The sequence below is a fragment of the Bidens hawaiensis genome, unplaced genomic scaffold (assembly GCF_021521415.1).
Source record: "Bidens hawaiensis isolate Kalapana, Puna unplaced genomic scaffold, B.hawaiensis_p1.1 tig00051305_1, whole genome shotgun sequence".
Lineage (NCBI taxonomy): Eukaryota > Viridiplantae > Streptophyta > Magnoliopsida > Asterales > Asteraceae > Bidens > Bidens hawaiensis.
The window spans coordinates 1-72,089 of record NW_027499186.1 but is presented as its reverse complement, the minus strand read 5'-3'; the positions used below and the strand labels follow the sequence as shown (position 1 = coordinate 72,089).

General features: G+C 33.5%; 2 protein-coding genes and 2 pseudogenes across 3 annotated transcripts in view; 2 read left to right on the top strand and 2 right to left on the bottom strand.

Moving 5' to 3' along the window:
• LOC143598948 (B3 domain-containing protein REM6-like) overlaps positions 1 to 1,267 on the top strand; it is a 3,136-nt gene extending 1,869 nt beyond the window's left edge. The window contains exons 4-5 of the mRNA XM_077077031.1: positions 55 to 612; positions 865 to 1,267. Coding sequence (XP_076933146.1) covers positions 55 to 612; positions 865 to 1,161 — 855 coding nt within the window. The 3' untranslated portion in view covers positions 1,162 to 1,267. The remainder of the gene's footprint in view (positions 1 to 54; positions 613 to 864) is intronic.
• Positions 1,268 to 1,666: 399 nt separating this feature from the next.
• On the bottom strand, positions 1,667 to 5,891 carry LOC143598951 (putative LRR receptor-like serine/threonine-protein kinase At1g14390; annotated as a pseudogene). The gene is made up of 7 exons (XR_013147216.1): positions 4,682 to 5,891; positions 3,551 to 3,684; positions 3,224 to 3,467; positions 2,944 to 3,137; positions 2,269 to 2,324; positions 2,054 to 2,164; positions 1,667 to 1,999 (listed from the first exon to the last, which is right to left on the bottom strand). The product of XR_013147216.1 is annotated as a putative LRR receptor-like serine/threonine-protein kinase At1g14390 (transcript).
• A 17,297-nt stretch (positions 5,892 to 23,188) lies between these two features.
• On the bottom strand, positions 23,189 to 32,462 carry LOC143598950 (transcription factor MYB88-like). Its single transcript, XM_077077033.1, has 12 exons — positions 32,313 to 32,462; positions 31,979 to 32,025; positions 31,817 to 31,873; positions 31,630 to 31,702; positions 31,123 to 31,178; positions 30,847 to 31,026; positions 30,626 to 30,762; positions 30,392 to 30,516; positions 29,664 to 29,770; positions 24,432 to 24,583; positions 24,229 to 24,356; positions 23,189 to 23,572 (listed from the first exon to the last, which is right to left on the bottom strand). The coding sequence occupies exons 1-12, from the start codon at positions 32,445 to 32,447 to the stop codon at positions 23,462 to 23,464; spliced, it is 1,308 nt and encodes a 435-aa protein (XP_076933148.1). The 5' UTR covers positions 32,448 to 32,462; the 3' UTR covers positions 23,189 to 23,461.
• Positions 32,463 to 45,268: 12,806 nt separating this feature from the next.
• Positions 45,269 to 72,083, top strand: LOC143598953 (uncharacterized; annotated as a pseudogene).
• Positions 72,084 to 72,089: the final 6 nt, after the last annotated feature.

Genomic DNA, 72,089 nt, shown 5'->3' with positions numbered 1-72,089 from the left:
GTGAAACTAAGTTACACTTAATTGATTTTACTAACTTAACATTTGTACTATTAGCGGTTTCCAGAGGAGTTTGCAGCATTAGCCGGAATAAATGGAGAAGGAACCATGACGGTGAAGAATGTTGATGGAAAAGAATGGGTTACGGGTTTGAGATTGGATGCATCGTATAAGACGAAAAGGTATTGTTTGTCTACTGGGTGGGGTAGATTCTGGCGAGAAAATAAGTTATCGATAGGAGATGAATGTGTATTCAAGTTTATTAGAAGCGAAGGTAAGCTATTACTAGCAGAAGTCACCAAGACAAAATCCACCTTTAAAATGCCAACCTATGGACCGCATTATTGTGAAAAAACTTTGTTACCCAAAGTTGAGCATGATGGCGGTAGCATTGATGAGGATGATGAAAACGATGGTGATGAAGAAGAGAAAGAAGATGATGATCCTGATTATGATTATGTTGATTATGGTTATGCTAATCATGATTATGTTGTTTATGATTATGTTAACCATGGTGACGACGACGACGACGATGAAAAGAATAAAGGGAATGATGATGGTGATGATGATCCTTTCTTTAGGCAGCTTCTCACTAAAAGCTACAAAAATCGGTTGGTAAGATTTACGAAAATTCATCTTAAATGTTTTATTTTTTACTTTAAAAAGTTGTGATTACATCGAAATAGAAGGAAAACGGGTAACATCGGTACCCCTTTTTGAATTGCAAAGCTCAATCATAAATTAACCACATTTTTGTGTGATTATGCATAAAGGTGAAAACTTTGATTCATTTTTAAGTTGAAAAGGGTGAAACTTGGTTACATTGGATTTTACTAACTTAACATATATGCATTTTGGTACCTTTAGCGGTTTCCGAAGGAGTTTGCAAGGTTGGCTGGAATAGACGGTGAAGGAACCATGACACTGAAGAATGTTGATGGAAGAGAATGGGTTTTGGCTTTGAGGTTGGATCATTCGTATAGATCAACAAGAAGGTACCTCTTGGCATCTGGATGGAGTAAGTTCTGGCGAGAAAATAAGTTATCAATAGGAGATAAATGTGTATTCAAGTTCATTAGAAGTGAAGGTAAGCTATTACTAGCAAAAGTCACCAAGACAAAAACGGTCGAAGTTTTGGTGAATAAGGTTGTGAAAAGGTGGTGAAGGTCATGAACATAGTGGTGATGCGAATATGTTGACGTCCACCTCAGCAAAATGCGCTTAAGCGACTATATATGTTGACATCCCGCCTTAGCAAAATGCCACCTAAGCGACTATTTGACATCCACTTCAACCAAAAGGTGATGCTATGTATTTTTCTCTTTTGAAACAATATCAAATTGTTAAAGATAGTGTTTGAATGTGTTAATGTAATTTGAAATTATGATTATGAAGTTTTTGTCGGTATGGTCCACCCGCTCGAAACGAAGAGCATATAGACGACGCCATTGGATATGCGAAGATAAAGTTGTATGAAACATGAGTGGATTACGCGGTTTTGCTCACAACGTTGTCCTAGAAACCGTTAAAACCAGACCATCAGCAATTTAACACGCATACATTATAATTAATATGTAGCACAAAAGAAACAAAAATTTTGATTAAAAAGTAAATAAGAATATTGAGGTATTACTTTTGAAAGTAAGAATAATTTTTATTTCAAGCCCAACACCTAAACAATGTACCAAAACTACATTAAATCATCATGTTTTTTTTCCCACCAAGAAAGTGAAAATCTTTACAGTTTTGTACTAAGGTTGCCACTACTATTCCAACCTTCTTGAACTTGAACAGAATATTGCATATTCCATAGAACATCTTCAATCGATGGCGCGCGCACATCGTGTCTTCATTAAGACAGTTAATTGCTATTTGAGCCGCAGTTTTCATTGACTCGTAAGCAAATGTTCCTCTGATTGATGAATCCGTCACCTCTTTGAGTCTCGTTGGTGACTCGGTCAAACCAATTTCTAGCTGAAAATTCCCAAAAAAAAAAGAATTGCTTTGAGTTATGTTTTAACATAGAGTGATTAAGATATGTTGGATAAGTGTTTACCTCGTCTTGAGTTCGGTTATCTCATCCTTTGAGTCGACTGGTTTTCCTGTAATGAGTTGCAAGATGATGACACCGAATTGATATATGTCGTCTTTTTCAAGATTTGTAGCCCTGTAAAGTGAGATATTAGTTTACATGGATTCGAATATTTGACGGATCTTGCAAAATGGACGGGTCAGGTAATGGTCAAACAACATGCTAAGCAAATGACATACCTTTGAGTAGTTTGGGAAGCTGTATCGTGTCCGTTTAAAGGACTCTCAGAACCGGTCTGCTAACAGAAGAATAATTAACATAAACAAGAAATAATCAACTAAACAAAAATGAACCAAATCTAGAAATAATGAAAAAAAAAACATTTGAACAAAATAAATATTATGAATATTGTAGGGTTGCCCCTCTTATGTATCTTATTTCCAAGCTTCTAGCCCAAAAAGAAGTGTTGTAAAAATTGTTGGTTGATAGTCGGGCGATGGGGTGGGGACTAGCGATTAGTCGGGATTAATTGGATCGGACTTTAATGTATAATCTTCAGTTTTATATATACATGCACACATTTTTATATGTAATTTTCAGTTTTATACATATACAAACACATTTTGACTGGAAATTGACTGGAAGTCTGGAATCTCGTTGAAAACCGCTGATTTTTGCTAGAATCTCGCCGGAAACCGTTAATTTCTGTTGCAATCTTGCCGCCGATTTTGGCCACAACCACATCACAAAAAGCCGATTAAGTCTGACTAATCCTGATTATGGCCGGATTTGACTATTAACCCAAAATTAATCAGCAAAAATGGGAACTAGCGATTAATTAGGGATTAATCGAAGCATAGTTGAGATTTTTACAACACTGCCTAAAAGCTACTTACACTAAAATAAAGAGTTACCTTTGATGGTAATGAAATGTTGTAACTACTTATTTTCGCGGTAAGATTATCATCCAACAACACACTTCCAATCTTCAAATCATTCCCATAAATCCCATGTTGAGTTCCTGTGTGCAAGAACTGAATCCCTCTAGCAATTCCCATTGTGATTCCCATTCTATGTGGCCATTTCAATATTTCTTTCTTTCTCCAATCTATAAAAAAACATATTTTTATAAAAAAAAATTAAAACGAGCTCTAAACAACACATTTAGAAACCATAATTAGCTATATATTGTACCTGTAAGATGATCTCTCAACGACCCGTTTGAAACATTTTCAAGAACCACAAAAACAGTGCTACCCGAGTTGGGATGGTCCACGTACGAGACAATGCAATGACCAAGAACACTCACTAGATGCCGATGTCTTAGTTTAGAGACGACTTCCATATGTTGTTGCAAAGTTTGTGCTGAGTGTTTTTGTTTTAACTTTAAACATTTGATTAGCACGGTCGAACCATCCCTTAACCACCCTTTATAAAGCTACAAACCGAAAAAAATAAATAAATTAACAAATAAAAATGGATTAAAATGATTTTGAAGAACACAAGACTAGAGTTGCTTACTTGTGCTTGAGATCCTTCTCCCACCAAATTCATCGGTTCAAAGTTGTTTGTTGCGTCCTGGATTTCTTCGAGTGTGAATACGGTGTATGGTGGTAGGCCTAGAGCGGCTGTTCTCATCGTTTGTGGTCTACGTCCTGTAGAACATCATGTTTTGTTTATAAAATGAGTCGATTTTAGTTATATCACTTATATGTAATATATGTAACATGAGTCACATGACTTAATTAGGTTGTATGAAATAATCAAAGTTAGATGGGTTGAAAATTAGTTATTCTAAATATCCAAAAAAAAAAAACAAAAAAAACACACACAATAATTAGATAATCACTTTCAAAAGGCAATATTAATACTCATAAAATAATGGGAAGTAGCTAAAAAGAAAAAGTTTCAAATAATGGAAACTTTCCATGTTCAATGATTAGTACACATACCTGTTTAAAGTTACTATAAAAGCAACCAATTCTGAGCAAAAGTCTTATTGGGTAACATGTTGTTTGAGTTGAGATAGATTAAAAAATGCTAAATTATTTGTATATTTTGTAAGTATGATACATAAGACGTTTATGTAACTGGTTACGCGACTCTCTTTCTAACTCTAATTATCTGGCTAAAAATTAAGGGTGAGCAAAAACCGATTAAATGAATCAGAAAAACCTAACAGAAATAACTACCCCAAACTAGTAACTACCGGTTCGGTTATCTAGAATATTTCGATTCGGTTTTGAATGTGCCTCACTCTAAAACATAACCGCACCAAACTTGTTTGAATATTTATAATTGAGTTTATGACAAAAATTCATTATTTTGGGCCAAACGGTTAACAAAAAAAATTAGCCAAAACTTTAGGTCTAAATTCATTACTTTGAATCAATTTATTTCAGGCCCAAATTCATTAACTTTTACTAATTTTTTCAGACCTAAACATTTCAAGCCCAAATATAAAATCAAAAACCAACCCGCAACCAAACCAAACCGATATGAAAGACCGGAAAACCAAACCGAACGGTGTTCTAAAACCGAAAAATCAAAACTTCGATTTTGATTCAGTTTAAACCCAAACCGACCCTTGCCCAGCCGTACTAAAAATAATTATGCATTACAAAAAAAAAAGAAAGTAAGAAAAAGATTTACCATCTTTGGGTATACTAGAAGCATTACCACCAACATTTTTATCCAAAGCAAAGCTATCAGATCTGTACTCTTTTACCCTTTTCTCCAATCTTCTCCTATAAACACCCAAAATTAACAACCCAACTAACCCTGCAATTCCCACAATACCCCCAATGATCCCAAGCACAAGCCCAAGCTTCACAGTTTCCTCTTCTTTCTTGCTTTCACCATTTTTCTTTCTGGGCATCACTGCAATGGCATCCTTTTGACAAAACCTATAAGGGTGTTGATACTTTGACCCTGAGTTGGTCAAACAGTTCCACATACTAATCACTGTCCTATTCCCAGAGCTTACACCAATGCAAGATGGCAACTTTCCAATCAAAAGATTGTTGGAAACATCAACAAATATTAATCTTGATGTGCATGTTAAGTTTGTAGGCATTGCACCACTAAACTTATTGTTTCCAAGATTTAAAGATTTTATTGAGTTTAGTGAAAAAACAAGAGGTGGGATGGGACCCACAAGTTTATTTGAGGAAAGATCAAGACTTTGGAGGTGAGTAAACTTAATAATATCATTTGGGATCTGGGATCTTATTGAATTGTTGGATAGTGTAATGGACACAAGATTGTAACTCAAAGAAGGGTATTTTGGTCCTAAAAGATTACTACCAAGATCAAGATTTTCAAGATTTTGTAACCCTTTAAGATCTGGAACACTCCCGTTAAACAAGTTGTGTGATAAGTCAAGTAAAGTTAAGTTCTTGATTAATGAAATGGAAGATGGGATCTCACCATTAATGAAATTGAAACTCAAGTTTAAGATTTGGAGTGACTTAAACCTATCAACTTTTGGTGGGAGTGTACCCCATAACCCTAGGGACACAAGTGTCAATTTTTCTAAAGTTGAGAGTGTTGTGAGGATAGTGAAGAGAGAATCAATGGAAAAAGATGAAGAAAGCTTTGAGCTTGAACTTGAGTTGTTTGAGTTGTGTCCTATGATGGTTAACTCAATTATGTGGTTACCTGAACAAACTATCACAAGATTTGGATTTGATGGAAGATAACAGAAGTTGGTCCAGTTTCCCCAATCTTTAAGGACTTGTGGGTACTCAAGTTTTTGTTGGGCTTGTAACAAGATTCTTGAGTCTGCTGAGTTTAGTTGTGAGAGTGAACTAGGAAGAAGAAAGATGATGAATAAAGGTATAAAGATTGGATTTTTATGCATTTTATGCACCATTTTTGGTTTGAGCAAATCTTGAAAGGTGAAAGTTAAAACTTTGCATCCATGGTTTATGAATCTTGATCTTGTTTTGGATGGTTTGGTGATGTTGGGATTTTTGTAATGAATGAGGAGTTAATGTAAGTGAATATGTGTAAGAGTGATGAATTTAATGTTTATGGAGATGGGTTTATTGGGTTACAGCTAAAAAGTGTTTTCTTTTTTTTGGGCAAAGATTAAAAGTTTTTGCATGAAATTTTGGGTTGCAAAGAAGTGGAAAATGATTGAAAAGCAAAGCTTTTGAGAAGAATGTGAAGTGTTAGAGATTCAAAAAGGCTAAAAGCCAACATGGCTTGTTTCTATGTCTATCTGTATTTTGATATGTTATTGGATAAAAGTTTTATATGAAAATATGAATATATAATATTTAATCCAGGTTCAGATTTCAGTGAGAATTTAATAAGTGTGTATGTATTTGGATTTTTCTATAAAGTCTAGTTATTTCATCAGAAATATGCTAGGATGTATTGTTTTAAATGTTTCAACTAATATTTAATAAGACAAATTTGAAAAATAATATATTGAGAGAGATGCATCTTCCAAAAGTAAAGAAGAGTCTGAATCTATACTTAAGGGTGTTTGGGAATGCTTATTTTTATCAACTTATAAATTATTAATTTTTAAAAAATAATAAGGTGTGTAGGATTGTTTTGATGTGAGAGGGAAAAGTTAATAAGTTACATTTTTGTAACTTATTAACTTATTGAAAAATTTTAAGAAGATTTTATAAGGAATCTCAAACACCCCCTTACTACTTACCAGTTGTTACATCAATCTATCAAAAGCCTTAAAACAACAGTTTGAAATTCGGAAAAAAACTTAATAGAGTTAAGTTTTTTTTTCCAAACGGATGTTCAATAAGAACAATTAGTGTGAAAGTTGGGGTTCATGACAGCTATTTTCTTATATGGATATTATCAGCTATATCAGCTAACTGTAAAAAAATTATGAAATTATTAAAATTCAATTTGCCTATTTTAATAAGTTTTATTTGGATTTTCCTATAAAGTCTAGTTATTTCATCAGAAGTATGCTAGGATGCGTTGTTTTAAATATTTCAACAAACATTTAATAAGACAAATTTGAAAAATAATAAATTGTGAGAGATGCATACTTAAAAGAGTGTTTGGGATTGTTTATTTTCACTAACTAATAAATTATTAATTTTTTGAAAAAAAAATAAGGTGTGTAGGATTGTTTCGATGTGAGAGGAAAAGTTAATAAGTTACAAAAGTATAACTTATTAACTTATTGAAAAGTTTTAAGGAGATTTTATAAGGAATCCCAAACACCCCCTTACCACTTACTAGTTGTTACATCAATCGATCAAAAGCCATAAAACAGTAGTTTGAAATTCAGAAAAAAAACTTAACGGAGTTAAGTTTTTTTTTAACGGAGGTCCAATAAGAACAATTAGTATGAAAGTTGGGAACGATGCCAACTATTTCTGAGATAGATATTATCAGCCAACTATAAAAAAAATATGGGAATGTTAAAATCCAATTTGCCTATTTTAATAAGTTTTATTTGGATTTTTCTATAAAGTCAAGTTATTTCATCAGAAATATGCTAGGATGCATTGTTTTAAATATTTCAACTAACATTTAATAAGACAAATTTGAAAAATAATATATTGTGAGAGATGCATACCTTACTGTAAAGAAGAGTCTGAATCTATACTTGTTAGTTGTTACTGACTCACTGTAAATTATTTAATGGTCACCGTGATCGATGTAACGCTTGTGGTACATGCTATAATACGCGCTATAAATGAACCAGTCCAAACAAATAATTACTTAATACATACGACATTCGTGTATTATACACTGATACGTAATCTTTTGTGTTATTCTCGTAACAAGACTAACGGGTACTTTGTATTGTAAAATTGTAAAAATACACCGAATACTCATTCAGTCTTGTAATGATTTAGTTGTTGCAAAACTTATTAATTGTATTAAGATAAGAAAGTCGTAAGAGATGCTTTATAATTTATATTTTATAATTAAGTCGATATTTTTGGTGAACTAGAATTCTTTCTGACACTTGTAATCTATAAAACATATAATATGTGAAATTTTGATCATTGATGTAATTGATCGACGAACGAATGACAGGCCAGAGGGATGGGCTCATTCGACTAATCAGTGATCCCTGGGCTAAGAAACTTTGATTTATATATAGACTAGGTTTTATTCCCGTATTACGGGGATTGTTTTACATTTTTCATTCTTTGATATTTATTTTTTGGATTTTAAATTTCTTTATTTTAAGAAAGTTAAAAATATACTTAACCCATGTTTGGGATTCCTTATTTGCACCTCCTTTTGACTTATATAAGTTGTTTTTGATAAGTTACTCCCTCCAAACTTATCAAAACCTCCTTTTTCCTTCTTTAAAAACTTAAAAAAGTCACATTACTCAACATATTTTAACTTATAAAAGTTAATAAGTTACAAGAAGGAAAAAAAAATAAGGAATCCCAAACACTCCATTAGGGTTTGATGATAAAAGTGTTTAACAAATAACTAATATGTTATAACCCGTTTAAAAGATATCTGGATTTGATAACCCATGACCAGCTTATTTTTTTTAACTATAAAATTGTTTCTTAATTATAAATAATATCTTTTTTTTTTAAAATCAGATATTAATTTTTAGTATATCCCTATTTTATAGGATTTTCACATCAAATATTTGATAAGATTAATTTTTTAATTTAATGAGATGTTATAACCCATTTAAGAGATATATGGGTTTGGTGAGACCTATACCTATGAATTCGGGTCAAATGCATGAGAAGCCTCCATTTACAAATAAAGCAATCTGGTGGCTTGAGATAATTTAGAGATCAACCAGAGAGCTTTTAAAGGCTTTCGTTTATATATATTATAGATTATAGATAGATATTTTAATAAAATACAACATAATTCAAATTATTTTGTTTTTGTTTGACCAAAGTATATAATTTATAAAAAAATGCATATAGTTTACATTTTCCCCGGTTAAAAAATATTACCATTCATGGGTGATTAAAATATTTGGGCATGACGGATTAAAAAATCTAAAAATTGAATAATGCATGGCCATATTATTCTGCCACAATGTGCCAACTAATTCCATTTGCTACCCAACTTCAATATCCGCACTCAATACTTTATTCCTTCCAATTTTATTAATAGAGTTGCATAAATGATTGTGATATCTAACTATACATAACAATCTTTTTTTAGTATTTATTTTTAATTTGATAAATAATAAGTTTATTGTAAAAGAAAATTTTATCTTCTCATTCCTATAGTGATACTTATATCATAGTTTACATTAACCTTATTATATTGTATTTGACTCTATATATTGGGTCAGAATTGAGATGATATGGTATGATATAATATTTCATAATGTTTCGTTACCTATTCAAGATTTCAAGATATATCATGATTGTTTGCATAGAGTTCAACAATGTCACAGTAATTCATGAAATCGTTCATGAGGGCTAACTTGTCCGATGAATGTAGGTCCGTCCTAAAAACCAATCTTAGATTAAAGAGACTATAATGCTAGTTTTAATAATATTTTATAGCAATTTATCGACAAATTGAAGATACTAGAATGCTCACGAACTGACATGTATAATTTATGCTTTCTCTCCTCCCTCTTATATTAATCTTATGTCCTCTCATTCTCTTTCCTTCACACTAGTTCACAAACCCGTTCGAAGTGCTATAACTTATAAGCAAACACACTCTTCTTTCTTGAGAGAAATATAACTACTTTTAGAATTGTGTAATAATATATAAAGAATTTATAAAATGTTTTAGAAAACTATATTACATCATTTCATTTATAGACCTTATTACTACTATATAATAAAATAGGAGTTTGGTGCCGCTAAGCCCTTATTGGGTCAAGTGGCGGCATCAGATTGGTTCACTTCATCTTGATTTTTTTTATTTTGATACCATAACGAATGTAATGTAAACATGTCGAACACCAATTTTGTTTTTATCCCGGTTTTGTAACGAACGTGACGGAAACCGACCAAATTCACGTAGCCTCACCGTCTAGGACCGACAATTCTCGGGGTTTGACGTCATTCCATTGGTCAACCTCAACTTTCATGCACTGTTTGTATTATTGCTTTAGTTCCGATACCCTTACAAACGTAACCAAAACCGTCCGAATTCGCATTGGCTTACTGTCGCAACACCTGAGGCTGACAACGCCTGGGTTTTGCCAACACCACCATAACGAACGAAGCCAATACCTACCGAATTCGCGTCCGCAACTCCCAGTTTTTACCAATCGAATTCTCCGCGCAACACGCACGGAAAATCAGTGTCGTTCCCATTAGACCTTTTCAATATGCTAATTTTTCATTATTTGAAGTTATATGAATGTCACTATTGTTTCTGCATTTATAGATTAATTTTCGTGTTGGCATCTTATCAAACTTAACTTGTGCCAACCGAACCCACGTTAATACATTGCCGCAACACGAAAGTAACATAAATAGATGAATACTAGTTACTATATATATATATATATAAAGAAGAACTTTGGTGCCGCAAGTGGCCTATTGGGTCACTTGGCAGCACCGTATTGGTTGACGAATTTTGTTTTTCTTTTTTAGTTCATCTGCCATAATAAACGTAATAGAAACCGACCAAACGTCAAAATTTTTTTTGTTTTAGTTTCTGTACCATAACAAACCTGAAAGAAACTGACCGAGTTTGCATAGACTCACGCCCTTATTTAAAGCCCATGACCGACAACGCTCGGGTTTTACCAATGCACAAGTTTACCGACCCCCCCCCCCCCCCAAATGGTCGTTGGTCCACCTCAATTTTTATTTTTTTCGGTTTTTAGTTCTGGTACCGTAGCGTACGTAATCAAAACTGACTGAATTCATGTCAAGTTACCGCCTCAATGATTAGGAGTCGGGACTGACAACACTTGGGTTTTTACCACCGCCAGGGTTTGCTAACCAAATAAGCATCGTCTTTAATATTTTGTATTCTTATATGTTAATGTTTTTATATATTAATTTGATGAATTAATTTTTTGGGTTTTAACGCTCAAATTTTACCAATGGTGTCTATATCGTGACGAACACAGCCAATACTGACCAATTTCGTGTCGACACATTGTCGTAACGCTCGGGTTTACCAATGCACGTTTTTCAATGATTGAGTTTTGCCAACTGTCCCGAAGCAACGCGCCAGGTTGACAAACTAGTTTAATATATTTATGACTCTTAGGATTGCAAGTAAATGATGTATTATATCACCAAGGAGTTAATAGTAGGAACTAAAAGTCAACACGTTTAACAAGTGAATCACATGCAGAGGATACTAAGGCGGTTCTTATGTTGACTCGTTCTGTTTGGTCGACTTATGGCGTAGACATGCCGGTGACTCGTGGCTGCATGTGCCCATACATTCTCATTAACACCAAACTTCCTTTATTTATGTGTTTTTAATACAATTTATTATTATTATTATTATTATTATTATTATTATTATTATTATTATTATACCACTTAAATCATCTCCATACCCGTCAAGGCGCGGCTCCAATGCTCAGAGTAGGGTTGTAAAAATTCTGACTAGACGTCATTAATTGCTAGTTGATACACTACCGACTAATGGTGGATTAATCGTTATTTGGTCCAAATTGAAAACTTTTATATATAAAATTTGGTATATATATATATGTATATCTCAAAAATTACATATAAACTCCAATCCGATTAATCCTCATTTCCTACCTCGCCACGAGAATAGCGCCTAGCGACATGTACAACATGAGAGAGATGATCATATATGGGTAAGTCTCATCATAAATTATTATCTACTAACAATTTGATTGATAGCAATTCTAATGCTTAGTTTTGTTGAAAAAACAATCTCACTTAAATGGAAAAAGAACTTGGTTTATCCAATCACAAACTCTCACCCACTCATCAAATAACTGATGTGAAAACAACATGATGCAAAATTGGTATTCATAGAAGATCTACAAACAAGTTTTTTTACATTTTCTTTGCATCTCCAATTTTGCGAAGAGTCAATAATGATAGTTTTGATTATTAGGCTATGTGTGTTGTGAAGGCGCCACGAACACCACGCCAAGCATCTTTTGTTAGGCGTCGTGGGTATAGAGCGCTATCACAATAACAGGGCTATCAAAGAAATTGTTGGTTCCACCCCACTAACAACCAAATGAATTACTTATTTAAACCAATCAAAAAAATCCACCTAATCCGCTTTACCAATTTATTTATTTATTTATTTTAAATAGTTTAATTATTATTTTAATAGGATGGTAACTAGTTATCTCACAACGCTTAAATTAACGAATTGCTAATTATCCCACGTAATGATAACGTGGCACGATAACTAGCTTTTGCTAGTTATACCACGACACATTGCTTAAAAATCCAATTAAAGTTCCACTCCTAACAATTTTGGATATTTTATTGTGATTTAACCACTAATTTAAGATTAGGACGTGTTTGGTAGTTGAAATATCAACATCGGCACCAAGTACCATAAATTGTGACTTGGTACTGATATTTTTTTATCCAAACATGCATCACTATAAAAGGTCCTTGCAACGAAATTTATCACCTACTAGTTTCGTCGCAAATTAAAAATTAAATACACACTAAACATGTCTTGACTTTCTTACCCTAAGTGATTTTTCAAAAATCAGGCAAAAAAAGGTTTGGCTTAACGCCGTCCAATGAAACAAAATTTAGATTATTAAAAGCTAATATTTTAGAAAAAAAAAAAGAAAAGAAAACTCATAATTTACCACACAGTCTTACTTTTTTTCTTTTTTTCTTTTTTTCTTCTTTTTTTTTTTGGAAGGGTATACCATATATACATCCTTCTATACCATACAGCATCTGCATTTTATGACCTAAAGGTATCAACTTAAATAAATAAATTGATTATACAAGATAACTAGATAACGTTGTATGAATACATATGTTTTTCATATTACATATATATACTAGGATAATAACCCGTGTTACATACGGGTGAAAAACATATCAAGAAACAATATAAAATGTAAAAAACATATTCAATCATCACAAATATTTGACATAAGTTTTTTACTAGCAGATATTACAAAGGATGTTAAACTATGTCTATAAGATAAAAAGAAAATACTTTATAAATAAATAATTCAGTAAATAAGGAATAATATAACATAAATGAACCATTATACCTGAAAAAAATAATAAAAAACACATTAGTAACAGATTTTGTAATATTATTTGAAAACTAAGCTTACAAATAAATACCAGGTTTAAACTTATATTTTCTCCCGTGTAGCGTTTTCATTCAAAAACCTTTTGAAACAAAAAATGTCGGGTTTAAAAACCGTAACTTGCATTCAATTCTCCTGTCATGAAATAATAATAATAATAATAATAATAATAATAATAATAATAATAATAATAAGAAGAAGAAGAAGAAGAAGAAGAAGAAGAAAAACTTACAGATTGATCCATGAGGACCATCTTCATCAAGAAGTCCTCGTTTGGAGTGTTTATTATCCTTGACGGTCCATACTCTCAAAACTCTAACCTTAACTGTGGATGGAGATGTTTTGAGAACATGAATTTCATCCAACATTGTAAAGTTTTGAACCTCCATTGTAATCTGTTTTAAATCAAACAATAAAAGACTTTACTGAAATAATTCGTTTAAATATAAAATTTATAATTAACAGTTGAATAACTTATTTTGTAAAAGCTTCAAAGGCAGAAGATTGTCTTAATGTGGAAAATGCATCTATGAACGGATGTTGTTTGGATTATGAAACCGACAAATCATGAAGAACCGGCTATAGATGAGGCAAAGAATCTAGTTACAAATGATGGGGAGCGTTATGATTTTAGAACAAAGCATGTGTCTTTCAAAGAAGAAACAATGAACAATTTAAACCTAGTAAAGTTAATATGTTTTATAATCCTAACAATAATTAGTATAATTGTAACAACTCGGGTTTTTCCAACGGACAAACTTATATCCATAAGCCGACCCGTCTTACGTTCGGGAAAAAAATTTAACAACGAAAAATAAACACGTTTATCGAGACATTATTATAAAATTATAATTGTTTATATATTTATATATAACTTTAGAAAATGAACGTTTTTTACCCGAATATAAACTTTAACCCACTATTGTTTCCATCTCAAATCCTCAAGGACTAAGAATGCAATTTCTATATAATCTTTATGATCCATTTACCAAACCCGTACCCATGAACCGTTAACCCAAATCTGTGACCCATTTAGCTTGCTTGAGCCTCAATTCTGGTCATAAACTTGGAACTTGATCGTGCTTGTGATTGCTCTTGCCATAAACGGCCTAATCATCACAGTCAATTAGGAAATAAAATCTTACATAATACGTATTGATATATTGTTTAAGCCGACCGAGACCTAAAATCGATTATATATGCTAGGCTTAACCATAATTCAATTAATCTTGTCTTCGCACCCCTTAGTCCAGAGTCAACATAACCCCTATAGTTAATTAGATTATCCTCGTCGGTGATACCTCATTCGTCATCGTTCTTGGCCGCGGGTTTAGGTGTTCAATTAACCATCAATCAGACAGCGTTAAAGGTAATTATTTGTATGAGTAAGATCTTCTTGTTGTGAATCATGATAACCCTTACACTGATTAGGCGAAAATTTAACGGATTTATTGATTGATGATCTAGGGTTTCATAATCAATTTGGGTTTTATCAGTTTCTGTATTTATAATTTGTTTTCGTTCTATAACCAGCTGACACACTAGCCCAGTTGGCTAGTGCTTGTGTGCTTGTTTCTGTGCTGGTCAACAAGTCGCGGGTTCGAGTCCCTGTTGTGACCGTTTTTTTTATATATTTTATTTTCATTATTTTAATGATTTATATACATTATAAATAATATTAAATACTAGATAAACAATATTTTAGTTAAACCAACATCCTAAAGTTAATAGTTTCGTGTCAAATGATCTCGGTACAAGTTTTGTATATATATTTATATGTATCTTATTATTATTAATAATAAATCATTATTTTTATATTAAAAACCGATTAACAATAAACCATCATTATTTTATTAACACCCGACACTAATGTTGAGGATTTTCGTTATTAAGTCGTTTTAATACTTATATATATATACGTATTATTATTCGTTTTGAACAAACCATAATAAACGTATTAAACGAATTAGAAGTATTAATTATAATTTTACCATCGATTTTCGTTAAGGATTTTAAAATATAAATTTTATAATAATTATATATTTGAACGTGTATTGTTATAGTATATCTCAACCCAGATTTATTTAGACTAATTATTCGTAGATTCGATTATATAATAGACAATGATTTTATAATTAAACGATAATAAAAATCCGTAGATCCATAAACGTACAAATCATCATTTGTAACTCAATCCACATCGAAATCCTAAATTCGTTATACGTGTTACATCCTCTATAATTCATTCATAATATTATTTAACTAGGATTCTTGCCGGTAATTCTCGAAGAGTGTGATTTCCGCTTTATTGTCGTATACATTCCCGTTCGGCTTATTCAATCAGGTGAGTTTATCATTCCCCTTTTTATACCCTGTTTTCAACCGTTTTGGGGACATATGCGTATGTAATCATATTTTCATACTATATATATATATATATATTCAAACAAATGCATACGTGTTGTTGTGAAGTGATTTAGTCAAATTTATGTGCTAATTGCTTACTTGTATTGTTATTAAATCAATCATATATTGGGAATTACTATTCAATCAATCATATAGCGGGTGTTCCTGCTGGTGACCAATGCCCGATTCGCTTGGCAATGGTCCGCATACTTGTTTACGGTTTGATTTCATTATTCGCACCTATCACGTTATGCTTATTCATTTTTTGTGTCAAACTGGTGATATTCTCACTCAACCTTATGTTGACCAAAACTCCATTTTATACGCATATGCAAGTTACTTGTATGGAATGTTGAAGCTTTGACACGTAGGCAAGACTTTAGGATATAATCAAGTTAAACTTTATTTGAACTCATATTTGTTTATTTAAATTGATTATTGTATTTGTAAACATATGTGTATGTTTGAATATAAATAATTAATTAGATATTGCCGCTTTCATATTATGATAGTATTCTCGATCTGTGAGCAATTGGATCACACCCCGGCATTTCTGCCTTAGGTTGGGGTGTGACAATAATTAATATCATAATTAAATTAATAAGTTACTTAATATCATAATTACATTAATAAGTTACAAAAATATAAAAGTCAATATCATTTATTAAAATTTTATTGTGAATATGTAGAAAATAGATTTATGGAAGGTTGATGACATGGAAGCCTATGTGGACAACCTAGGTGAATGACATGTGGACAAAATTGTGTTGCTTTAATATATTAGTTAGATGTTTTTCACAAAAATCGATTAAACACTAAAATATAAATCATATCTGATAATGGCAAACGATGAACATATTTAATATTGTTTGGATTATGAAACCGACAAATCATGAAGAACCGGTTTTAGATGAGGCGAAGAATCTGGTTACAAACGATGAGTAGCGTTATGATTTTTGAACGAAGCATGTGCCTTTTAAAGAAGAAACGATGAACAATTTAAACCTAGTAAATTTAATAAGTTTTATAATTCTAACAATAATTAGAATAATTAATATCATAATTACATTAATAAGTTACAAAATATAAAAGTCAATATCATTGGTTAAAATTTTATTATGAATATGTGAAAAATAGATTTATGGAATGTTGATAACATGGAAGCCTATATAAACAACTTATGTGAAAGACATGTGAACAAAACTATTTTGCTTTAATATATTACTTAGATTAGATATATCATTTTAATAAATTAAAAAAAATTGCATGTGATGTCTAGTCTAGATATGTCAAAGAAAGGAGGATAAACAAGTGGATTTTACTTACCTTCTACATCCCACCTACATTAAAAGCAATAAAAAATATATCTAAATAAAATGAGAACAAAAAAAGATAGAAACTTTGATAGTAAAGGATTGGATGTATTTTAATAATCCCAACCAACTGTTATAACTTGTTGTTTAGGGTATTTATTCTTTATACGTCTAATATGTGGCTTATACATAAATGGTTCAAAATCATTTGCTAACTATGACTTTGTGAAAAACTGATTTGTTTATCTCATTTAATATACAATTGTCTAGTTTAGCTATATATCATGCATTATATACACTTTATATTGATCATTCTTTTTTTTAGAACAACCAACTCATAAACCATATGACCATTCTAATCTCGCATAGTTAAAATAAACATTTGGACTAAGTTTGCAATTTTAAAAATCTTGAGAACCAAACATGTAATATAGTCAAACTAAAGTGACTATTTGTGCAATTTTCTCTATAATGTTTTTTTTTACTTCCTCAAGATTTAAAATTGTTTTTTTAGTTAACAAATGTAGGATGATACTTAGATTTATTAGAGTAAACTACACATTTTATATTAGTAATGGGGTAAAATTAAAATACAAGACAAAAATGAAAAGTGTGAAAAGGATTTGTGGACACACAAAAAGCACCTTAAAAATTTTCAAAAAATTAATTAAAAAAATCATAACTCAATATATAAAATAAAATCCGAAAAAAATTTAAAAACAAAAATGTTTCCCCCGTTATCGCATTCCAAAAAAACGAAGAAAACATACAATGCCGAGAAAAAAGACACAATGCCGAAAATGAACAAAAAACATAATGATAAACAAAAAAGACACATTAGATCGAAAAATATAACACAATGCCGAACAAAATAGGACACAATGTTGAGTAATTGACGAGTGACTCGTAGGGAAGCTGTTAAGCGAGTTAAAAGATACAAATGTATTTGCTTAACCAACTTAATTTCATGGAATTAGTTGACTATGGTTACTCATATGTTTGCAGGTAGGAGGAGGTAGAGGATGAAATTACGAGAACGTGGGCGAAAACGGCGAAGAAAACGGAGTTGAAACGAGAAAGATATGAAGAAAACAATAAATTGAGGAAGAGTTCCACCGTGGTCCACGGTGTTGACCGTGGGCCACGGTCAAACAGGCACCAAAATCAACAGAATACACCGTACCGTGGCATTCCGAGCACCGTAACTGGACCGTGGTCCACGGTGTAGACCGTGGCCCACGGTCCGACACATGACTGCTGAGTTTGGGCCACCCGTTTTTGGGTGTCTTTTCACATATCTTTCACTTAGGGACGGCTTAGAGGCGATTTTTGAAGACAATAATCATATTTTGGGTGTTTGTACTCATTTATTTATGTTTGGGATTGATATAAACAAGATACTTGATGCATCAATGATCTCTCGAGCTATGAGTGGCTAGTTTTATGGTATTCCTCTCGGGATGTAAGGTTAATCGCAAAACACTTTTGTTTATTGTTCTTGAACTTGGATTGATTATCTAAATGTTATGTTAGTATAGTCATGATGTTTGTGTGATTGTTTGTAGCTTGTCTTTATCGCTTATATCTAGTTTTGAACCATGTGTTCTTGGTGTCGTTGACAACCGAGATTTAGTGGAAGGAATTATGGATAATCGTATTGATTGATTGTTGAGTAACAACCTCGCATTCTAGGAATCCGAGTACTTAGTTCTTAATTAATCACAAACAATTGCATGTACTCAAAACCGAGATATTATGGTTTATCCATCGAATGTTAACAAGAGTGTTGAGTAATAACCCGAACCCCGAGAGGAATGCTTGTTTAATTATTCGTTTACAACTTTCGTGTTAGTTTATTTTAGATAAAAAATCAAATCAAAACCAACTTGGAAATTACTTTTCGTCATTTACATTTATATTAGTTAATCGTTGAGCTACTTATTAACACACTTTCCACAAACTCCTCGTATTCGATACCCACTTACCACTATCTATTTAGTAGTATTTGGTTTGTATCTGAGTGAGTCTTCGACCTCACATCAGTAATATAACACAATATCAAGAAAAAAAGACACAATGTCAAGAAAAAAGACACAATTAATGATGAAAACAAATACAAAACATAATGATAAACAAAAAGACATAATGATTTTTTTTTATTTTTTTTTGAGAACGAGGAAGACGGTGAAAACATTTTTGTGTTTTTACATTTTCATTTTTCTATTAAATTTTGAGTTATGATTTTTGCTATTAATTTTTCATTATTTTTTTAATAGGTTTTTTTTACTACAAATCTTTCTCATTTTTGTCTCTTTTTGTAGAATCACTTGACCGTTACTAATATAGTTGGTTATATGATTACAATATAACCTTTTCTATAGCCTTTTATCCCACTACTATAGGCAGAAATTATGTTTACATATCATAAAATGTTTTGTATGTTCTAGTAAAGTTAAAGAGTTTGGTAAACTCTTTGGTTCTAAGAATAATAATACAAAGGTGTAATTTATTTTTAATTTTATTGTTTTGGTAAATCGTGTATGTCTTCATATAATAGACAGGACCATGGTATTAGGTACAACTACCAACATGGAACTTAACATTTAACAATATCTTGAAACCCTAAACGAATATACAATATCCAAATCCGTTTAACAATGAATTTTTTTTTTATGAGAATGTTAGTAAAGACTTTTAAATTATTTCATAGTGATGTAGAGTATGGCTAATGTCATTAATTACGTTCATTGGTCCCCACTTGGTAAAAACGGTCTAACGGAATATAATAGTGACATCTGCAATCTTATTTGTTTAGGGAAATATTCATTCTGTTTCTTTGAAGGGTCCACAACGAATTGTGGTGTTAAATACCATAGGAACCGAGTTTTCTTGTGTAAGTGGGGTTGACCTATTTGATACGAGTTTTGTCGAATCCGAGGTCACTACTCTTAATAAATGTCATATAATCAATTTTTAAAAAGGTTAAAGGTAGAAAAACAATAAAAGATTTCCAAAAGATATAACTTATGTTAGAAATATTTATACTAAAATTTTGTCAAGAAATAGTTGCAAGGTTCTAAAATACAAAAGGCAAATACTTTCGATTTCTTAGGTCATGAGTAATGGTTAGTGTCAATGAACATTTTTCGTCATGTCATCATCACTTTTTGAAACAGAAAAACGTGTGGTGGTTCAAATATTACTTTTTAAGCTTTATGAAACTTTATTGTAGAAATGTTCATACCCCTATAATGCTCATTTTTAATCAATTAAAAATGGAATATTATACCTACAGAAATAATTAATGCAAATTAGCTGTAAAAGTATATAAGAATAATGAGCATTCTATTTATATCTATTTATAAAATTACAATATTATGCATGTCCTACACTCAAATCACTCAATTATTGCTTGTTAGTGTAACAACAATTGTTACAAGTTTAGTTACAAGTTTACAACTTTGTTTTGTATACATTAAAAGAACTATACAACTAATTTAATAGGTAACAATGGCTTTAGAAAACTAATTTACATGGGTTTACTACCCGAACTCGTACCCGACACTAACGTAAGGTATGGATAGTGTATGTATTTCAATACCGAAATCAGTACCCGCACCGGACCCAAGTTGTACCTGGTAATACCCGAAAACCGGAACCTGTTCCATATCTGAAACCGGGTTTTTCCAATACCTGAAACCAGGTTTTTTAAATACTTGATTTATATCTGAAATTACTTGAAGAATAACCGAAAAATACCCCGAAAAAGTTCAGACCCTTAAAAATCCAATGTATACCCGAAAATTCCAATCTATACCCGATTCTATACCCGACCCGAACCCAGTGCATAGGGTATGGTTTTCCGAGACAATACCTGAACCCGACCCGGGTATGGCCATACCCGATTTTTCAATGCTCGATCATACCTAAACCTAGTTCCATACGCGGAACTGGCTATTAAAAAAACCCGATTTTGCATCTCTAGTTTATTGGGCTGGATAATATATATTTTTCATAACCACAAAATAATAAGTGGTGAAGGCCCACCGTCTAATCAAATAAATGTGGGCCTAATGGTGAGCCCATATCATTTCGGTTAACCACATTTAGCATCAATCAAATCATGATAAAAATAATAATTTTAATCACATTTAGTATCAATCATATCATGATAAAAATAATAATTCTTCAGGTATCTTCTTAAAGTGTATTATTTCAACTAAAGAGAAACTATTCCATTTTAGTATGAGGTAACTTTTCACAAGGACACATACTTCTTTGTGAATGGATGGACAGAATTTATGTTACTTTATTTAATAAAAAAAAGATAAATGAAAATACGGACTCATCGAACATGAACACATATCTTATCCAGTGACGAAGCTTGGACGAAAAGGTAGAGAGAGTGTGACGTTTCGGATGAAAACATGTAAATTTATACCATTGAGCAAAAAAAGAGCCGGGCCACAACTAAGCTTCGCCCTGATCTCATCCATTTGTTTATATTCGATGGTTTTATTTGTTCATGTTCATTAAAGTTCGCTTAATGTTCACGTAAGTTCATTTATATATACTAATTCAATATATTATTTAGCCATTAATGTTCAGGGCATATGGAGTGGTCCATGAGAAAACAAGTCGTCATACCCGGTGAAAAAATCCCCATATGGGAGTATCGCCCCTTGTGAATGTTCATCATTTTTTACTAATTGAAATGCATTTTTTGGTCGAAATTGTGTCGGGGAATACGTGGAATCCAGGACGACTCCAACTGCAAGTCATAACTAAGGTCAACACCGCTTGAATGATAACACTAATGAGTTATGATCGACTGGTCACAATTCTCTTCGTTTATGCTCATTCACCATGTTATTTTATGCATGCTTAAGTCCATGAACAGCTCATTGGAGCATTAACAATGAACATAACAAACACATTCGTATTTTTTATGAATGAGCATGAAGAACAAAGCCACTAATTTAGTTGTCTGTTTGCATTCTGTTGTTCGGTTAGAGTCAACAAAACAACATGCTTTCTTTGGTGTTAGTTCGGCCTGTTTACAGGCCTAACTACATGTGATCCTCACAACGAAGCCAAGAAAACAAACTTCGAAGCACAAGGTACAATCACTCAATGCATAAAGCCACGAAAACAAACTTTGAAGCACAAGGTACAATCACTCAATGCATTGGTTGAGGCCAACTAGCATTCTGTTTTCTCATTGATATAAAGCACCCAACAACTAACATTGAGATCAAAAAAATATATAAAAAAGAAAGTCATACCCAAAGAAACATACTTTAAAAATTTGTACAAATTTCCCTCTATATTATCTTCCACTCTCACCAAACCTTTTCTATAAAAAAACATTTTGTTCCAAACACTAACCTTATACAACTTGTACCCTATGCTGTAAGAGTTGTACATCATCCAAAAGTTGACAATTTAACTTTTATTGGCTAAACAAATCTCACACACATAATGACACAAACATCAGAAAACACACAGCAAGACAAAAGCATGAATCTTTCATCAGCAAGTAAGTTTCTTGATCTCTTTCTTTACCACATTATCTCTGTGCATTCATCACCATTTTCTGTCAAAACAGGCCGGGTTGACGTGTTCCCGAACCCAAAATTCGTGAACCCGAACACGACCCGTTCGACCGAAAAATATTCTTTTTTAATGTTTTGACATATTAAAACTTGAAATTCATATTTTTATAACAAAAGAAGCAAATTTATATAAAACAATGACATTTTAATTATAAAGTTTTTATGTCAATTTCCTTAGTTTAATTTTTTTACAAAAGATACCTAGCCCATCGTATTGACCCAAACCCGACCCACTTAATTAAATGGGTTCGAGGTTCGACATGAAACTGGCCCGAACCTGTTTACAATAATATAACTAGAAAGAAAGAAAAACATGTACACACAAGAATCACATTCTCTAAAAACCAATCTTTGTATATTATACATTACAAATCAAAACTTATACCATAGCCTCTAATCTACACACAGTCACACACTAAAACCAACAAACAAATAGAGTCCAACAATGCTAGTTGAACTCAAAAATCCTTCACTCTATGTTTTCGCTACTCCCCATTACCATTTTGGGGAGTAATACTATAAATGTGGCGAGTTGCCGATGTATAATTACACTCTTCAAAAAAATAAAAAAAATTTATGTTCTGTGCAGGATTTGGCGTATTCGACGCCAAATGTGTTATAGGAGGATTACGAATACACCCGTATTCGGAATCCTCGAAAAATTAACAAACAAAAACAATCATGTCAACATAACAGTAACAGTAACACACACTTATGTTGTTAGATCTACTGGTGGTTCCTAGAATGTACCGGAACATTCTAGATGCTGGTGCAGATCTTGATCAAACCTTTTGGTGAAAAAATCAGGCTGAGATTGACTGCAAAATCCTATGAAGAGAAAAAAACTTGAAACTCTACATGCTCTCAAAACTCGGGATGAAGGGTAGTTTGGGAATTTTGCTTAAAGGCAATGGAGAAGAGCCCTTTTGCAATGTGGAGGTTGTGATGTTTTGATGTCTTGTTTTGGTGGTGTTGATTCCATTCCAAGTGTTTTTAGTAAAAAACTTCTTTCCTGCAAATATAGATAATTAGTTAATTATCATTTTGTTACAAAACATATAAAATATCAAATATACCTACAAAGTTATATATATACCCATACAAAGTTGGAAAATATCATATATGCCTTTACAGAGTAGTTAAAAATTAAAATATCAAATATATCTGATTCATTAAAAACAATTTAGTAAATGACCATTTTAGCCTTATTTTTCAAAAAAAATTATAATTTCATTTATGCCCGTCTTTAACTTCAAAATTTTTTATTTACCCGTTTTTTAACTTGAATTTATTTTTTAAAATTTACCCATTGTTTCTCAAAATATTTTGTTGCTTATAACTCGATTATCACGCGATTATACCTGGTTCAATTATCAATTGTCTGATTCAAACACAGAGATTCAATTGTTCGATTATCCGCCGTTGAGAGAACAAAAGAGAAATGATGGATCGGTTAGCTTGCTTATCGCCGATGTTGATCAAAATCCAAATAAAAAATATGGTTTAAACAAATAGAATGGAAAGGGGTAGAATGGTCATTATGTAAAACATTCATTAAAGTTGGGTACATTTGATTTTTGCAGTTTTGGTTGGGAATATATGAAAATTTTCAAGTTTGTAAGGGTATATATGAAATTAATCTTATAAAAATTGATGAAGTAAACTTACACTTTCTGAAAATTGTGGGCTTGGAATCCCTGCAGCCATTGATCTAAACAATGGAGTTACTTGAAGTGGTGAATTAAACTCTAAATTTAGCAAATCATGGTTGAATTCATCACAAGAAGTTAAAAGATCTGTAACAAAGATACAAAATAGGATTATGACAAAGTAATTGACGTTAAGGTTTCACAAATCATAGCATATCTTACCATGGTTGGTTGTTGAGTCGGAAATTATATTATTCGTAACATCAACAATGTTATCTTGAACTGGTTCCATTTTTTCAATCACTTGAGAGAGATTAGTTGACCCTGTGCTATACTCTGAGCTGTCTGGTGATCCTTGATATAAATCAGGTTGTCTGCACAAATAAAAATGTTTTTGAATTATTTTATTATGAGAAGAATGCGTTACAATGTCCAAACCGCTCGTCGCTCACTCGAAAATTGCTCAAAAAATGCTCGCTCTTTTTTTGCTCAATTGTAAACGAGCCGCTACACTTGGTTCGGTTTGTAAACGAGCATAGGTCCTCTCGGTTCGGTTCGGCTCGGATATTCTTAATTTATTTTATACATAATTATATATGCACAAATATATAATTTGTTTTTCTAATAATCTTGAATATTAAATATAATTATTTTTTACTATTGAATATCTTCTTTAAGTAATTAACAAGTAAAAAATAATTGTTAGTTGTATTTAGTTATAATTAGGGTTTTAGCCCATATAGTTGGCTAAAGCCCATGGGCCTTTTATGGGTTGATAGCTAGGGTTTATTTGTGTATAAATAGATGTAGTTGTTTATGTATTTCTCACACCTTCAAGTAATAAACATTACTTTCACTACAACCATCTTCTTTACATGGTATCAGAGCTACGGCTCTCGATCCAAACCCTAGCCGCGATCTGACCCGAACCCGAGTCTGACCAGCCGTCACCGGCAGCCTTCAGATCTGAAACAAGCCCCTGCCTTGTTGTTCTGTCCTGTCACGAAATCTTTTTTCGACCGTGAAAGTACTGTTCACCGACGAGCCTGTTCACGTCGGATCACTGTTCATCGGAACTGTTCGCGCCGGAATCACTGTTCACCCGGAGTACTGTTCATTGCCGGAAATCACTGTTCACGCCGGAAATCACTGTTCGTTTGCCGGAATTTCTGTTCACTGCCGGAAAGTTACTGTTCGCTGCCGGGATTAACTGTTCACGACGATTAATTGTTTACGCCGGAATCTGTTCCCGCCCTCCACCCGCACTTGTTACTGTTCACAGTCAATTTTCAGTTTCGTGTATCACTATGGGCGAAAATACATACATGTATACATTTACTAAAGAGAAGCATGATCTTATTCAACGGTTTCTTACCTCCCAGTTGCCTCATCCTCAAACCAGCTCGGCACATTCAGGTAAACCTTCTAGCCTTGACTTATCATGGGTGATTGATTCTGGAGCCACACATCACATGACTGGGAATCGGGGTATTTTTTCTAGTCTTCAAAATGTTTCCCATGCACCGGTACGTCTTGCCGATGGATCTTCATGTCCCGTTCTCGGCATAGGATCCATCAGTAACTCGGAAAACCTAAAACTGTCTTCTATCCTATTTGTTCCTAAATTTCCTACCAGTCTTTGTTCAGTGAGTCAAATTACCAAACAAAACAACTGTTCTGTGACCTTTTACCCAACTCACTGCGTTTTTCATGAACTAGGAACAAACCGGGTAATTGGTACTGGTTTTGAATCAGGAGGTCTCTATCGTATATCCCCGTTTTCGCATCCTGTAGCAAACTTATGTGATTCCGCTGTCAGGGAGGCTCACTGTCGGTTAGGTCATCCCTCTACAGCGGTTCTGAGACAAATGCGACCAGATTTACCACTTTCGTCTTTTAATTTTCATTGTGAGTCGTGTCAACTTGGTAAACATACCAGGCGTCCCTATCCCCCTAGGGTGCCCAATCGAGTCAGTTCTTGTTTTGAACTGTTGCATTCTGATGTATGGGGTCCTTGCCCTATCAAATCTACGTTGGGTTTTGAATATTTTATTACCTTTATTGATGACTATTCTCGCACTACTTGGGTTTATTTGTTGAAATCTCGTAGTGAGGTATTTTCCATATTTCGAGAATTTAATGCTTATGTTCAAAACCAATTTAACACCACCATTAAAACTTTTCGATCTGATAATGCTAAAGAATATTTTTCCACCGACTTTTCTTCATACTTAAAAACCAACGGCATTATTCATGAATCATCGTGTGCTTATACATCTCAACAAAATGGTGTGTCCGAACGCAAAAATCGTCACATATTGGATGTTGCTCGCACAATCATGATCCAATCACGTGTTCCTCATCGTTTTTGGGGAGATGCCGTTCTCACTGCCACATATCTGATTAACCGCATGCCCTCAACCGTTCTTCATGGTAAAACACCGTTTTCTGTACTATTTCCCAACGATGATCCATTTCCTCTCGCACCTAAAGTATTTGGTTGCGTCGCCTATGTTCATGACCATAGTCCAAAAACCATCAAACTTGATCCCCGAGCCATTCGTTGTGTCTTTCTTGGTTACTCACGGGTTCAAAAGGGGTATCGATGCTATAGCCCATCACTTCACCGATACTTTACCAGTGCCGATGTCACTTTTCACGAGTCTCCTTACTTTCTCGAGTGTTCCACTCCTGTTTCTGACCCGTTTCCCGACCTCGATATACCCACATCTCCCTTCACCCCCACCATTCCTGTGTCAATTCCTTCTACCGATCCAATCTCTACTGATTCTGACCCACAGACAGAATCTCCGCCACTGCTTTTCACATATGCTAGGCGGGGTAGGGGTCAAACATCAGCGACTCTTGATTCACACCCTGGCCACGACCCCGAAATACCCTCCGATACTCCGTCTACATCTGAGCAATCCACACCTCTCACTAATACATCCTTACCCGATCCAACAACCTCTGATACACCCGTTTATGATCCTCCTGGTGCCCCACTTCCCGATATACCTATTTCCTTTCGCAAGGAACCTCGGAAATGTACTCGTTACCCAATTCAGGACTATGTTGCCTACACCTACCTATCTCCTGAATCTCATGCGTACACCACTACCCTTGATTCCTACCCGATTCCCAAAAATGTGACGAGCGCTCTCGCTCACCCAGGATGGAGACAGGCTATGGAAGATGAAATTGGGGCTCTAAAGTCCAATCATACATGGGATCTTGAAACACTTCCTAAAGGGAAGCGTATTGTTGGTTGTCGTTGGGTGTTTACGGTTAAACTACACCCGGATGGCTCCTTACACCGCTTAAAGGCTCGGTTGGTTGCAAAAGGGTATTCTCAGGCATATGGCATTGATTACGATGAAACCTTCTCTCCGGTTGCTAAAATGTCATCTGTCCGTATTTGTATCGCTCTTACTGCCATTAATCATTGGCCGCTCCATCAGCTTGATGTCAAGAACGCCTTTCTTAATGGTGTTCTTGAGGAGGAGGTATATATGGAGCAGCCCCTAGGGTTCGTTGTTGAGGATGAGGCCTCGAAAGTTTGTAGACTACGTCGTTCTCTATATGGTCTTAAACAGTCTCTCAGGGCATGGTTTGGTCGATTCTCTAGTGTTATGGGACAGTTTGGGATGACTCGGAGTGCCTACGATCACTCTGTCTTCTTTAGACACCAGAAAGGAAAGAGGATTATCGTAGTTGTTTATGTGATGACATTATAATCACAGGTGATGACGAGGTCGGGATTATCGAACTCAAGCAGTTTCTTCAGTCTCAGTTTCAGGTCAGCGACTTAGGTCGATTGAGGTATTTCCTTGGCATAGAAGTATCCCGCTCTCCACAAGGAATACTTCTCTCCCAACGAAAGTATGTTCTTGATATGTTAACTGAATGTGGCTTACTGGGTTGTAAACCTGTTGATACCCCAATGCTTCCTACAAAGAAACTCCTCCCAAAGGAAGGAGATCCAACGAAAGATCCTGAGCGATACAGACGGTTGGTTGGTAAACTTAATTATTTAACCGTCACACGACCGGATATCTCCTTTACTGTCAGTGTTCTGAGCCAATTTATGGCTACACCATACACCGGTCACTGGGATGCTGCCATTCGTGTCTTAAGATATCTTAAGACCTCACCTGGCTTGGGTATATTATACTCCGATCAGGGTCATTGTCGTGTAGGTGCCTTCACGGAAGAAGGAGATGGTCGGATATCAGGGTTCTCAGATGCAGATTGGGCAGGTTGTCCGATTTCTCGATGATCTACCACCGGATATTGTGTGTTTGTTGGAGGAAATCTTGTATCATGGAAGAGTAAGAAGCAACACACGGTTTCCCGGTCGAGTGCCGAATCGGAGTATAGAGCCATGGCAGATGTAACATCAGAGATGACATGGGTTCGTCGTCTTCTCAGAGAGCTCGGGGTTGTTTCTAATGACTTGATGAGGTTATACTGTGATAGTCAGTCAGCCATTCACATAGCCAAGAATCAAGTATTTCATGAGAGGACAAAACATATTGAGGTCGACTGCCACCTTATCAGAGATCGAGTAGTAGGCACACAAACTGATCATCCTTCCATTCAACCAGTTCATGTGAAGACAAATTTTCAGCTAGCAGACATTCTAACTAAACCGCTCCGGAAAGCTCAGATAGATTTTATTTGTAACAAGTTGGGCATGATTAACATCTATGCTCCAACTTGAAGAGGAGTGTTAGTTGTATTTAGTTATAATTAGGGTTTTAGCCCATATAGTTGGCTAAAGCCCATGGGCCTTTTATGGGTTGATAGCTAGGGTTTATTTGTGTATAAATAGATGTAGTTGTTTATGTATTTCTCACACCTTCAAGTAATAAACATTACTTTCACTACAACCATCTTCTTTACAATAATTATATTTAGTATTCAATATTTCAATATTCATGATAATTATAAAATAAATTATATATTTGTGCGTATATAATTATATAAATAATTATTAATTGTTTTATATACATTATATTCAACCTCAAACTTCAATTTTAGGAAACTTTACAAACTACTACTAGTTTTTTTTTTAAAACTACTAATTTATTTTCATATTCAACTTCAATTCTTATAAAAAAAATTTAAGGGAAGAAAAGGAAAACGTAATGCTCGAAAGCTCGCTCGATGCCGCTTGAAAAATACTCACTTAATTTTGGGTCGGTTCGATTTTCAGCCGATCGGCTCGGTTCAATTTGTAAACGAGCCAAGCAAAAAGCAAGTGAACAGCTCAAGTTAAAAGTACTAAAAGCAGCTAAGAAGTGTTTGCGGGCCAAGCTGACCAGCCCACTTCAACAAAGGAAAAAGATTAACATGTTTCAACCCAAGCCCATTATGAAATTATGACCCTTTACACCACCAGCCCAATGTGCCACATTAAAGTGAATTCCCATTTTGCCCTTTATGTACTACCTCCAAGAATGTTGGCTGCCTTCATCACAGCTTCTTATGTCCATATCAGAAATATTGAATCCAAGCACATCACTTTCTTTGGTTTGCTTTAGAAAATCTTGAACAGCCTGAATATTATTGTATGACAACATGTAAGAGATGCATCATTACATTAACCAGACTGTAAAAAGAACGGGTTGCGTGACGGTTTTTGAGTGGCGTGTGTTGTTTAAAGCTGTAACGATCAGAAAATCAGTTGTTTTGAGTGTGTGAGTGTTTTCAGAATATTTTAAAGACTGAAAAGGTAATATGTCCAAACATTGTTGGTGAAAAGGAAACAAGAAGCAAAATAAACAAATTAGAAGTGTTTAGCATTAAGTGAAGGGTACTATAGTAATTCTTATTCCTACTAATTCTGATATCCGGAGCGAGTTTTGTTATAACCAAACACTAGAAACCGATTATCTACAACGTAAAAACGCAATAATCAGATAATCACTTTCAAAGCATAAGAATCAGATAATCACTTTCAAAACATAAGAATCTGATAATCACTTTTCAAAGCATAATAATCAGATACTCACTTTCAGAGTTTCAGAACACTTGAACACAATGCTAAACACCTCTACATTTAGCATTTTAATTAACGCAAAAGTAATGTAAATAAAGAAACAAAATTTTGCATTTGATACGATACAATATGAAATTTCAACAAGAACAAGATAGTTGCATATATATAAGTATTTCACCTTGCAAGCATTTTCATAACTCTCATCTGTTTTTTCAGCATTAACTTTGAGTGCAAGTGAGCTGAGCAGTTCTGCTTGTTGCAGCAATGCAATAATCTTTGGATCATCCTTCTTCAAAAACGTTCCTAAAATATAATTTCAAAAACACAAGTTCTTATTACTAAGAGTCTTTTGTGCAAAATCAACTGCTTCAAGATTCCATCATCAAAAAAACCTTTTTTATATGAAAATTACCATCTTTTGACACCTCATCACATTTGGCATTGAGCTGAGCAGTGAATGTGTCGAGGTTATGACAGTTGTGTAAAAGTACAGCAAAGGGAGGTCTCGGTTGCTGATATTCTTCGGGCGTATCAGGAATATGTTTCCTCCTAAACAAGAATAATCATGTCATTAATGTTTATAATATGATCTTGGTTTTTTATATATGGGATTCAAAATTTATATAAAAATACCTTATCTTGGACGGAGGCATGGAAGTTTCTACAACCGCATCCGATTCTTGCCCACTGTGAAATCTAGTTCTTTTGTTGTTTGTTGTGATGCAAGAAAAGTTGTTCTCTTTAGCCAATGCTTCATTCTTTGCTCTCTTCTTACACAGTGTGGAGAACCGATTCTTAACCGCATTATCCGTCCTTTTTGAAACAGAGGAAATTTTATAACCTTATCAAGTTCTAATCTTTTATATAATTACAAAACCAGTAATCAAATAAACATCATTTTCAGTTTACCTGCCTGATACCACCTTTGCTATCTCAGTCCATCTGTTGCCAAAAATCTTTTGGGCCTGCAAATCATCCTCTAATATCAATTTACCTTATCACCCATGCTCAATATCAAGACGATGAAAACAATGACGATGACGATAACTTCACGTTTAAGAGAACAACTGAACAAGGGCAAACTTGTATATTGAGAAAAGAAGATATTAACTAGAGGTGGGAAAAAAACCGGTTAACCGAACCGGTTTGAAACTGATTATGTAGAAACCGGTTTGGAACCAATTAAAACCGTAGGTTCAGCACTGGTTTGCAATTCTCGCTACCGAAACCGGTCAACTGAACCGAAACCGGCTAAAACAGCTCAAAAACCGATTGTAACCTGAACCGAAACCGATAACCAGTGAAGAAACAGGTTTCAACGAGAACCGAAACCGATCATAAACCGGTTTTGACTTTTTTTGACCAAACCAGTTTATGGTTTGAAACCGGTTTGTCCACCTCTAATTACAACTGTACCTCGCATAGAAGCATGTCTTCCTCTTGTGACCAGCCTCCTTTTTTGAAATCAGAATTCAAATAAGTGAACCATCTGTGTAATAAACATTCAACCAAATCCATGTTCAGTAATCTAACATTAATATACCATAAAAAAAAACTAAAAAAAATGTTTTTTTATTACAAGACTTCACTGTTTACTGTTTACCTTCTTCTGCACTGCCTTGTAGTCTTATCCTTAAACTTAGATGCAACAATAGCCCAACTGCACATCACACACATAACACTCACCAGTCTTATTAATCCAATCATAAACCTTCAAATAACTTTAACAGAATCATCAACAGATATGAAGAAAAGATGATCCTACTTTTCAGTTCCATGGATGCCAATCTGTTCCCTCAATATATCATCTTCCTGCAACAAAAACATCCCAAATCAAAAAAATAAAAAAAATATTAAAAAAAATCAAAATTTGGTATAGAAAACTTTGAATCAATGACTCAAATCATCCCAGTAAAATCCCACCAATAGCAAAGCTATTACCAGGCTATGCAGGCAAACTGTACCTCTATCCCGAAGAATAGAGAGGTTGCTTCCATAGCATAACTTGCTATACTATACATATTGCAAAACACATAAAAAAAAAAGAAAAAAAGAAAAAAACTTTGAAGCAATGAATCAAAACAAAGTAACAAACAAACCTCTTGAGACCATGAAACTATATGCCTCTCTTTCTGCTTCTGACCTTCAACACCTCCATTATTATCACCACCACCATTACTACTACTATTATTATTATTATTAATATTATTATTATCAGAAGCTTTCTTCTTCATATTCTGAATCAATCAATCAATCACCACCACCACTACCAGCAGCAGCAGTAAGTCTTTGTGGCATGCTAATGCAAAGAAAGAAACAATCTTTATAATGTAGATAGATGCATAAAGAAAAGAAATATAATAAAGGATAAGCAAAAAGTAAGCCACAAATTCACCTCTTTTTAGGGCAAACTTTACAGAATAATACTACTTCTACTGTTCAATTCAAATGTATCTCCCTATACACTGACTTACTGACATATATACACTACACTGTCCAGTTTGCATTGGATTCTTCTAACCTTTTGCCCTAAAATTAATACACATCCATAAAATTGAATTAAAATTAAAATTAGACATAGAAAATTGAAAAACTTAACAATTAACAAATTAATTATGAAGTTTACATGTAAATAAACAGATTGAATTAGAAATCATACCTAGGGTTAGCTTTTCGAGAATCGGTATACGATTGAAACTGTAGAAATTGAAATTGAAACTAATTGTGATTGAATGAATTGAAATGAATGTATACCTGTAGACTGTAGTAGTAATAATAACAAATAATAATAATAATAATAATAATAATAATAATAATAATCGGTGGAAGAAAAAGGTGAGAGTGGTGGGGTTACAGAGAGCGGGTGTGAGTATCAGTTTGAATGAATGAATATTGACGACGACGCTGAATTCCACGTGAAATAATATTATTATTAGGCTGAGGGGTGTGGGGGCTCTAACGGGGGCGCGAGTGGGGGTTCCAGCCAATAATATTGTGACGTGTGGCAGAGAGAAAAACTGGATAAGGGGGGTGTTGAGCCCCCGCTGGAGCCCCTGGCCCTGGTGTGGAGGGGCTCCAGCGGATTTTTTTTTTATTTTTTTATAAATGTATTAAAAAAACATTTTTTTTTATTTTTTTTATGAAGTTGTGGTGATTGATATGGGTGAAATGGGGTATTTTATAGATGAAATGGGGTATTATTTAGGTAAAAAATATTTTTTTTTTTAATTTAATATGTCCCCAACGGCTATTTTCACACTTCCCAACGGCTATTTCTCTCTCTTCTCCCGCGACCAGGCTCACGCCTGCCTGGATTTCCGCGCTCGCGCCCCGCTCGCGCCCCGGTGGTGTGGGGTTAGCGCCCTGGGGCGCGAGCGGAGGGGCTCTCGCGCCCAGGTTAGCACCCCACACCCCTCAGCCTTAGTTATTAGTGGCGTGGTTATTCATTATTACGCTTCGGTACCGGTTATTTGGTTATGGTTACGGTTAATATGTCTTTGTTAGTTAACTTTAACCAAGGGTGTAAACAAGGCGAGTTGCTCGCGAGCTACTTGAGATTGGCTTATTAAAAAGCTCGATTGCCCGAGCCCGAGCTTCACTTATCGAGCTCAAGCCGGCTCCCGGGCTTAAACGAGCCTGTCATTTATATAATTTTTTGAATTATAAATTAAATAATAATTAATTAATATATATATATATATATAATGTTATGAAAAATATATAAAAATATATAAATTAATAGATAGTAAACGAGCCGAGCTCAAGCTTGAGAATATACTCACAAGCCGAGCTCGAGCTTTGAAAATAGAGCTTGATCCGAGCCGAGCTCGAGCTCTGTGTAAGTTAAACGAGCTGAGCTCGAACTCTGTGTAAGTTAAACGAGCCAAGCTTGAGCCTAGTCGGGCTCGGCTCGTTTGCACCCCTAACTTTAACCGACACTTAACTGAACCTTGTGTTTTTGTGTTTCTCGATATTTTAATTTTATTTCTCTATTTTCATCTTTTATATGCTGTTGCAGCGGTTTGGTTTATAAGTAAGCTTGGAACCGACATGTTTCAGCTTTTTAAGTTCATAATTAAGCTTGGAACGTCATAACCGAGCCATTTTCAACTGGAACAAAGAAAAAAAAACATTGACAGTTAACTGATATATTTGGGTCAATTTCAGTTAAGTTCGGTTAAATGTCTAACGTGTTTTTTTTCTTTGTTCCGGTTGAAAATTGTTCGGTTATGATGTTCCAAGCTTAATTATGAAGTTTAAAAGCTGAAATATGTGAGTTCCAAGCTTACTTATATTGCTGAAAATGGCTTGATATTTTAATTTTATTTCTCTATTTTTCATCTATTATATTGTTGCAGCGGTTTGGTTTATAAGCAAGCCTGAAACTAACATATTTCAGCTTTAAAACTTTATAATTAAGCTTGGAACATTAAAATTGGACCAATTTCAACTAGAAAAAGGAAAAAGGGAAAAAACATATTGAAAATACATTGGACAGTTTACTTGTATATTTGAAACCAATCCATAACAGAAAAAACGGCTAAGCATGAGAAGACGTGTTTTGAGAACCAACACGTCTTCATTTCTTTTGCTTTCGATACATTTGGGTCTCTTGCCCCCGATGCTGCTACGTTTTCGAAAAGAGTTCACCGGGCCGTGCACACTAGCTCAACAATGCCGAAGAACGATAACTTTGTTTTCAGTAGGATCGGTTTTGCTATTCAAAAGGGGGTGCGGCGCAGCTTGTTGCCCGCTTACATGCCTCTCTGTTGTAATTAGATCCTTTTATCTTCAAAACTAAATTTCTTATAAAAAAAATTCATAACTGACGGCTACCCGTCGGTTATGGATCAATTTCGGTTAAGTTCGGTTAAATGTCTAACGTGTTTTTTTTTTCTTTGTTTCAGTTGAAAATGATTCAATTATGACGTTCCAAACTTAATCATAAAGTTTAAAAGCTGAAATATGTCAGTTCGAAGCTTATTTATTAACCGTTAAAAACAAATATTTTAACTTTTAAAGCTAAGAAATATAGGCACTGGTGGAACTTTTCATCTCACTTTGGCATTATTTATCATGTGATTTCTGTAAATGACAATTAATAAATAGAAACGTAAAGATAAGATATTCATTTTGTATTATTAATTTATTATGTGTTTGTTTTTTCAAACTTTACGGTTAAAACGGAAAACTTATCAATCGTATTAAACGTGCTATCTTTTTTAATGTTAATTAACTTAAAGCAAATAAATAAAAGATAAGAACTAGCTAGCATAGTGTTTATATTTATAAATGGCGTGCCATAGATAAATAAAAACTTTTTATGATTTTACGCATCATGATATTGCTCTCGTCCTAGGATGATTACTTGTCGAGTTTTAATGGAATACATAGGCTTATTTACCCAAAATGTGTCGTGTTTAGAAGAATATAAAAGATACAAAACCATAATATAAAAGAAAATGTTATTACATACTTTAAATAACGTTCCTAATTCTTTTATAGATTTTTGCTATAAAATCCCGGTATGTCACTTTTTCATACAATATGAATCTACATATGAATTAAACATAAATAAAGATATTTTGATTGTTCACTAACGTAGTAAATTTTATGGACATGAAATATCGATCCCGAGCGTCCATTGAAGAACCCTTTTAAATTGTTGATTTGTTGTTAACACTCACAAAGTCAATGATTTTAGGTTGAGTTTAAGAAGTTACTAAGTCAACGCTACTATGGGTGCGAAACTCACACCGAGAGATGGTGTAGTCAAGCATTGTATATGACTATGAGACGCAATCGGGAGAGGGTTTGTAACATAGTAGGCAAATCTCGTTTATCAAGGGACATATAAAATTATTATTTTTTTTTTATAAAAGACCTCTCTATCTATGATGAAGAATATTGAAGATATAAGACTAATCTCATGTTATTTTTTTTCTTTATTTTTTCAATAAATAAATATGTCTTAAATTTGATAATGTTAAGCCAAGCCCGAAAACAAAGTCTCATTGATCAGTTAACCAAATGATAAACAAATCGTTTTATACTAATAAATACTAATTGATTATAAAGACGGTAGATTTCACATTTTCAATAACATAATTCAATTACGCGTTTAAATGAAACTCTACCCACCCTTATGGATGCGATATATATTGAATACCTTTGATGTTAAGACAATGATATTTAGATTAGTGCCTTTGATGTTAACACAATGATACTAATATTTAATTTAAAATTCTGGTAATAATAAAAAAAATGGAATACTGGTTTTAAATAATCCTAACTATGGCCTATTGGTAAATATCAGTCCCAACTAAACACTTGTCTGTTGACCGTCCCAACTATTGATGTATTTGTTTTTAATGGGCCGCGACTAACGGATGTTAACTCCGTTAGTGATTTGCTGACGTGGACTTGCTTCTCCGGCAGGAAATTTACCGGAAACCTGCAACTCACCTCCATTCTCCCTAATATCGTTACACCATCTCTCTATCTTTCCCCTCATTCGAAACCTAACCGACGTGCCGCCGTTGTTGTCTCCTGCGAAGTCCACCCTCGTCAATCGTGCACCATTCGAGGTAATTGACACATTATTCGACTCGTTTTTATCCTCTTAAAAAAAGCCTTATGCTTATTTTGTAAATTGTGTAACATTGATTTCAAATTTTTGAAAATAAAATCGGGTTTGGTATATAGGGATTGACCATGAAAGAAGATGAAATCTACTTCATTTTCTAATTTCCGATGTCTTTTGAAGAGGGAGGGAGACGGTGTGACGATATTAGGGAGAATGGAGGCAAGTTCCAGGTTTCCGGCAAGTTTCCGGCCGGAGAAAAAGGTCCACGTCAGCAAATCACTAACGGAGTTAACATCCGTTAGTCGCAGCCCGTTAAAAACAAATACATCAATAGTTGGAACGGTCAGCAGGCAAGTGTAAAGTTGGGACAGATATTTACTAATAGGCCATAATTGGGATTATTTAAAACCAATATTCCTAAAAAAATATATTTTACTTTCAGTTTACTTTTACTAGATAAATTCCTTTGTTTGGCGGGAAAAATTGTTGTCAAGAAAGACAATAAATTTGTATAGTGTGATCATGTCATTTTCCTACCTTCATTTTTAATGTCCCTATTCATTTGACTAATCTAATATGTAATTGGTGGCTAGATTTGAAATTTACTTGTACTAAATATCATTGTGTTAACATCACATGCATTAAAATAGTTGAAATCACATTCCTAATAAATTGAATATGAGTAGAACTTTAAATTTTATCATTCATGGCGTGGTATAGGACATGAAATAGTTGAAATTGCATTCCTAATATCGGTAAATTCATAAAACTTTATATAAAAATAGTAATTCCAAAAATATAAAACATTAGTGCGTTGTAGCTAAATAAAGAATTCATTTTTGTTTTTTTTTAACTGTAAGTAGAAAACTTTAAACAATAATATGTTTGTATAGTGTTTGATAGATATACTACGAGTTAAAGAGACTGAAATAAGCGTTTCCATAATCATCTAATTTATGATCAATACAAAAGTTACTGCTTACAAATGTTTATATGATTTTTGTACTTATAATTGATTGTGTATTAAACCTCTTTATATGATTGCAAGGACTAAGGCTGCTACCTTTAAAGTAATTTATACAAGTAATCAAGTAGTGAACAAAATATTAATAATATTTATTAGAATATACACATATACGTTCGGTCATAATTGCTGTCAATGCATGAAGCATGCCTTATTCTGAAAATAATATATAAACTGTATATTGATAATTTTATAAAAGTAGAATTAAGTTTGTTTAAACAGTTGTTATTTCGTTCTTATTTAAAAAGGGAAAGACAAACATGGAACCCAAGGTGAAACCACCTCCACCTTCAATTCTTTAAAGCTGCTAAAAAACCCTACACACCTCCAATCAATACCTATACAACTTTCTTTAGAAAAAAAAAAGATTTATCAGTTTTTGTATGTTTGATCATTTGAGTTTATTGTGTAATAGAAATCTAGAATTTATAAACCTAATCTAATAACTTAGGTTAATTTTATTATACTTATATTTGTTCTAGTTAAAATAATTGGGGTGTTAAACACATAATTTGTCTTAGTCGACCTTACACGTTTTAAGGCCAAAAACATTGTGAGTCACATTGAAGTCCTTAGTTGAACTGTTATTATGTGGGTGTACTTGAATGATATCTTGAGAATTATATAAGAGTAACTCTTGTGACGTTGAGAATGATGCATGCAAACTCAATCAAGGATAAGGAATTACCAGAGGTTGTTTGTAATGCCGTAAGTAAATCTCTCACGACCAACCTTGATCATAATTAAAGTTAAATAGAGCGCACACTTTCACTAGACATGGCACATCAATACATGTCATCTTTTACGTGCTTAATGAAAATGCTACCGAGATGAATGACCTTCTAAAAAGTCAACAGCGCCTGTGAGCCGGTTGATAAGTATAATCATCATGATCATAAATAGAATGTTCACTTAACCATACATTATAACATTGATTTTTTCGGTTTTATATGCGACTCTACTAGAATTACACAACAAAATATGATCTAACTACTTTTGTTTTATTTTATTTTTTCCAATTTTATATACTTGATGGCAAAAATTTATAATCCCAATGTACTTATATTTTATTTCTTATGTTCTGAAAAGAGAAACGAAGGAGCGTTTAGTTATAAAGTGGAACTTCTATTGTTTTCTTGGCCATGGCTCTCATGCCAATTCCCCACTTCAAAAGTGTTTTTCTTTTCTTTTTATTTTGTTTTAAACATTAAAAAATCCATATAAAATGATGCATATTAATACATCTTAAATATATAATTAGTTTTAAATGAGGATCAAGACAACAATATAAACATTTGTACCGGTACTTATCATATATAAACACGTGTATTAGTGTTGATTAAATATAATTATAAAAGAATATAAAAAAAGAGATGATTATTCGACTATGTAATATGTAACGTAATTATCTATTTTTAAATGTGATGTTACGGTTTATTTACCGTAACGATTCTATAATATGGAGTTAATGGTATGATTAACTTATTAAAATGGTATTAAAAGGTTGCTTTATATAATATATATAATTGATGGTATAATTGGTTTCTTTAAATAAATTATCCATAGACTAATGAATATTTTAGAAAGAGGAATTGAAGCAAGTGGAGCTTGTTATGTGGGTCGAAGTTCCGAAAGAGATTGATGATCATCGGTTTAAGTAATGCAATTTTTAATGATTATTAACACTGTTTCTAACATTAAAGTTGTATACTTCTTAGATTTTTTCTAGTTGCAGCTGACTCACGAAAATTTTCTTCTAAATCTATTTTTTTTTGTTGAAGTGAACCCTCATCACTTTACTAGAGCCACTTTTACCGACACGTTGGTATCGTTAGATCACAGGGTCCAAAGGGAGAGCATTCATGGACCTGCATGTGGTGCTCTTATTCAGTGGGTCATTTGATCCGGTATTGGGTGAAAGGACTAATTAGGTTCGAGTAAGCAAGACGTGGGCCGAAATGGCAAGGGCAAACGCCTTGGGCCGGGAAGAAGGAACGAGAAGAAGACAGGACGTCGAAGATTAGGAAGAGATTTATCTCTTCCTATATTTTTTTATCTTTTATTGTTATATGTTTATCCTATTCCATTATATTCTATTCCTGGTTGATGAGATATGTTCTGTTTGTCGCAAGGCGTGTTTAGACTCATATGGGGAGCACACGATACATCGTAAAGAGCTTCCCGGGTTCAAGTACCGACATTATCTGGGTGAGGATGTGCTCTTTGACATATTCAGGCGGGCTAGAATTTCTGTTAAGAAAGAAACACCAGTGAATTTCCTGACCAAACCGTCGGAGAGAAGATCATCTCTTCGACCGGATGACAGTTTGGTGTTTGGTTGGATAGGAGGAAAACATGCGTTTGTGGATTTAACAAGGGTTTCCCCTCTAGTGGGCTTGACGATAATTTGATAAACGGAGACATTAAGCTTGTCGACTGACTTATTCAATTTAGACATTTGATTGTGATCATTCGCTTGATAAGTATTCAAATATGCTTACGTGTGGGCATCAAGTGGTATCAGAGTTATAATTATTCAAATGACTTGCGAGAAGGATGAATTTTGGAGCTCTAGATTCGCCTGATGAGACAATGATTGAGTTATGTTACATTCACAAGGATGCGTGGTTCAAGAAACTGGCCTTGGATCAGTCATCCGGGGGGTGATGATCAAAGGAAGGAGGAGCTTCTTGACACAGACAACAAAATCTATTTGACACCTCTATTTTTTAGTATGTACTCGGATGAAGAAGTAAAGAGTATTCGGAGAGGCCAGGTCATCTCATTGATGAACCAAGCAAGGAGGTACTATTGGTGGGTCTTACATACCTACGTGGATTCGACAAATACTAGTCGCTTAAAATCTCCTGCTCGGAAAGAATCAAGGGTTGACCTATTGGCATAACCACAAACGTGAGTGTGTGAGTTACCAAGGCACATGTTGGTCATGGACCATATCTCAACGACTATAGACGGTTAAGGGAGTCACTACATAACATCTAGCGAGAAATGTAATTTTTGTGACTGTATAGGTAAATTTACCAATTTCGAATAAAAACAATCTAATTATATTAAAAGAAAGCAAGTAAATGACCATATAATGCATAATAATGTAAAGAGCACTTAGAAAAAAAGTACTTCACAATATAAACTAAAAATCCTTCAATTAATAAATGAATAAAAACGTATGAATATTTTGTATAGTAATATTTCTTATATATCCATTCCAATAAAACTTACATATAAAACAATATAAAATATAGGGCGCGCTTGATACATAGAAACTTTTAATGACCAAATAAAACACATGTACATAGTGCTTTAAATGTGACGTGAGACGATTATGCCATAGTCTACCTACGTTCTATCAAATACAATATGTCTATATGCACGTATTATATGGCCTTGTACTTCAAAATTAGTTTTTGAAATGAGTGTGTAGTTATTTATATTCTTAATCACTTAAGCGAACAAAAAAAGCTATAATGACCCGACCATAATCTTATTTAGTCAGACTTTTAATTTAATTATACTCAAATTCTTTTGTGTTTCATATGGGAAATCATGTTTTTTTGGATACAATATATAAAAAGCAAGAAGGAGCGTTGTATCATTTTCCAATTTTTTGTCAAAGTTATAAAAAGTAAATTATGTAGGGCAACTTTACAATTTGGCAAAATTGGCTTTTTGAAATACTCCAAAAATTGTTGCTTAATTGTCCCTTGATAAGTACATAATTAGATTTATTTTGTTGACATGTGTGTCCTTGTCTACATAATTAGTTTTGAGAAAAATAATAATCACTTTATACCAAAAGATAAATATATTATATTTATAATTGTTTTCAAATTAAGGGCCGAAAGTAGAGTCTAGAGTAAGCGCTCCTTGAGGCCCCTAGTATCCTTTTTCTCTTTTGCTAATCCTAAGTTGGACTTGAAGAATGTTGGAGATAATCATCAAAAGAGTGATAAAAAGAAGTGCACCCCCCTCTAAATTAGTCTTTAGACAATATAAAGATTGAATTCATACTCATAAATTTGGACTATTATGGAATATTAAACATGTAGAATATTCAATTTGCTTAATTCCACCATTTGTTCTAATAGTTTCACCATTAGTTCTTTTGAGTGCCCTAATTAACGACACATTCACAACTAAGCACTCATGCACATGCAGCAGGTAAGATGTAACATGATATAACAAAATGCAAAACACTCGACATAATACAAAGAAAGGCGTTGAAAGAAAATCTTAGATTGCCTCTTGAAACTTGAAAGCACTGATTTTTGTTCAAGTCATTAACTAGGCTCCACCCTTGATTATTTTATAACCAGAGGACGGTTTCTAACGCTTAGGGTGGTGGGTGTCATCTCACTCTTAACTTCTTGCGTCCTCTTTCTCTTCGGTGAAATTATAAGTAATCTTCCCATGATCCCTAAACTACACCCACCCCTGTTAGTATACATTGGGATGATACTTGCCATATGTAAGTTTTCAGATATTAAGAACATGAAGTTGAATATAAAGAGTGTAGTCGTTGTCACTTTACACTTTACTAGTCTTGATTCCCTTTGGTTAATGAATGTATTGGGCATTTGAACGAGTGTTAGGTTTTAATACGTAGTTGGAATCGGGAGTTTTGTAGCATTGTGGGCTTGGATCGTGCACTTTGTCTATTTTTGCCTTGATTTTATACTCGTGGATATCACACTTACAACTCAACAAACACATCCATAACGACAAGGCCATACTCACCTATGAACATAACATATGAGTAGCTATTCTTTAAAACATTCAAGTATCGAGACCTTTAGGATATTAAGATTTCTAATATAGAGTCAAGTTATTCTACAAAGATGGACAAAAATAAGAAGGATAAGAAGGATTTGTAACAAAAAAACAATCTCTCAAAAAAATAATAAAAAATTAATTAAAAAAATCATAACTCAAATTTTAATACAAAAACAATGTAAAAACATAAAAATGTTTCCATCGTCTTCCTCATTCTAAAAAATATTCTTCAAAAAAGACACAATATTGAGTGAAAAAAATCATTGTGTATTTGTTTATCATTGTGTTTTGTGTTTATTTTCGTCATTAATTGTCTCTTTTTTTTTCTTTATATTACTCAACATTGTGTCATATTTTGTTCGGCATTGTGCTATATTTTGTAATCTATTATGTCTTTTTTGTTTATCATTGTTTTGTTTGTTTATTTTTGGCATTATGTCTTTTTTTCTCGACATTGTGTCTTTTCGTCGTTTTTTTTTGGAACGGGAACGGCGGGGGAAATATTTTGGTCTTTTAATTTTTTTCCGTTTTATATTTATATATCGAGTTATAATTTTTTATTTTTATTTTTTGATTTTTTTAAAGTTTTTTGTGTGTTCATAAATCATTTTCATACTTCTCATTTTGTCTCTCTTTGCATTTTAACTTTACCAATTTTCTAATATATCGTTGCTGATACTATTTTGATCATGACTAACTTTTGTTTGTTAATTACCAATTTGTAGATTTGGCTTATTTATATATATATTTTTTCACTTTTGATCTAAAGTAGTAGATTTTGTCTTGTTTTTACCCATAAATCCAACGTTATTATTGTGATATTGTCAATTTGTATAATGGCGCCACGTGAATAATAAGATGCAAATCAAACCAACATCTAAAGTGGTTTGGTTTGTGTCTAATTTCCATAATTATTAGTTTATATTTAATTTTCTTGAAAATAATAAGATAATTCATGACTATTAACACATATTAAAAAATTTACCAAATGCACCTCCGGACCAAACTAGAAGTGCACAAACCAGTTTGGGTTGAAACTTGTTTAGTTTGGTTAACAAAAGTCAAAACTAATTTCTAATTGATTTTGTTTTGGGTTTAAATCGGTTTTTTGATGAGGTTATATTCAGTTTTGGTTCGGGTTTTGACCGGCTTTTTACCCAGGTTTGGCCAGTTTCGGTTCGGTTAACCGGTTTGGAACCCGTTTTAATGAGAAAATTACAAACATGTTCCGACCTAGTGTTTTAATCGGTTCCAGACCGGTTTCTACATAATCGGTTTCCAACTGGTTCAGTTTCGGTTTGATCGGGTCGGTTCGATTAACCAGTTTATTTGCCAACCTTTGGACCAAACTGTATAAACGGACGTATTAGGTTTGGACCGGTTTATTTGCCCACCTCTAATCCACGTTAGAATTTGATGCATTTAAAACAGTAAATTCAAGAAAGTTTAAAAAATAAAGATCCACACAATATTTGTGCATATAAAAATTTGAACTCTCAAGATGAACACCTTAAAAAGGTAAGAAGATCAAAACAAAAGAACTAAAAAATAATAATGGCAATTACAATTTTTATGAACCATTTAAACACTTTTCGTTATAACCAATTATTCGTAACCAAATGGTTGAGGTGAGACATCAAATTACTACAATTTAAAAAGAGGAAGGTCTCGGGTTCGAGTCCCACATGTGATAAAAAATAGAGGGTTTCACGTTGGGTCAGCGGGTATTCTCACATAAGATAGGTTTCCTGCTGAACATAAAATGTAGATAATCGGACGGGTCAGTAACTCATCAGTAATTTAAATGGCTGTTCAAAAAAATGTTACACACCTTTTTAACCTTGTAATCAACAATAATTACAGATAAATTATAAAATCTAGTTTTGGGAAGATAAAAAGAAAATTGGTAGATGAAGACTCACGTGTGAAATAATTAAACGGGCTTTTAGGGTTTATAAAAGGCAAAGTAGAAAAATAGTTTTTGTAGGGTCACTTATAAATTGAGTTTTGCTTGGGATTCCTACATGTATACGTGTGGGGCATATTCTCTTCAATGTCATGTTGATATCACATTACATGTAACTTTTTATGGACCAGGAGCGACAACCCAGAAACTTATTATCAATAGAAACTGCCTCTACAATGAGCTATTTATCTACTCGGTTGGTAAAATATGCACCATTAGTTGACAATTATTTATGACTTCATCCGATTCGACCAGTGGACCAGTAACGCAATGCTCGCTATTCGGTCATGTTCTAAAAACATTGGTAGGAAATGATGTTCGTGCTGACGACTAACCATCAATAGCAACCTAGCTCCTACTTATAGAAGCCAACGTCGGTATCAACTAATTCCTACCAACGTAAGCCAATAATCGTTAGTAACTAAGTTCGTCGTCATAAAAGGTAACATCCAACTTTTTTAACCACAAAAAATCGACACAATATACATATCGTTTCAACTAAACATCCTAATGGCTCGTTCTCTATAAATCTCAATCTTTGGTCTATTTCAGGCAGAGATCCTATAGAAACATACACTTTGATGCTTATTTATTTATTTTTTTAAGAAGTTCCTGTGAATTTCTTGTCGGATCCCCTTGAAGGAGGTCTACTCTCCAGCCAGCAAATGTTCTTGTGTTTGGATGGACGATGGGGAAGCACGTTTGTATAGACCTTACTGGAGTATCCCCTCTTGTCGGGCTTTGGGATACCGGGTTTGTTGTTAGGCAAGTCGTGTTGAAGGTGGAATCAGGAAAAATTGCTAAGCATGAGAAAACATGTGCCGAGAATCAACACATCTTCATTCCTTTTGCTTTTGATACGTTTGGGTCCCTTTCCCCCCGAAGCTATTATGTTTCTGAAAAGAGTTCAACAGGTCGTGCACAGTAACTTATCGACGCCAAAGAACTATAACTTTGATTTTAGTAGGATTGAGTTTGTCATTCAAAAGGAGGTGGCAGCGCAGCTTGTTGCCCGTTTACCCACCTCTTTATTGTAATTAGATCCTTTTGTTCAATATATAAAGAAATCCTAGTTATCTGTTTAAGCTAATTGAGAAGAGTATATAACCTACATTGAACCTTGATGCCTCACACCATGCATGCAGCTAGTTGTCCATAATCCTGCATCCATCACACAAAACACTTTGGACTAAAGTTTCACATGTGAAAGAAGATGTGATTAATACGTTCATGTACCCATTGTTGGTTGAACGCGAGGCTGCGCTTAAATCTCCCCCTTTATCGATTTTAGTAGATCGGAAAGAAGTTAGAACTAATAAGACATAAGTAAACATAAGTACTAAACCTCTATTAGTCAAACAAAACCAGTGAGTTAGAACTTAGAAGTCATGTGTGCCCCTACCAAGATTCAAGAAAGCAAGATTACATGTTTATGACTTTCAAAAACTATCTCATCCCAACTATCTTTAACCAACCAAACATGTGATGTGCACATGGTATGTCAACCATACTACTAGATATGTATGGGGTCAACACACGAAACTAACATCACATGGACCCTTACAAAAATGAATAACTAGTTCTTTGTTATGGATCTCAAGACTTAATGGACCTCACAACCCTTTATAGATTTCGATTTGTCGGTATGTACTTATATATGTTGAAATGTAGCGCATTCGTGTTGTAATAATGTAAACAACAGTGATCCGTTTGTCGGTTTATATTTATATCATTTTATACCTTTTATGTCTCGTATGTCGTATCACTCTGTTAATTAAAAAAATGACAATGCTTACGTCTCTTTCTCACACTTTATCTTTATTTATCTGTAGTGTCTCGTGAATATTTTAGGAGAATAACCTACTATCGGTTCACAAGTAATTATTTTGGGGTTTTTAACGGCTAAGAAAAGGTTTTCAAGCCTACTCACATTAAGGTGAATACATCATCGTGTTCTTTCATGAAATTGAGGGTTCAAATCCTGTAATGAACAACAATGTTGATTTAGGAGTAGGATTAGATGGGTCTGTCGTCCTAGTTTTAATTTTTTTTGATATTTTATTTTTTGGTTTTGTGCATATAACAAAATGTTTTGTGCATGCATAATAAAATGATGGTGCAAAGTGAACCAAGTTTTCATTTGAAACCTTTTTCATGTGGCCCATTTAGAAGTCCAGTTATGTAGTCTTTGTCATTTTTTATTTGTGGAACCATATAAACATTTTTCTTTAAATAAACGTGCGTACATTTTTTAAACGGTAGATCGAGAAGTAGAAAAACGAACACGAGGATTTTTCGTGGTTTGATTACGGGGGTAATTTACGTTTACAGGTTGCAACCATGACGTAATTCAATTGCTTTTTGTTTTTACCCCCGTAATGAGGAATTACAAGTAGAAAATGGCATATAAATAAATACATGTTAGGGCTTTACCCTTTGTTGAATAAGAAAACATAAACGACCATAAAAACATATATGGGACTGGTCCAAAAAACCTCTCATAGCCCATTCAATGTACTCTACAGATAGAGTATCCATGGACCGACCACATAATCTCCACCCCGTAGGAACTATGAGATTCGGTTTCATTTGATTTATATATTTCTCGTGGTAGCTCTAGTTTAAGGTCAAATGAATGATCCACTGGGAGCATTTCTTCAGTCTTCATATAAAAAACATGTCTTCAAGATCTTCAAATGTAGAAGACGGCATATTTAGGTATCGTCTTGAAACCTAAGTAGTTTTTATTGTTACAAAAATGTATGAGTGACTTTGCTAGAACAATATTAAAATTTGCTTACTAATTTATGAAACTATCACAAATAATTTTAATCAATTTAGATTATAATAATCCAAATTATAAAGTATATATGAGTATAAAACAATAACTTCTAGCACAATTAACGTTTATTTTTGTTGTCAAGGGCAATTTCACTCACATAATCTTCACAAATTTACACTTGATTCATTCGGTTTTGCTCACAATGAATGTTTGTTTCGTGATTCACTCATAAGCATCCATACAAGCGAAATCTAGTGGAAATCAAGTACAAATCTAAGATGATTGTACAATGATATGAGTGTGATTTAGCTTGCCAAAAAAGAGGTGACCGTTAAGATTTTTTTTGGGTCAAATTCTCATTTTAAATTGTTATCGGCTAATACTAATAGTTTGGATTATTATAATCCGATTATCGATAATATTATAATAAAAATTATTAAACATATAAAAACTACTTATTTGAATAGAAATTCACCACTTTGAATCCTAAAAAAGTTATTCTTTACATAAACAAAGACACATTAAATTTTGGTTCAAAGGTAGACCGAATGAAACAACACCAAAGGCTAAAAAGACTAAAGAGAGCAAATAGGAATAATAATTATTTCACTTCCAATTCCATTCCATTTTAATTCTATTATTATTCTTTTTGCACCCGATTCTGATATTGATTTCTTGTTCATATTAAACGGTTCATCATGGTCATGAATATATTCTTTGAATTTATGTTCCATCATGGTAGTTTACAAACGAGTTTGAGTTGAGTCAACATCAACTCAAATCGATCCGATTTAACTCAAACTCTATCCAATAACACTAGACGTCAGCTTGATCAACATACCCAATTCGATCTTGAAGCCGACTTCATATTTAGCTCGTATTTAACTCGAGCCAGATAGTGCATTTGAAAGTTGACTCGTTTTTTATTGATGACTTTGTGTATTCAAATAACCATTTAATAGCGGTCTCAAATTATGCAGGTCTTGACTAACATAATACCATACTATTAACATTGTAGGAAATAACATACTGGGTATTGTGTGAGTAAAGTAACAAGCAAGCTACCTTGTGCACATACTCGGCCTAGAGATTTATATGAGTATTATCGTCATTCGAACGACATTTCATCAAATTTTATGAAGCTACATGAGCAAGTTGTTGAAAGAAAGAGTTATTTGCAAAGCTAGGTGTTTCTCAGTATTGTTTCGGATATGAATGTTACTCTAGTTTAGTATAATAGGTGTGAAGGGTGTGGCAGCAGAAGGCTGTTGTATTCTCTAGGTGGCAAGGCGGTATCTACGGAAACATCGTCCCACCTACACAGTATCGGCCCTACAGTATAGCTGTGCCATTGTTGATGCCGAGAGGGAAGGATGTGTGATTTGTATTAGGGCTAAACCCTAGTTGCCCTCTCATCGCCCGATATCGTTCCTGGAACATCATCACCAGCTATTGTTCCTTAATGATCAATGAAAATGATTAAGCAAAATATTATGTATTTCATTGACTATTACAATAAAATTCTGAAAGTAAATCTAAAATTTAGATTTAGACCTCTAAAAAGGTTGAGTCTGCCCTGACTTAGTTTGTAAACAAGCTTAACTCACACCAAGATTGGCCCGCTTATTTAACACACTTAACTTAACCTAATTGTAATATTTGTAGTATTGAAGATGTTTTCTTTAAGTTAGGTATTACTTTTCGTAGAGAAAAATCGCATAGCTTTAAATGACAAGTAATTATCAACATGGAAAATGCATCTTTAAACTAAAATTTAAAGAAGTGCATCTTATGACTCATGGTTGTAAAAATCCAGACCAGGAGTCATGCTGGCCGGGCGGCGTGCTTATCTTGTGTGACAACACTACAGAGCGAGTGGCTCTTCTAGGCTGGAAGCTGCGTGACAATACTACAAAGAAAGCGGTGCTTTCGTGTAACAAGCTATGGTTTCAACAGCCTTACGAGGTAGTTTGAGTTTTACGCGCTCTAAGCCCGGGTTGCACGAGGTTAGGAAGATTGGCCGCAATCTAAGCAGTACCACCCACCCCACCCTACCTCCTATAGGCTGGCGTCCGTCCTACAATCGCCCGAAAAGGAACTGCAGCAATCTTGAATAGGGATCCTACAACGATAGATAGAATCCCCATAAAAATACCACTAGTCGAGAACCAGTGATTCCGTATCCGATCAAAATCTTGGCTAATTGATCAAAGTGGGTAGCTCCAGCAGACCCATAGAACATGGAACAAAAAGGGTAGGCAGGTTTTAATCTTCGGTTAATTGTTAGTCAGTACCCCACTGAGACTAGTCGCTAATTAATTGGTGCTTGGTTAAAATCGGGCAAAATCTATAAATTTATAAATAAAATTTGGTATATATATTTATCTTTGAAAAATTACATATAAATTACAATATAACTAATTTGTAGCCCCTACCCCACCGGCCGACTAGCGCCTAACGGTTTCTACTAACACTAATCATAACAATTTACTCTATCATTTATTCATTGTTGTTTAGAACATAAAAATGTCATTTGTAAAGTTCTTAAAATAAAACAAATAAATTAGTTTATGACTACTACTCTATAATTCTCTTTTAACTATATTCATGAGCTGGCTTCTAAATATTAGATCATTCAACTTGATTTCCTTCTTGTTTTGGAGTGCTTTAGTCCCTATATCATGATTGGTATTTTAGAATTTAGTTTATAAACAAGAACACGTTTTAATTTCTGAATCTCGATAACTTCGTAGCATTGTTACTCTGACATCCGAATAAGCAAATTATGGATACTATACCACGGTACCAAGTATAAAAAATAAGTTTTGTTCATGTTGAGTTCTGAAAGTATAACGAAAAGGGATCAAAGTATTTCGGTCTGGTTTGAACACGAATATAGGATTGAACTTAAATCAAATGGTTTGTTTCTTTTGTTCATGTTTGGTTAGAACCCAAACAAGGCTCATATACACATAGTGAGGAATGAGGATAAGGTTTCCATCAAACATGTATTGTTATTTTAGTTCTTCAAACTAGTGAAGTTATGATATAAATGAAAGTGCTTGTATATTATTTGTGTATTCACTCTTTTGAATTGCTATTATTATTATTATTACTTTTTTGAACAGTGGCATTTTAATATTTTTATTAAATACCGACTAGCAAGACGTTAGACGAACGGAAAATAAAACTACATGAATAACACAGGATTTTGCAATCACTCTATCTAAAAAACTTTACACTTACTCTTCCTACTCGAGTACCAATAAAAAGGTTAAAAGAGAAATATAAGACATCATCAAACAACGAGTTATTTGGTTAATTGTTAAAAAAATCGTATCATACTGAAGTCTCCAAATTGCCCACCAAACACATAAATAATCACCCACAAAATTTCTTTCTTTCTTAGCCGCACTTAACGAAGAATTATCAAGCTAGGCCATTAAATCCGACAAAAACTTAAAATAGGTAATTTCACATCAAGTCATCTTTTGACCAAACCCCAAATCTTATTAATTGAAACACAATCACCAAGTCACGTTTTGACCAAACCCCAAATCTTATTAATCGAAACACAATCACCAAACACATGAAAAACATATTCCGTTCTATTGTTATACAGGGGGCATAAAGAAAATGGCACATCAATACCCTTAGCCATGATTACTCAAGACTCTCCACTCACAAATATTTATCTTTCGAGGTAAACAAGAGAGCCGTTTAATTTTCCCTGGAGGCGACCAGAGACACCCCCGCCCACTTTAAAGCTAGTTTTAGGTAAAAAAAAATTAACTATGAACTAATTTGTTAGTGGAAACTGTTGATATTTATGAATAAAATAATTATGAAAATAAAAAATAAATACAACTATATACTTAATCATTGTCTTTTGGATTCTCTCTGATTTGTTTTTTCTTCTTTAGTCTTTAGACAATACCTTTATTTTATATGTAATTAGCTATGAAATTGTTTTTTAAAGTTGTCAACATGCCTAAAGCCAAGATGCTAAAAACATTACCACCATTTTGAATATCTTTTATTATTTTTTATTCAACCAAAATTAACAATAACATTTTGAAGTTATTGTAGATTAGAATTTATTTTTTCTCATGAAATTAAATGTAAACCTTTTTATAAGATGTGTATATAACTGTCTAGACCCGTTTATATGCATAAGCTTAACGGTACCTTATCAAACATTTTTATACTAGTACCCTTTTTGACAATTTTTGGTATTTGTATTTTCGATACCAGTACGGGCTCATCCCTAATAATAGCCTTGTCCTAATCTTTAGTTTGTAGTAAGTCATGTGTTATGGCTTCTGTGAGAGGGCACGATGCAAACTAGCGACGCGAACACCGTCATGCACCAACGTAGAGGAGGGAGCATGGCAAGGGCGCAAGGTAGATAGCAAACGTGAGGGTATGAGCCTATGTTTATTTTTCAATGATTAATCAATCTGTAAGTCAATTATTTATCTATGCATCACTCAACAGCCACATTTCAAGAAAGGGATTAATGGAATCGGCTCGAAGCTTCAAATGGTTGTTTCTCAGTTTAATCTTTTAGATTGTTATGCACGAGTTCGTTGCGAGAAAGGGAGATTTGTCCACTATGTAGCAACCAAGTTCCTATGAAAGCTAATATTTTCTTTGAAGGGTTGAAATGAGTCGAATTCCAACTAAAGACGTGCTCGTTAAATGGAAGATTTAAACTGATCCTGACAAATGTCCTATGTGCAATGATTTGATGGAATCAGCGTGTTACTTTCGTGTAGTATAGCAAACGTGGTGTGACAATACGTGGACTAACGGTGTAAGCTTCCTTCATCTATGTTTATTCACTTAAAGATCTATTGTCTTGGTATCAAAATATGATGATTGATTCGGTTAAGTCAAAGGTGGTGCGAGTGGTGATTATAGCAACGTGCTGATACCTTTGAAAAACACGGAACAAGGTTGTTTTTTGAAAGAAAAAGGTGGTTCATTAAACGTATTGTAGAATAGATAAAAGAAAACACTAGTTTCATTTGGATCAAACATAGGGGTTAAAGTCTATCTCTTCATAGGAAAGATTGATGTACTTTCAACTTGTAATTGGTGGTTTTTTTAGCTTTGCTTCTTGCTAGGTTATTTAATAAAATTCGTAGTTAAAAAAAATCAACTTTCACATTTCATCACATTATAAGACCACGCATAGTTGTCATGTTTAGATCGAGTTATGAGAGAATGGAGACAAAATGTAATGCTTGTAAGGAGGTTTTGCCGGTTTTGAGGTTTTTTTACCACTACATTACTTTGTGCAAAGCTTCTCACTGCTGACTTAAGCGTCACGTGTCGCAAAATGTCCTTATGTGTTACCATTACACAGTTTAACACTTCTACCTTGATGTGAAATGCTAAAGTTTTTCACCCTTTACATATCACTTACCGTGGTCATTTCACATTTCATACCTCTCGGAAAGCATGACGTAAATAAAAATATTAAATTCTTTTCGGAAACCCGTAACCTTTGAACGTGGCAGTGAGTGATTGGATAATGAGGTTTCGATCGTCGAGAAGTATTAGTATAATTGTGAGTGCACGCCGGAATCTTTTTCTTTTGGGTTTCGTGAGTTTGATTGCTTCTTTTTCAAGTTTGTTTATTTTAAGCAAAATATATATTTTTTATATTAGAAAGTCATATTTTAATTCCTCAAAAATTGAGTTGTGCACGTGTCATTGTCTCACTATTACATATTTAAAAAACAATTTAAAGATGTAAATATAATAGGTATGTATAAAAAAATAACAAAGAATAACAAATTGTCATATTTGCTTAATTTCGGTTTACTGAGTGTACAAAGAATAACAAATAACCGTTTTTCTGTTTGTTTTAATCGGTTTTTGATTCAGTTCGGTTATTACACACCCTCCAATACACTAACTTTAAAACAATGATGCGTCGATTTTGCATCTGGAAACACCTTTGACGTATACACTGTTGTATTATAGAGATCAAATTTGTGCATTATAGTTATGCGACACTTATATTCTTGAAAACTATATAATGTATATATCTTATAACTTGATGCTTTAACTTATCTTAATAATAATGATAAGCCAATCTTAGTATTTGATAAATAAAATTAACATGAAAAGTAGATAAGAATAACTAAGTTTTAATATGTATTGGTAAATCTTAGTAACCAATAAAAACTAGAGTGAATAAATAATACCAGGTGCAACCTCATTTACAAGATATGATATTACTAACATATAAAGTAGTTAAATTCTTTAAGTATATGTAATGAAGGTGTAATTGTGTGATTTGTATTGATAATTGCGATTACGATTTAGACCGAGATGTGGCTATATATTTACCCCGTGCGTATATAATATTACCTCTAACATTTGTCTAATTACATTAAGTCTAGTACAAGTATACAAGTGGTTCACCTCTTTAAAGTAAAAAAGGAAAGGTGCTTAGACCTTATTTTTACAAATGCAAAGTGGCTTACCTAATTTTTTAAATCTAAAACAAGCTTTTATATGTTTTACTTTATAATAAATTATATTTAAAAATAAGTATCATATTCTCTTCCTAGTTTGATAAATAAGCACAATCTTTTAAATTTAGAAAGGGTACAAACACATAATGGATCGCAAAATATAACATAGTAGATCATAAAATATAATATAATGTCGAGCAAATCAACACAATGATGAGTAATATACAATGTTGAAAAAAACACACAATAATGACAATAAACAAAAAACACAATGATAAATTAAAATGCACGATAATCTGAACAAAACCCCTAAAATCTACAAGCTAGAAATCCAAAAGCGAAAGCCTAAAATATAATATCATATAGTCTGACGAGACGGTTCCTATGCCGCTAGTCTGAGTTCAATCGGAGTCCATTTCAATACTTTTCCTTCCGACAACTTACTAGTTTGAGAAGACTATGTATTTAAACCCGACCGATATTTATATATACTTTACCATTAGATACTTTTGTAGCAAGTATTTTGTTTTTTATACGATTTTTCATAATAAAAAGTTACCCACGTGGGGCATGTGGCATATAAAGAAAAGTTGTGTGCTTTAAAAATAGGAGAGAGAAAAAAAAAACCCACAAAACTGTTGTCCTATTATATTTTGGTATATTTCAATCATAATGATTATTTATTTCCGATATTTAAAAATGATAAAAATCAATCATTTTTAAATTAGTTGACGTTTTAACCTTAAGCCTTAAGCCAAAATGACATTGTAATATGCAATGAGAGGTTCTTGCATATTTCTTTTTGAACATTTAACAAACTTAAACTCTTTAGTATCTTTATTATTTATAACCATTTATTAATTTTTGTTGATCGCAAAACGATGATTACATGTTTTCTTATTTGATATACATAAATTCATGTTCATTGCAAGGTTGCAAAAGTCATTAGACGAACCCTAAGCGGTTGACTAGGGAATTGAGTGCACTCGGAGTACTCGAATATTACTCGGACATGGTAAATATAAAGAAAATTAGTTTTTAGATGGTATATATATGTCAAATATCATAAGTTTACTAATATTTATAACAAAATTGGTGAATACCAATATAAATAAGAAAAATACATTTTTAACTAATAAATTATTCTAAAAATTTCTAACCGTTAATTAAAAAAAATGATATTTGTTCTTTAATATTATATAAATACGAATTATGTTTTACTTTTTTAGGTCAAAATCGACGCAAGTTCACCGACTAGATGCGATTCTGGCTGAGGTTGACCACCTTTGATCGATTCTTAGTAATTAGGCAGAGTTAAAGAAACTCACACCGGCGACATACCTTGTAATGAGTACTCGGCTTTGTAAACCTACTTTTACAACATTGGTTCATTGTTATCCAACATAAACAAAAAGACGGACACGCATACTTATACTCGCACTCATACATATAAATAGACACCTAACATCCATACTTATGAATACACACTTGATCATACACAAAAGAACACATGTGCAATGATACATTCACACATTAGAATAATTATTTTCCAAATATAAGCACCTGCCCAAATCACTTTAAAGTTAGTGAGAAACCATAAACCTAAACTAAAGTAAGGACCTACTAAAACACATGGTTTTCTGCCAAATCAAACCCATGTGCACCACAACTTGAATCAAAATGGTGGTTATATGAAGAGAATGGTTTGAAAATCAAAACAATGATTGTGTTTGGTGTGATAAGAAAATAGAAAATTTGAGAAGAAATTAGGGTTTTTGTTCGTGTTTGTAAGAAGATCTCGAGAGTCGAGTGGAGATGCATTGTGGCTAGATTAAGGGACACCGTAAGTGTTTTGAGGTTTTGTCACTAGCTGGATATGTGTTGATGAAAACATGTCTAGTATTAATTGCCTATTTTGATGATGATGAAAATTAGATAATATACGTGAAATGCTAATTAAAGATAACTGTATGATCAAAACTGCTTGGAATCCCATTAAACAACCAAATTACACCAAAGATGGATCTTCAAATTTTGCATAGAACTCTTATGATAGATGAATGAATCAACAGCAAAAATCTTTGCTAAACAATACACAATGGATGTACATGGTTGATGTTGCGAAGAGGCATTGCATTGATCTTCCAAAACAAACTTGAAGAAATCTTACTACGGATCAACCGTTCCAAACCTACAAGAATGGAACCATTGGTGCACTCTACGGTCAATGTCACGGGTGGTTGTGGATCTACATTACTACCCTTTGCATGGGCGAAGTTTATTTAGGGCCAGAGGTGGCCCCGCCCCCTGTTTTTCTACTTAGTAGTTTAAATTTTCTGGTTTACGTCAAAAAATATTTATATGTGGTGTAAATTTACATGTTTTTATCTTAAAATTTGAGCCTCCCCCTGTTTATGAAAATTTTTATATATAGTGAGTTCGCCCCTCTGGCATATTCGTCCAAGATTCGTCACTGACTCTTTGTACTAGATTTTGTAACAACCGAATTCGAGCATACATGAAACCAAGTTCTTATTACTTAAAAACGCAACCTATAAAAATAATAAAAATTTTATTTTATCTGCTTTTATAAATCTAATAAAGTTTTATTATAACTACGTTTTGTATATTGAGTCAAAATACTTCTGCATCGGCCATAAGCCCATAATGGCTCGAATTTTAAAATTATTATAATCATTGTTTAAAGCTTGGCCAAAAATAAAATTTAGTTTTTAAACTATTGTAACAATCAATTTTAAATGAGAGCTATCAATCTAGAAGTCCTCATGAATTTTTTAAATTATCTTTGAACCAATTTGAAAAAATTAGTTAAATAATGATTAAATTGTCGGCTGTTATATTGGTGCAAAGAATCAGTAGATGTTTTACCAACAAAATTGACAGAGACGAATACATAAATTTTAAATGACAAATAAAAAAGAGTCATGTTTTATATTGATTTGTATCTCAAGTGTGGAAGTGAAGGTATCACAAGACTGCGTAGAGCTAAAATACGAGGTATTTTATAGCTTAGTCTAGTTTTTATGAGAGTTTTAATAATTTATAAAAAAAATAGAAAAATTATATATAACGATAGAGAAAAAGAATAAGATAAAAAAAGATTAAATAATTTAGCAATATATTTTTGTAAAAGAAAGTGAATTTTAGAGATTGAGAGAGAGTTATATATGAATGTTTAAAGAGAGATTATATAATATCTTTATTCTAGTCTTTTTAGCTTGTAAATAGTAATCTAGTCTTGTTTTTATTTTATTTTTAAAAGTGTTTAAAATTACTCTCGATACTCGAGTGAGACTTTATGAGATAAGATGTCAATTGTCTTGACTCACCCATAAACACCACTAAAGAGAAAACTTTTAAGTCAGATTTCGAATCTTAGACCTCAAAAGTCCCGAGCCTTAGCGATTATCATATGTCATTAAACACAAGGTCAATTGCAATAAATATACTTATCTAGGTGACAAATAAATCAATGCACCTGTCTTTGATGAGGCTTCAACAAATTGCTTTGGGTAGATACGAAATAAGGGACTTGGTATAACTAAGTTAAGTAGTGTTGGTTATAACAAAGAATGTATCTATTATGTTCTAACAAAAACATTTAATTTCATAGACAGAATTTAAATGAATAATAACGTCTGCAAGTAATGCTTTAATGCTATTTAAGGCGAAGAAAGCCGTGAACGCTAACAAACGTGTCTAGTCATTTGATACGTCACCCGCAAACATTATCACAAACTTTTTTCAAACAGTGACTCCTTCCACTGGTATTCGTATTTTTCTACATCATACTAACTTTTACTTCTCTTATTCATAACCAATATATTACAATAAAACTATTTAGTTAGATTATCATATAGTATTTATAACTTATAAGATAAACTATTTGTTATTCAACAAGTTATGATGATAATCTATTTATAATTTTATGATCTAGCCTATTTATTAAAGATCATTATTTAATCTAAAAGAAAAAACTATTTTAATTTGAAAAGCAGTATAACATGGACATAATATAAAAAAAAAAAAAAAAAATCAGATTATATAGTTAATTTCATAAACCATAAAAAGTTATTTATGGCTGCTAACCGACTAATTATTACGATAGGAAACTATTTTTCAAAAAACAATGCGAAGAGTGTTGCCAATAACTTCACATTTACTCACGCGTTATGAACATTTATATTTATCAGCGTTGGTTAATATTGTTGTCAAGCCATTCACAAATGCGTACTTTATATGCGGGATGATGGCTTTGCTTCATTGTGCCAACACCATGCATTTGGCGATGAATTTAGAAGATTGGGATAACGTATCGATGGGATCAAAATTTCATGGTACTGAAAAAGGCGAAACATTGTCCCCGTGGGCCCCACTTTTCATCCCATCTCGAACTTGCTCCTATTCCCTAATAATAAAAATCACATAAACAAATTTGACTTAAAAAACAGGTATGCTGGTTTTTATTAATCTCATTTATCATCTTTTTGGTCGATGGCGGTCCCAATTAACGAATTGGCTGCTGCCGATCCCATCTTTTAATGTGTTTGTTCCCAACAGTCCGCGACTAACAGCCTTCACGTCACTACTTGAAGGTTGCCGAAAAGTCGTGTTTTTTTGCCGGAAAGCTCAACCTGAACATCGTCACCACCACCACCAACTGGCTCGCCACCAACCAACCACCACCACTTGAGCACCACCAACCGTCCGACGATGGTTCTAGGGTTCCGAAGACTTCAATAATTGGGACTTTTAATAGTCCGGTCCATGGTTACAAAGATGTTTGGGACGAAAATGTTGCGTATTCCGGAAAAAATGTGAATTTTCCTTCCAAAAACGTTTTTCCGGCGACTGCAACTAACGGCGATATAATTCTATTAGTCGCGAACCATTGTGAACAAATATGACAAAAGATTGAATCGCTATCAACTAATTCGTTAATTGAAACTACCAACGATAAAAAAATAATAATTAAAATTAATAAAAACCAATACAGCTAGAAAAAAAATATAACCATAATATTTTATGGGCTTTCAATTTCAAACTGATATTCATTTTTATTACTCCCAAAAATTATAAACAAAATAGTTTTAAGAATGTTTTATTGGTGATCCCAGTGAAATGATTAAACTCTGAGATGGAAACCAATCAACTTTATTCTTTGGGTGAATTTTCCACATAAGTTTGGTCCCAAGTGACTATTGTATCAAATGGGATAACTACTTGTATCATTTTGTCAACACTTCTTTATCTACAATATATGCGTATAACATACATGTCTTTTCCATAACAATTCATCCACCCAAAAAATGGTTCGATTATGACATTTTGGGTCCATAACAATCGTACACGTTTCAATTAAGTAAAAGGGAAAAGCTTTTTAGAATCCGAATAATATTATATAAAAACCGTGATTAATAGGCTGTAGGTCATGGCCTATTCCCATTAACATTGTTTTGTATGTACTATATTCGGCTTTAATGTATGTATTGCGGCTTGCCAATAGAGGAAACGTAGTAATTCGTGGTATACTAATGTCATTTGATTCTTACAATATGTTCTTGTGTTTTAACATCGTTTGCGGTATGTATAAAAATTCGACGACTCATGTTGGTTGCGTGAAAAGTTGAACAATTAATGATAGTTATATAGATATAAGATTTGTGAAGAGGTAGGTCCCAGCAGAGCCCAGTTGGACCCGCAAGACTCACCTTGAAGAGGGACGTCTGCGCAGAAACCAACTGGATCCGCAGGACCCACCATGCTCAGAGACGTGACGTCCTTACGCGCAGTACGCAAGCTGTTCCCGCAGGAAATGCCTCCCAATGGTGAAGGACTCTGCCTGTTCCCGCAGCTGCGGATACAAGCCATCAGGGAAGGCCACCCGCGCAGCAAGGCTACACGCACAAGGCACTTAGCTCTCATCACTCAGTGTCACCTGAAGGAATGAGCAAAGCCGGGAACAATCCCGCACAAAGGCGGGAGGGGGAATACTCCCGCCCAACTAAGCCAGTCCGTACGATACGGGAAGATCTTCTGTACTGTACCTGACGAGGTATGGGCAAAAGATCTGACTAAAGATACGACAGCTTATTGACAACAGTATGGCGAGCAGCATGCTCCTGTACTGTATGTCACTATTAGCCGCTGCCTACTCACCAACTCCTGTCATACCACGCGCATAGCCGGCAGTTGGAGGAAAAGGAATAGTACACAGCAGGCCTGGTCACTGTCAGCCGCTGCCTACCCACCAACTACCAGCAGGGCACGTGCGTAGGCCACAGTTGGTGGAACAGGAATACTATTCAGCCGGCCACACCTCCTTGGAAACCTACCTTCGGCTATAAATACCCCAAATGGTATGATCATCATATCTTATCATATTATCATCATATTATACCTGATATCTGCTCTAGCAATCTCTTAATATACATTTATATTTAAAGAGCAATCTAGTCTGATTCTCACGCCGGAGGGTGGTCACAAGGAGGAACCCCCCCCCTTCTCAGTGACAAGCTCACGGTGTCTGTTTTGCAGGTTATCAGAAGAACCATCTTTGCCGGGTCTAACCCCTCGTGGGAAACATCTATCTAACCCCCAGGTTACCCCGTAATCTGCCCGGGGTCCGGTTAGTGTTTCTTCAATTTGTTATTCGGTAATATTAAAATTAACGCTTTTCTTATAAGTTATGATATGTGATACGAGAAAGTTTAAACTTTAATAAAGATCGATCAACCAGTTTTGTTCACTACAAACAGGCTAAAGGGTATAACAAAATAGGTTATCACACTTTGGTGTTTTTTAATTAAAGTTTAAACTTTCTCGTATCACATAAAAGCGTTAATTTTAATATTACCGAATAACAAATCTTATATCTATATAACTATCATTAATTGTTCAACTTTTCACGCAACCAACACGAGTCGTTGAATTTTTCTATTGGTATTTTTTTACAAACGACAACATTCATAGTCAATAAAATCTCACTCGTAGTTGAGCTAGAGATAAAGACCGGTCCCAGTCCCTAGGGAGGGTGGGACATCCACGCATCATGCCTTTAAAGAATAGAGATGATGCTTTCAAGGAGACGCCCGGCTTCAAAAACTATATACGAACCTGAAAAAATATCAGAAGCATAGTTAATAGTTTGCTAATTACATAAACCCTGCGCAAATGTATAATAGGAACAAATAAATTACCATAGAGAAACGACGACATGTAGACAAAAACATTCAAAATGCCACCACAAGTAAAGGAAAAGTTAGCACTTAAAATAAAACTTATTCAACACTACGTCATGTCGTCATCCCCTAAAATTCTTTAACCTTATCTTACGTCTTTTCGAAGTCCTATCCTCGACCACGTCCTTGAAGTGGTGAAGATCTAGCAAATCTCGTCTAATCATCTCCTCTAAAGCTAGTTTCAACTTTCAATCTACCTCTACTTCTCCCTTGGCAAGGTTTGGCTCAAACTTTAAAACATTACAGCATACGTCTTTTGCCCATTTGTAGCATGGTTATACCGGTACATTATGGGTGCGATAATAACTCATTTCACGAATTTGTCTTTACACAAATATTGTTAAACACATTGAGATCTAACTAGACCAAAACAAACTCTCCCTGTCTCAAAGAGATAAAAGGCAAGTTTGATTATTATTATTATTAGAGGAGTGGGGGTGGTCCGTTATACACGGCCATCACGAGTGATGGCATCACGAACACCGCCGCCGGTCCCCCCATCACACGTGATGGGGGTCCGGCCGTGATGGCCATCACGTGGTGAATACCAATAAATTTGAACGTTGGGGAGGGGGTGACCGTTGGGGTTGGGTAATTAAAAAAAAAATTTAACAATATAAATTAACAACCATTTCAATCCAACTTAAAATCAAATCCAACTCAAAACACTCTCAATCTTCTACTATAAAAACCTATTTCTTCACCACTTCAATTCAAAACAAAAAAATATGGATTTTCCGAGCAACTCGTTTCCGCTAGACACCGATAGCTCTTCGTCTTCGGACGATGACATTGTTGAATGGTTCCCGTTGTTATTTAACGAACTTGAAGGCCTGAGTCATCCAAAGAAAAAAATGGTGGATCGTGATCGTATACATGCCCACGAAGTGCTAATGAACGGCTATTTTGTGGAGGAGCCGAAATACAATGACGAGACGTTCAGGGATCGGTTTCGTTTGCCGAAATCTTTATTTTTAAAGATTGTAGCGGACGTCGAAGCAAGCGAAGAATGATTTCAAGAATCTTACGACGCGAGGGGCAAACGAAGTTTTACGGCGCTTCAAAAATGCACATCCGCTATTCGTCAATTAGCGACAGGTAACCCACCCGATCAATTCGATGAATACTTACAAATGTCTTAGAGAACTTCACGTGAATGTCTGCAATTCTTTTGTAACGTGATTATTAAATTGTATGGCAAAGAGTTTCTACGAAAACCAACAAGACACGACATTACACGTCTTTACGCTGCGCATGAGGCTAGATGGCATTTTCCAGGGATGCTCGGTAGCATCGACTGTACACATATCGAAAGGAGGAATTTTCCACGGGAGTTTCGAGGGGCGTATGTTAGGGGTGATATCAAATGACCGACTATCGTACTTGAAGCGGTTGCGTCAAATGATTTATGGATTTGGCATTCTTATTTTGGTGTTCCTGGCTCAAACAACGACATCAGTGTTCTATACACATCACCATTGTTTCAAAGCGTGACAGATGGTACCGCACCCTTCTGTCTGTATTTTGTCAACGGGAGATATTACAGACGTGGCTACTTTCTTGTCGATAGTATCTACCCGGCATGGTCTGTTTTTGTGAAAGCCTTTTCGTTTCTTGTCGAGGTCAAGGAAAAGGCGTTCAAGAAGTTGCAAGAATCGGCAAGAAAAGATGTCGAGAGAGCTTTCGGTGTCTTAAATGGTAGATGGTGCATACTTAGTCGACCGGTTCGTACAATGAAAAAACCCATGATCTCTAGCATATTATATGCATGCATCATATTGCACAATATGCTAATAAAAGAAGACGGACGTGCAATTTATCCAGATTGGGTGCCGGATCCTCCTACTCAAGTTCCCGTTCCTGAGAACGTGCAATTAGACTTGCGGAACGAAAATATTCACCATCGGTTGAGATATGATCTAGTTGAACTTGTAGGTTCTTTAGGTTTGGAATTTCCGAATTCGGACGAGTAGTAGATTGTTTAATGTAACTTTTATTGTTTTTAATTTACTATTGTTTTTAATTTTTAAGTTGTAAAAAAATATTAAAAAAAAAATTTCCATCACACCACACCACTACCCCCCAAAATTCCATCACTAGTGATGGAAAGTGGTGAAGTGAGGTGGCACACTTGTATTGGTGAGAGCAAGTGATGGTTTTTAAACCATCCCCACCCCTCTTAATTGTTAGCTATCATATTAACCAACTAAACCAGTTTAATTATGGACTCAAAACCAACTTTTAGAAGCCGTCATGGCCGATTTTTGAGAAAACATTAACCAAGTCAAAAGTCAAAACATCATGAGAGAACACAAGTACAAGATTTAGCCGTCCAGTCAGCGCAGGTGGGACCCACACGCACAAAGTTTATGCAAGATCACGGGTTGGATTTACTTATAGTTTATTTTATTTGAGCCAATGGATTCACTTTATAGTTATCACCGTTTATTTTATTGGAGCCAATCAATTTGTGACTCATTGTAAAGTGTTGTCTAAATAATACACATATTTACCTATATTATTGTTTGTATATGCTATATGATATATTATATAAATGCTGAAAAAATGTGTGTTATATGACAAAATTTTGTAGTTGTTAAACTTTGGGTGAATATTCACAATGAATGATTTTAACTACACATTGTGAGGTTGTAAATTTAGATCCCGAGTTTACCTGGTTTTTTGTTTTACCGTGTGTACTAGAGAATTCTGCTCTTATTGTGGCACATCGACTGTCAAGTGGCAGTTGACGATATAGTTTCCTGACGGAACGCCCAAGACAAAATAGTCTGGCCAATGTGGGGCAACGGAGCTTTCCAAATTGAAGTGTAAGGTGACCTAATAGACAAGAAAGTCATTCCTAAAAAAATAGACATACTATTTAAATACATGTGTTTTTTTTTTCATTACTAATGATCTAAAACATGGATTGAGTTATTGCCAAGAATAAAAATGGGAAGTTATTTTTAGAAAATGAATACAAATGAGAAAAATGATAATGATTTGTGGCATAATAAAAACCTCAATAAAAATTAAAAAAAAACTAACAAAAAATTGTTTATTTTTGTCATTGATTGTGGCTGTTTTCTTTGACATGGTATCTTTTTCCCCTCAATATTGTGTCATATTTTGCAATAGATTGTGTCTTTTTTTTTTATTTTTTCTTGTGATCTTTGTTTATTTCGTCATTATGTCTTTTTGTTTTTTTTTTATGTTTGAAAAGCAAAAGACGTGAGAAACATTTTTGTTTTTATTTTTTCTATTTTAATTTATATTTATATTTATGATTTTTTATTGAATTTTTTAAAGCCATAAATGCTTCTCGCAATTTTTATTTTTATCTCCCCTTATATTTTAACCTTTTTCACTTAATTATCATTATTTAAAAAGTAAAATATATAAGCGATAATAAGTTTTCTTATTTCCTTATCAAAAACTAATGGATTAATAGACATGACTATTTAAATATATGCGTGCTTTTTTCAATTACTAAAGATCTAAAACATGGACCAAGTTATTGTCAAAAATAAAATGTGACCAATTTGAAGTAGGTCAAAGAAAAGGACCAACTAAAACCAAAATATGAACTTGATTAGGATCGAAAGATAGCATCTTTTGTTTACCAACTCGGACTACGACTATATGACATCGCAAGCTAATAATATGACCCGATCCAATTATAATATTATATATGTTGTACACTATCTAATTTCAAACAACTTGATTACTTTTATATGATATTACAAAGGAAAACTTAAAACAAGTTTAGTTAAGCTCAGACACGAATTTTGAATAACTCTATAAGCTCGAGCTCGGTTTAGGCTCCCGTTTTATTAATTACCTATGTACCGTAATTTCTGAAATGTATTAATTACATTGTTTTTTAACATATAAGTATATAATAATTTATTCGAAAATATCTAGTATTTAATTATATATTGTATTATATAGATAATAATATATTAACATAAATAATAGTCGTATTGGCTCTCGATGCATGAAGTTAGGCACACTGTCGTTTATTAAATAATTTTATCCTAGACTCGACACAATTAGAACTATTAGACGACGAAAACACGATTATCTCACGATAGACTTGACTCGATAATAAATGATATTGTATTATGACTATTAGAAAGACGAAAAGTATTAGTTTAGTTGGTTTTGGCTATTGATGATACAAAAGAAGACCCAAAGGGATATGGTATTATATTATGTGTTATGATCATAATCCTATGGTCCGTCCATGTCACTCTCATTCCTAAATTAAAAAATTATAATAAAAAGACAATAATGCCCTTTGAAAGACATTAATAAACTTGAGGTGGGCAACTAAAACCGGTTAACCGAACCGACTCGTAAATCAAACTGAAACCGAACCGGTTTGAAACCGATTATGTAGAAACCGGTTTGGAATCGACTGAAACAGTAGGTTTGGAACCGGTTTGTAATTTTCTCCACCAAAACCGGTTCAAAACCAGTTAACCGAACCAAAACTGGCCAAAACCGAGCAAAAACCGGTCAAAACCCGAACCGAAACCGGTCGTAATCTGATCAAGAAACCGGTTTAAACCCGAACCGAAACAAATCATAAACTCGCTTTTGACTTTTGTTGACCAAACCGAACCGGTTTTAAAACCCAAACCGGTTTTAAGTTTTAAAACCGGTTTGTAACTTTCTCTACCAAAACGGGTTAACCGAACCAAAACCGGCCAAAACCGAGCAAAAACCGGTCAAAACCCGAACCAAACCGGTCGTAATCTGATCAAGAAACCGGTTTAAACCCGAACTGAAACAAATCATAATTTGGTTTTGACTTTTGTTGATCAAACCGAACTGATTTAAACCCAAACCGGTTTTAAGTTTTAAACCGTTTTATGCACCTCTATTAATAAACATGGGATCACTAAAGGGGTAAATGCGTCATTTCAATGAGATAAATAACTACAAGTTATTATTAAAGGGGTTTGCCTAATACAAACAAAAGAGATTTAAAAGCATGATCATATTTAAGTTAAATGGTCAATAAACATAACCATAAGAGGTGTTCAAAACAAACTTGGCTTTTAGTTGCTTTGTTGTTTGGGTTAATTTTGACCCCTAAAGAAATATTAGATAGCTTTGTATACGCAAAGTTTCATTATAATAATATTAAAAAAATTAACTTTAAATATAATATTGTTTAAGCAAATATGAATTCAAGAAAACGTGTTATAAGTTTAGTCGTAATAATTTGTTGATGGAATATATAGTTGCTTTGTAGCTGTCATTTATAAGCATGCTAAAAAGAAAAAAAAAAAAAAAAAGAAAACTAGAAATCCAAAATATAAATGATAATTAGGTTGTTGAATTAAACTTCAATTAGCAGTCATGTTAAGGCTATTAAATAGAATAACATCTGTCATTTTCATATAATTATTCAAAGAATATTATATTGTCATATCATAATATGAATTATGTAAAATCCGTAATTATCTTCTTTGCTCATACTCATGAATAACTCGCGCATTTGTTTTTTTTTATCAGGGTGAAAATATTTAGATAATTCACGAATATTAAGATTGTTTTCACTCAATCATGCCATGCGGAGTAATCATCTTGTTCCTTATAGTTATGCATTCAAAACGTAATGTGATAATTTCTTATAGATTACCCATTTTTTTATCAGATTGTACTCGATGAGATTTACCCTACTATCACAGTCGAGCGCATGATTAGCCTAAGAGGTTGTAAACACATTCGAGATTCCTCCCCCTTAATAAGATTTGTTGCACCATCCGAACGACACATGAGTAAATATGCATCCATTAATAACACCAAATCTCTCAAGCAACTAATTTCGTCCGTTTTTTCTATAAGCAACTTTTAGACTTTTTTAGTTACCCGAATGCAAACTTTACAGAAGCATCCATTCTAAGACTGCTTCCACCTATTTGCGCGTAACCTTTTGACTTATTTTCTCATCTAAAATAAAAAAGAATAACAAAAATAAAAAACAAAACAAAACTTTGGATTATTAATCATTTTTGTCTGATCTGTGACCCATTTATTTTAAAGTCAAATAAATACTGCAAATGGTTTATTATTATTATTATTATTATTATTATTATTATTATTATTATTATAATCGATTAAAAAAGACGTCCAAAGTGAAAGAAATTATCCTAACTTTAAAAAGTTGCCGACTATTATTTGATAAATAAACGGCTTTAGAGACGTACACGATTAAAACCCAAAAAACTCACATATCGCGAGAATATAATCAAATATAAAACGAATAATAATAGCCGATTTAATTAAAAAAAAATAAAAAAGAAAATTGCACGAATAGTCCATGTGGTTACACTAGGTTGTAATTTTGGTTCTTGGATTTTTAAAACTGCAATTTTAATCCAAACATTTACGGAATGGTTGCATGCTTAGTTCCCACCATTTATTGATGTTAGTTTTTTAGAGCATGTTTGGGATTGAGTTTGAAAAATGCTTATTGGTTTATTGATGTTTTTTAAAAACCAATAAGTTAAAATGTGTTTAACAATCACAAAATCTTTTTTATTTTAGCTTTTTGAAAGAGTTAAAAAGCAGTTTTCCAAAAAGCCTTAAATCATGACTTTTCAAAATGACTTTTTAAAAAAGCCAATAAGTATTTTTTCAAACTCAATCCCAAACTTGCTATGAAAAAATGATGCCATATGCTGCTTATATGTGTGGGATATCATGGGTTTTCAATTTGAAGCTCCAATAAAATAGTCTTCCATAACTCCCAACCTAGACTTCAATGACTTTGGATTTTTGAACTGAACCTTTGATTTTATTAGAGTTTCAAATAAAATAAAATTGAAATGACACAAAATTGAAATGACACAACTACTTTCACATGAATAATGCATAACATCATTTTTTAGTTAATGACAAACTGGAATTAACGGTGATGACTAAACGTGCAACCATCTAGGGTTGTAAACAAACCAAGCTAAATTGAAGGACTTGTTCATGCTTATCCCTTTTATTGGACAAGCGAACGGTTCACCAACACCTAAGCGAACGGAATTTCCTATTCATGTTCGTTTATTAAGAAATGAACTTGTTCGTAAATGATACACCAACATGAATGAACACAAACAATATTTTATATGATTTGGTTGATAATGGTCTGTGCCAATTGTTAGTTCAAGTTACCAAGTTTGTGTAATTTTACACGTAAATTAATCACATAACACCAATATATATATATATATCTGTGTGTGTGTTTGTGTTGTTTTACAGTAATATTTTTTGCTTAAATTTATATGATAAAATTAGAAAAGTCATTAAAAATATAAAGCACCTATAACAAACAAACATTAACGAATAAAAATGAATGTAAATAAACTCCATATCGAACACTCATGAACACTATTTAATATACATGATCTCAGTTCATGTTCGCTCATTTAGCTAATCGAACTAAATTCCTTATTCATGTTCATTCTTGTGTTGTAAAAAATCACTAGGCGCTAGTCGGACGGTGGGGTAAGGACTAGGGGTGAGCAGAAAACCGAATTAACCGAATCGAAACTGAATTAACAGAAAAAACCGCACCAAAAAAACCGAACCGAAGCATTAACCGTCGGTTAATTTTTTGTTTTTTCAAAAAACCGAAATTTCGGTTTCGATTCGGTTATCCATTTTCAAAAAACTGAAAAAAACCGAACCGATTGATGATGATATAAAGTCTAACAAGTTGATGTGGAATGGACTAAACTTTTAAGATAAATAAATAAGATGATGAATGAAGATCGGGACTAGACTTTTAATGTTTTCTAATTTTTAAACTCTATTTAACAACTTTGTATTCGTATAGTTCTACGTAACACGTGTCTAATTCAATATATATGTGGACCGTGGTATTCTAACACGTTCTTATACAAGCTTAAAATATGCATTTTCATTTTTTAATTTTTGTTTTGCAATGTCAACACAAAATTGAAAAAAAAAACTGAAAATAACCGAACCGAAACCGAAATTAACCGAAAACCGAAAAACCGGAGAACCGAAAACCGAACGGTTTGTATATTCAAATAACCGATTACTTTAGTTTCGGTTTGGGTTTCGCCTAATAACCAAACCGAATCGTGCTCAGCCCTAGTAAGGACTAGCGACTAATCGGATTAATAGGGGTTAGTCCGGATTAATCATATTATAACTTATATGTAAATTTTCAAATATACATATGATATTTCAATTTTGACTGATTTTGGGCAAATAGAGATTAGTGATTAATCACGATTTTCACAACACTCATTCGTATATTAAACAAATGATCACAAACGAATTTCCCACCAAATAGTTTACAAACAATTCGCCAACACATTCGGTTCCGTCTCACGATTTGATCTAGGGACCCAAATATGCAAATCATTCAAATCGCGGGGACCATTCATCAAACTTTCTCAAAAATCAATATAAAAACCAGCCAGTACACTTGTCATTACCGGCTACCACCAGTTACCGGTCACCTCTCACCTCCATAAGAACAGTCGAACACGGCGGCGACTCGAACTCAAAAGTTATAATAAAAATAACCCAGCTGGTTGTGGGCCCCACGCGCCACCGCCGACCACCGTAATCCTCCTCCTCTTCTTTCTCATTCCATGTATATATATTAATAATAATATGTATATGTGACTAATATGTGTATGTGTATGTATGTATACATATTGTTCATATTAAAGATTAGTTTTCTTTAAAGATTAATAATAATAAAGTTTGGATTTTTATTACAAATGAAGCAATAAAAACAATAAGCCAGTTGTTATTTCCCCCTAATTTCTCATACCCATCAAGATTTAACCCTAAAAAGCCTTTTGCTTTGCTTATTTCTAGAGAGAGAAAGTAAGAGAGAGAGTATTATTTATGTAAGTAATTAGTTATTATATATTGAAAAAGCAAGGTTTTTTATTTCAAGATTTTGTCAAAGAAAGATAGCTCAAGCTCACAAATACATGTTTTATTGATGAATTAACCAAGAATCAAGATTTTTCAAGATTTGTAATTTTTGGTGATTTGGGGGTGAAATTGGATGCAAGATTCAAGATTTATACTTTCTTGGTAAGTTTTTATTCTCTTTTACTTATTTACCTTTTATTTTCAAGGTTTTTTTTGTCAAAGAAAGATAGCTAAAGCCCACAAATACATTTATTGATGAATTAACAGAGAATCAAGATTTATAATTTTTTGGTGATTTGGGGGTGAATTTGGATTCAAGATTCAAGATTTATACTTTCTTGGTAAGTTTTGATTATTATTTTTTTTTAATTTCAAGATTTTGTTAATTTAAGATAGCTGAAGCTCACAAATACATGTATTGATGAATTAACAGAGAATCAAGATTTATAATTTTTGGATGCAAGATTCAAGATTTATACTTTCTTGGTAAGTTTTGATTATCTTTTGTTGTTGTTTAAGAAAGCAAGCTTTTTTTATTTCAAGATTTTGTCAAAGCAAGCTCACAAATGCATATATTGATGAATTAACAGAGAATCAAGATTTATGATTTTTGGTGATTTGGGGGTGAAATTGGATGCAAGATTCAAGATTTATACTTTCTTGGTAGGTTTTGAGTATCTTTTGTTCATTTATTTGTTCATTTAGATCTGATATATGTATTTATGTTTTTGTTGCCATTAATGGATTAGCATAATAAATTTGATTACTTGGCAGTGTTTGTTACTTTGTTTAGCTAATAGAATTTATTAGATCTTGAATTTATTAGGACTCTGACTCATCAGTTTCTTTTAAAAAGAATGGTTATCTGATATGGGACTTTTGATTGATATATCATGTTTGGGATTACAGTTGATAAAGGTTCTTACTTGGTGATCAAAAGTGAAGATTTCAAGAAATCTTCATTAGGTTTGTTTATAAAGATTCAATCTTTTCGGGTTTGATTCGAGAAGGAATGTTGGAAAGAGAGGTCTTTTTTGGTTTCGAAAAACTTCAGAGGCAAAAGGGATACCACTTGGGTCTTTATGAGTAATTGCCGGATCGAAAAGATCGATTCTCATCAAGAAAAAAGACGATTGGAGATCGAAGATGAAGAAAGATATCGTTCACCCGACAAAAACCCGTAAAGGGTGTGATTAATCTTGACCTTGGAATAAGGTCTCTTGATCTTTCATTAGCCCCAAACGATCAAACCGATAATAATAATAATAATAATGATGATAGTAGTAGTAATCAAGGCAGCACGGGTGATGACTCGGATTCAAGCTCCCCAATCCACACCGTTGATCAATCCGATGGCGATGATGATGGGAATGATCAAGGCAACGCGGGTGATGACTCGGATTCCGGTTCTTTGATCCCTGCCAATGATCAATCCGATAGCAATAATCAAGGCAACGCGGGTGATGACTCGGATTCAAGCTCCTTGATCCCCGCCATTGGCCGGGACAACTCGATTAGTTGTCTACTCAAATGCTCAAGATTCGATTACGGGGCGTTAGCATCACTCAACCGAACATTTCATAACCTAATTAGTAGTGGTGACCTCTATAGATTAAGAAGAAAAAACGGTATTATCGAGCATTGGGTTTATTTTTCTTGCCATTTGGTCCAATGGGAGGCTTTTGATCCGAACAAACGGCGTTGGATGAATCTGCCGACAATGTCGTCAAACACATGTTTCCAGTTTTCGGATAAAGAATCGTTAGCCGTAGGGACCGAAGTTACTCGTGCTAGGAAAAGAGGTTCTTGATCATGTAATATATAAGTACAGTTTTGTTAACTAACTCGTGGTCGTTTGGGCAGTTAATGAACGAGCCCCGATGCTTATTCGGGTCGGCAAGTCTTGGAGAGATTGCAATTGTAGCCGGTGGGTCCGACCCGAATGGAAAGATTGTGAGCTCAGCCGAGCTTTATAATAGCGAGACGGGTGCGTGGGATACACTTCCAAACATGCGTAAACCGAGAAAAATGTGTTCGGGTGTGTTT

What these genes read in the sequence shown, in the direction of transcription:
- LOC143598950 (XM_077077033.1), bottom strand. Translation starts at nt 32,447, where the DNA reads ATGAAGAAGAAAGCTTCTGATAATAATAATATTAATAATAATAATAAT. An exon ending in GGCATCCATGGAACTGAAAA is followed by an intron (nt 31,874 to 31,978) that starts GTAGGATCATCT and finishes TGTGATGTGCAG; the next exon opens with TTGGGCTATTGTTGCATCTA. An exon ending in GGCAGCCAACATTCTTGGAG is followed by an intron (nt 24,584 to 29,663) that starts GTAGTACATAAA and finishes TTATTTGTGCAG; the next exon opens with ACAACCTGATTTATATCAAG.